The sequence below is a fragment of the Pinus tabuliformis genome, chromosome 4_2 (genome assembly GCF_031772625.1).
Source record: "Pinus tabuliformis cultivar Carrire ecotype Pingquan chromosome 4_2, CPIR1, whole genome shotgun sequence".
Lineage (NCBI taxonomy): Eukaryota > Viridiplantae > Streptophyta > Pinopsida > Pinales > Pinaceae > Pinus > Pinus tabuliformis.
This window is the reverse complement of record NC_142304.1, coordinates 372,001,247-372,073,335: the sequence shown is the minus strand read 5'-3', so window position 1 is coordinate 372,073,335 and position 72,089 is coordinate 372,001,247. Positions and strand designations below refer to the sequence as shown.

Here is a 72,089-nt window from a genome sequence, read left to right as displayed (position 1 = left end):
TTGTTGAATAATATTAAACCCTAGGAATATGAACCTTAGACCAATAAACCGAAAGGATTGATATTATAAAACCCAAGAGAATAATAAACCTAAGGGATAAGAATTATAAAACCAACATGACTATTATAACCCTAAAATAAACATGGTTGACCATGGTAGATTTCCATATTAGATTAATCTATTGTGATATTGACATAATCATACATAGTTGGACAAATATTTAACCTTTAATATTGGGGTTTTATAAAACCAAGAGTTATTAATATTACAAACCCAAGGCATTAATATTATAAAAACAAATGATTTATAAATGCGAGGGATCAATCTACCCAAGAAATCAATAAACCTGATGAGCTAATATTAAAAACCCAAATGATTAATAAACCCAAGGAATTAATGAAACCAAGGTGAATATAATATATATATATATATATATATATATATTTATATATATATATATATATAATATATATATATATATATATATTTATATATATATATATATATATATATATATATTCTGAGAGTAAAGACTAATTCTATTAAAATAAGAAGAGTATCGTTCAATCAGGCTGGCATGCAAGTGAAGCAGAAAAGCAAGGGAGCCCAAGGAGATAGACTCCACCTTGCGCCATGGCGAAGAACCAGGAGAGGGCTATAGAGAACATGGAATAACAAAGAACTGGAACTGAGCAGAGAGAACTACCCTGAGGGGGATGTTACTATCACCCGACTTTTTTTTTCCTTTTTTCTTGCTAACTTTTACCCATCCAGAGGAGTTTGGCTGAGTTGAAACAAGTTGGAGACTCTTCTGCCCAGGCAACGAAATATCCTTCTCAGAGTCTGAGGACGAAGTGAGATGAGAACATTTCTGGGATATCTGAGAGACAGAAGGGTTTACAGATTGTCCAAGGGAGCTTCCAACAGAATCTCAACGTTCTACCCATCTGCTGCAATTTCCTCCTCATCCGAACTCGAGGAATCTGAATCGTCCATAGGGGGAGGAGGTGCACAGTGGTTCCAACTTTTAGACTTAGGCTTGCGCTTCAGATTCTTCTTTTTGTCGAGATATTGGGGACAAAAACTTTGGAGGTGTCCTGTTTGATGACATTGGCGGCAACGAAAGGTTGTATTCTCGTAATCCAAGGTTTGAGTCCAATGGAAATCTCCATACTTGAGATTAATCTGATCCGGCAATCCTCTGCTAATATCTATTTCTGCATAGATTCTACCATAGGTGTAGAGCCCATTTTCCGTCCGAGAAGAATCTACAGACAGGTAGCGTCCTAAAGTTTCTGCAATCGCTATGAAGACCAAGACGTGCCATAGATGCGCTGGTAGGTTCGGGAGCCTGACCCAAATGGGAATCTTGGTGATAACAGCTGTAGAAGGGTCGAAGTCTGGAAACCAAGGAGTAAGAAAAATCCCACCGAGCCCCAGAACCAAGGGCCTCCTATTAAGGCCTTCTGGTAATCTTCATTTAGGTCAAAACCACAATGAAGAATCCTTTTGAACATAAGTATATCTGGGCTTTTTTAGTCCAGTTGGTATGAATCCATTGGTATAGATCTGATGTGCGAGGCCATAGCCCATTAAATCTACATACAAGTGCGGATTCTGCAAAAAGTTGATATCGATCATCAATTCCAAGATGGGAGAGATTGATGGAAGGAATGTCCTCTGATTTATCTACCACAAAAGGCTTTGGAGCCTCAAATGGATGGCCTGCTGTTGAAGAGGGCTGTGTATGTGTAGCATATTTGCGGACAACCTCTTTATAAGAGAAAGAAGGGGCAGAGGAGGTCTGCCTGAAGGAACCCCCTCTCAAACGAAAAGTAACTACAATAGAGGCATCCCTCATAATGTTGTAATAAGAGAGAGGAAGGGTATTCAGAAGTTGCTTACCCTTGTATATTAGTCTGAGGCAAGATGAGGGGATCCCTAGCCGACCTTCAAGATTTTGAAAGAGGTCCTGCACAAGATCCGTTGCGCGTGCCCATTGCATTGTTGTCTTGCTCGAGAGGTTGACTTGGATGTGGAAAACATGTAACTCTTCATACAGATCTGGTTCACATCTGGCCCCTTCTACTCGGCTCCAATGGGTCCAGGAAATCTTAGACCCGTGGTGAGGATAGGGAGGGTTATTCACCAGTGATTTAGGTTCTGGTTCTCCTGCGGACTCCTTTTTGTTATCCACAAAAATCTGAGGGTAAATGTCAATGCCGCAGTCATTGATGGCGAAATTGCCAGAAAACCTGACAATAGAACCCCGACGCAGACCAAGGCTCCCTCCGGAATAGGTTTCAAATGCATCCGGAAATCCGCATTCATATTAGTTTTCTTTTCACCATAAAAAAAGACGGATCCGTGTTTATATCTTCAGCCGCTACGAGGATCTTCTCCTGTTGTAGACTTGCAAGGAGACGCGTCGGCTCCTGGTTCACATATATTTGCCGAGGTGATTCCCTGTTCTGGCCTCTGAGTCGGTGCCAGACTTCGCTCCTGCTTCATCAGTTTTATTCAATACCTGCCTCCATATTACGGCCTCTACAGCCTTAACCTGTATAGAATCGGAGTTTGACAATGGCAGCCGCGCCCGTGCATCTTCATGGATCTTCGACAACGGGGTGGGGTTTTAGGGTTTTCTGCTGCCGCAGCCATTCTTCTTTTCGCAGATCCGGGCTCTTAACCAAGGTGAAAATATTAAAAACCGACGGATAAAAAATGGAAAGGGATCAATATTAAAAACAAAAGGGATTAATAAAACATAGGAATTAATATTTTAAACCCAACAGATTGATCGACCCATGTGACTATGAATATTATAAAACTAAGGGATCGATAAACCATAGGGATTGTTAATACTATGAAAGCAACATGTTAATAAATTGAAGGGATAAACATTGTAAACGTAAAGGATTAATATTAAACCTTCGGACTATTATTTAAAACTTAATATTGGGGGTTAATAAACCAAAGGGAATAAATGATAAACCGAAGGAATTATTAATATTACAAACTTAAAGAACAAATAAACCTAATCATTTAATATTATAAACCCAAGGAGATAGTAAACCGAACCTAAGCGCTAAATCCATGTCATCAATATAATAAACATAAATAATGCTATAACACAAAAGAATAAAAAAAAACATAAACCAAAACCAATATAAGAACCACATTGGAAACCATAAAACATTAAAACATGATAAATCATCAACCACATTGGAAACCATAAAACATTAAAACACGATAAATCATCATCACATTAATAATAATACATTTATATCACTATATTATAAACAATAAATAAATTTTAAGCCATAAATACATTGATATCAATACATGAATGTATTAATAGTACAAATCTCAAGAATATTGATATAAACACCTAGAACATGAAAGCCCAACAATAATATTATAAATGTAAACAATATATTCATTTATGAAAGACGCGAACAAAGTGAAGGGATTCACACAAAAGACCACAACAATAAAAAATGCAAGAGAAAAAATAAAATAGTAACACTGTCATTGGAGCAAAGGAACGTGAATGCAAAAAGCACATATAAATTGCACGCATTGGATTTAAATAAGAACAACATAATAGGACATTTTAAGACCAGAGATATACAATTTTGTACATAAAAGCAACAATGAGAAAAAACATTCAATTTCACCAACATTGTAACCACAAAAAGTACATTGAGTCTTAACATATATTATATGTTTTCTTTACATCAAATAATTCCACTACAAAATTGAACTTGAAACACTCCATAAAAATTCATCTATGGAGTAGCCTCCTCCAAAACACAACTAGACCAATGACAAAAGCAGCACCAATTCAAATCAACAGGATAATGATCATGATACTTAACACTTTCCAACCAATTCCTTCTTATTCTCCTTCGAGACTCCCTCTGGTGCACATGTAACAAGTATTTTACATGTGTTTTCATTTGATCTTGCTCACGAATATGATCATCAATAAAAGGAGGATGGAACCCATGTTTTCTATCAAACTTGTTCCAAAGATACGAAAGAAAACTTATAGCTCCATCAATATTACGTACTGCTTTGGAATAATAGATGACATCATTATTGTCCATATCTGCATTTGAAAGACAAAAAAACAAAAGCAAAATCAATAAAGACATGCACAAATAAATAAGAATACACACACGCATGCGCACACACACACACACATATATACATAAAACATAACATCCCACTTTTATTTATGTTAAAAAACATAATGTTATAATGTTACATGAAAAAAAAATAGTCTGGTGTGTTACATGAACCAAATCAGATAAAAAAATTCTACAAATATAAGTCTCATTTCAAATAGAATAGAAAAAAGCGTGTAAATAGAATAAAACCATGGCCAATATTCAAAACCTCCATTTTTGTATTTCATGATGTAATATGAATCCAGAATATTAATATCAATATGGACCAGTTATAAAAATGATTTTGAATGATTGGTTCATATAACTGATTGTTTATGTCTGAATGGTTTGCTGCAAAGAAAAGAACAATTGACACTTAAAAAAAATGGAGTAAATTGAACAACATGAAGAACGATGTAAACGACTTTCTCAAATATTACTATGAATATGATGAATTTATTAATCTCATAAATATATGAAAATGATTATTATATTGAAAGTAAATCAAGAGGACATTAAAAATAATTCAAAAAATCTACTATAAAGAAGCTCACAATGTTATTAGTTATATGTCATAATGATATGGACTTTTATTTCTCCTCTTCTTTCTTCCTAATTGTAACATGTGCACTATCTTTCATCTTTGCATAATGTTGAAAAGAGAGAGGTGGTGCAATGCAATGTGTAAACCATCTATTGATTTCACTCTTCATATTGATGTGAAGGTAAGGCCTTGCTGCTCTTTATTCCTAATATCAACTGATGCTCATTCAAAAGTTAGTCCCTATGACCTATGGATTGTAAGAGTCCATGCCATCTCCAAAGGAATTTGTTTTCGATTTCATCTTATCACTGGTGTGATAGGGACAATGTTTGGATTGCTTGCATCAAATGGAACAGCAACATAATTATAAAAAAAATAGTTGTGAACATTGGAAGTTGAGGTGGCTTAGAGGTAGGTGCATAAAATATATCCTTAACATAACCAAGTGCACCATCCCCAAGCCAGCTTCAACCCATACATTACATGTCAACATAACACACTGACCATGAGACAATAAAACTCCATGGTCCAATTGATCATCATCAACACCAATGATTTCAGAACACCTTGAATGCTGAGCAACACGTCGTGCAATTGCATAATTTAATGATTTTAACATATGCCTATTATGGAAGGAGACCAAATTATTTGTTGGAAACATGTGACCTACTACATTAAATCGATATATTTCTCTAGGATGCAACCTCATATCAACCTGTGACACAAGAAACTCCCAATCTTCAAGAATAGGTTCTACATTTCATATGTTATTGAGGACTCTACAAAAACAAGATTGTTTCTCAATATTCCCTTGTTGGCGAAAGATTGTGTCAAGAGTGACAACAATGTTGAATTTGTTCCACAAGACTTTCGCTATTGTATTATCTGCATACAAAGGCTTATCTCTCACAGGAGGCAGTTGGCCAAGGTCACCTACAAGGATGATGGATCTACCATCAAAAGGACAATATATTTTCTCTGGAAATGCTTCTCGTAATTGAGCATCTATTTTCATTTCTTCTTGGAATACTGCAAGTGACTACCCATGTAGTGTCTACATATCTTTAATTGGAATTTTTAGAGCTGAGTGTATTGCTTTTGCATGTATATTAAAAGCATTTATTCATGTTGGGGAAAGAACAAGAAAAGAGCTTCTTCTATTACCTGATGAATTAGAGACAACTTCAAAAATATAATGGATAAGGAAATACTTCCTAGTGCCTGCACTGCCTTGAATGATCATAATAAGAGCTTCACGAATCTCATATTTAGCAAAGTTCCTTAAAAAAATTTCAAAAGCAAGTTGTTGATTTTCTGACAAAGAATCCGGAGATGCAAATGTTCTATTTCAAATGTCAACAATATCACCGCTTGATTTTGCATTCCTTCTAAATTTAATAGCTTCTTTTGCAACATCATCAGAAATAGTTGTACTTTCCCAGTCAAAGGATATATCAAAGACCCTTCAACCAATCGTGTGAAGATTAGAAACATTCACATCATTTGGTGGAACCAAATGAGAGAAAATCTACCACTCTTGAAAATCATCTTCAAGATTCATTTCCTCGTTAGAAAAATCACCATCTTCTTGATCTTCAATATTGTTTATAATTGATATATTTCGATCAACATGCCATGCTTGATATCGAAAATTCCTCTATTTTTCAATAATAATTTTAGCTGAAAGGCCAATTTCTGCAAGAATGTCACGAAATGGCTTTGACAATAGCAGTTATGTCCAAAAAAAGGTTTCAAAGTCCTCTGAAGCCTCACCAGGAATAGAATAAAATTGTGGCCAAACCCGAACAATAGCATGGAAATCTCTAGGCTTCCATGGATCTTGTTTACACTTGCTATCAAATGTTGAAGATTTTGATGTTTCTATCAAAGATAGAAGTTCAAGGAAAAAAGCTCTCTTCTGATAATGTTGAACAAAAGTATTCTCAGATGAACATTGCAAGCCATCCCTTGAGATTTTCCTAAAAACATTTCTTCCAACATTTAACGAAACAAATTTCTGACTACAGATAACAAGAGGTAGCTTAAGAAACATATGGCATGCTTCTTGTGCTCCAATATCACGGTAAACAATCATTTCTATAAGAAATATTCTATATCCACATAAGTATGACCCTCAGACCCAATAAAATTTGAAATTCTAGTTAACATATGATGATAACTTTCAGACCTTTTTTCTTCTTTTGATTCATAATTAGCAATATATTTCAAGACGACATAGTGGGAAAGCATTGGCTAGAAATCAACATTTGTAGGTCACATTCTTTGAAGTTCATTGTTATGTATGCTAAGCCTGTCATCATTTCTTTCTCGCTCATATTTTTTTTCTTCCTTGAACATCTATGAAAAATCTTGATTTATCAGAAAGATCCCATGGAGCATTGTACCACATGTTAAAATAATGCCCTTTTTGCGCAAATAAGAATCTACAGTAAACCTTTTGTGCCTTTGGACACAATGTAACAATTCTTTGTAATCATTATAAGGATTAGAAGAGAAAATTTGGCAAGTATTGAATAGGCAAGGGTCATCATTGAGGCTTCGCGGAACCATTATGTTTCAACGATGTATGTCACGTGGATTCCATGCAGTGACATGTTTGTTCAAGAATATATTTTCAATTTGTACATCAGAACCATTTGACCAATCAAGTATTTCCATGTCAGGAGCGCCTTCTAACTATAGGAAACCATGGATATGTGATGAACCGCTATGTTTCCACTCATATCTGAAAAAAAATGAAGATATAGTTAATACATACAATATAAATAGAATCATAATAAAAAGTTGAAAAATGATAGAAAACAAATTCAACAACACAAACCTGTACCAGAAGTCTTTAGCTTTAAGATATTCTCAGATAAATTCCTCTCGAAAAATATTGAATCTATGGTGCATAAATGTTGCAATAATATGAGGGTATTAGACAACATTCTCAATTTTCATATGATGCTCATTTAAAGAATGAGAATGTGAATGTATGGGAATGAGGTTATGCAACTCTGGCCACTTTGTCTCAGCTGCACTCAAAGTAAAAAATAAAGATGGACATCCTAACTAAGTAATCATGATAGTCAATTCAGCTCGACACCTAGTCCAGTGTGCCCTTGTACCTCTCAAAGAAGAACTCAACTGCATAAAATGCTTAGCCAACTTATTATCTCGTAAATAATATAGTTGGTGACATAACTCTTCAATTGTTGTAGGTGAGTTATCATGTAAATGTTTCTTTGGAAAAATTGCAGTAGTTGCTTGGCTCTGATGCCACATTATCATGTTTAATAGGTAATATCGAAAGTGAGGATGGATACCAAATCTTTGATCATAGTACCTAAGAAGATGCAATGCATACTCATGAAGTTCAACAATACAAATACGTGGTTGCAACCAATCAATATAACCAGTGGGGAACAATGTTGGGAATGCCATATCTAATAACCCATATGTATTATATTTATTCACTAGAGAGGTTCCAATACTGGGCCAATCCATGTCTTGAACATGTGAAGAATGAACATCATCAAGAAATGATCTAATTTGATCTAATTTCTTCCACTTCTCTTCACTCATTTGGTAGGTGAGCAAAAAGACACGAAGGATAAGAGGGAAAATGCTCAGCAAGAAACCCTTTATTATTAGTTTCATTGACATCTGCTGATCTTTTGGGCAGAACATTCAATGAATCATAATCAATTACAACATCTCTATAATATTGATCATGTTGGATTTTGAAAAGAAATGTAACCATCACTTGAGATCTTTTGACATAACATTCATAATATTTATACTGAGCGACATGTCTCCTCACAATTAGAAAGTCAATATCTTCAACATGTCGGGTAAGACTTTGTACAATTGTAGAAATATATTGTGGAAATCTAATTGTATGACCACTATACTTATATTTCCCACCTCGAGCATGTGTCACTTGCAAAATAGGATTCACATGTTCTATTAGTATTTCTTCAACTTGAGTAAGAATTATTAAAATATGAGGTTGCTCACTAGGATCCATGTTATTATATCGATAAAAATGATGGGCTCTTCTTTCACTCTTACATCGTCTGCAAACAAGTCCTTTAGAATGTCTCACAACATGGATTACGGGATATGATTCTTGGAAAATGTGGCACAATTGGACAACTGACAAGCTATCTATCTTTGCTCGAAATCTTTTATGCACTGCAATGATGTTTTCATCAAAATGAATATGATCTCTTCTAACATGTACTTCATCTTTAGGAACATGAGATTCCCTTCGTAAATTTGAAGCATGTGTAATGGATCTACGAGAATGCCTTTCAAAATTTATGTTATGCATTTCGTGAACCTGAGAGGCTGTAAAGGTCTCTTTATCATAAAAGACTTTAAAATTTAATTTCCAACTAATTATAAATGAAAATAATGAAAATAATCAAATGCATTCAAAATTTACGATTACGCCTTGATGTGGATGAGGGTTATGAGATGGTTTCTCTTGGCTTCTAACATTAGTGGATGGAACATTTTGGGATGTAGTTTCTATGCCTCTATTTAAATGAGTTGTTTCTTGTTTCAAAAAAAATAAAATATGTTATAAAACTAAATGTACAACTAAGAAAGATTCAAAAATGGAAAATAAATCAAATACATTGAACATCTACTTTAGTTGTACAATTTTATGTTTTGGATTCCAATTCTCCAACCTAATGAGATGAAATCATGGTTTCTCCATAAAAGGTTATAAAATACAATGTCCAAGCAACTATAAATGAAAAAAATGAGAAAAATATCAAATGCACTCAACATTTACATTTGTTTGGCGATGTGGATGAATGCTATGAGATGGTTCCTCTTCACTTCTAACATCAGTAGATGGAACATCTACGAAGTTAATTTGTATGCCTCTATTGAAATGAGTTGTGTCATATTCGAAGAAAATAATATACGCCATAAAATTCAATGTCCACCCAACTAGAAATTTAAAAAATGAAAAGAAAATAAAAAACATTGAAAATTCACATTAGTCTTGCAATTTGATCATTGAGGAGAATGCAGAGGAAGGTTATGACATGCTTCCTCTTCACTTCTCATATTAGTATATGGAACACTTTGGGAATTAATTTCTAGACCTCTATCAAAACGAGTTGTATCCTATTCCAAGAATACAAAATAAATTATAAGTTTAGTAAACAAAACTTTGTAAATAGAGGAATGTAATAAAACAACCACTATTGCAGCAAAAATCAAAATATCATTTTGTTACCTCCATTGTTCCACGCGAAATGTTATCAGGGATGATTGATTCTCTTGGTGGGACCACATTACTTTGAGAAGCAGGATTGGAAGATCCAATTTTTCGAGCAACTGGCTCCAAATTATCAAACAAATGGCCAATTAAAATATCATCCAAATCATCACACACAATGTCATCATTACCTCCACCATGGATATTTTGCAACCTTTGTCCATCAAAACATGAAATTGGACACACAGAAGGGTTAGCATGGACATTTTCATCCACGTTATCGATATGATGTTCTTCCCAATTGCAATACGTTTCCCCAATGTTATGACAATTTTCAGGAGAGCATCGAACAACATGATTATGCTGATGAGGAGCATATTCTGATAATGAACTATCAATAGGAAATTTTCTTTCCATTATATCATCCATAGTATGATACTTACGAGGAATTATAAAATAATTCTCAAGAGTGGCTTCACTCATTCTTGTATGATATGTAGCTCTCCTATGCTCATTTATGGCATCCTTATTTTGTTGATACAATAAATGACGACTTTCAGTAGACCTCTCACGTGATTCTAGTGACAAATTTAATTTTCTTGTACGCTTGCTTGTGCCTTCAGATGACATGTATACAATGAATAATAAAATATTCATTATGGAATCATAAACATGGAACATAGAAAATATCTAATATAAACAAACACAAAAGAATGGAAAAGGCACACGTTTTTTTTTGTGGAAATCGTAAAAAACCATAAAAAAAGTGTATATGTTATTTTTTATAACCATATAAACTTTTCAAAATCTCTAAAAACATAAATGAGTTCTTCCAAATGGCTTAAACAAAAAATTCTAAATTTCCATGTATCATATTAGAATCAAAACAAAACCCATACTATTGGGACACAATATTGTAAGAATGATATGACTTGGAAGTATATCTAAAAATTTGGAACTATATACTATCAAAATATAAATCAATGACAAAACCAATACAAATAATATGTATAACATAACTCGTAGTAATTTTAATTATACAAAGAAAGAAAAATGCATAACATCGAGACACAATTACATGTAATTAAGAAAAATTTAGGGGAAACAATATGAAATGTTTTACATCATAAAGATCAATACAAGCATGATTTTAAAGTATTACCATAAAGACCCATAGTATGTATAGAGACAAAAATGGCAATATTTTCCACAACCATAGAGAGTATATAAAATAGAAATATTTATAGGAACTCCTAAGAATATTAATATCCTAAGAATCAATATCCATATCCAATGGTGGAATGTCATCAACAGAATCCATACGATGAGAAATTGCAAAAACATTTCCATACTCAATCAAATCATTGCAATCCTCCATCGTTGGGTACCAAAACGTACACATCTGTTCATTAGTTGAATTATCAATATCTATTGGAAAACAGATGCCAGTCGTCATGTCATATAATAGGAAAGGAGCTTCAATGCAGTTGCACATAAGAACTAGGCCATGGACTGTTCAAAATGGAAGATAACCATGACATTTTCTATTTATATCTGCAGAAATTTCTTCAAAAAACTTCCATCTGAAACCCCAATCATCTTCAAAGTAGTCAACTCTTCGTTCAATGCACGGTTGACTAAATTGGAAATGATCTGATTTTTCAATTGACCATATAGAAGTGGAGCCATCATTAACAAGGCATATCAATTGATCCATGTATATTGATAATGACATACACTATATGTTAGTGATTGGAACAAATGAAAAACGACATTCATTTTTTATTACATCAAACCAGTAAAAAGTATACCTGTACCAAGGATAATCTTCATGCTCCTTGTCCAGATATAGCCAAAACAATTTACTTTTATAAAGCACACCATTCTTAAGGGGTGAAGTGCCAACAAATGGAAGAGCAGCCCTTTGCTATACCCTATCAAGACTACTGCAAACATAAAATTTATATTGCATTCTATCATACATATGTTTTAGAACAACCCAGCCATATTTTCTGCTGCTTACATTTTCCGATAATGAAAAGAATCCCCACTGTCCAATTCGTATTGGCCTATTTTTTTAAAGCCCTTTGTAAATGGATTTGTCACGAAATAGTTGAGCTTATGGGACCATTCTGTTAGTAAGGATAAAACCATAATTTGTCCAACAATAGACTCTACTTTGTATCTTGAATCTATGAATCGCAAGTGAAATTGAGATATGTGCCCATTCTGATTAAGGTATTGAGGGACAAAATAGTTGTCTTCACTATTGAGGAAAAGAACCATAAATCCAAATTCGTTCATAGAGACATGCTTGGAACGTAACAAGAAAGAATGGTTTTGCAAAACATTCTTCCATTTCTTACAAACAGTGCTAAACTTAATCACAACCGATAAGGGAATCCAGAGGAGGACAAGTTCAATAATTTTGAATGGAAGGCAACTCAAAATAGATGGATCCATGACCAAACAATTAAATCACCTAATAGAAAGAAAAAAAAAAACATTTGATATCAACAAAAAAAATTAATGTTGAATAAATTTAAAAATAACATACATACATAATTTACCATTTACACATATAAAAAAGCTTCGCATATACCCACTGTATAAAATCAAATGAGCCTTCATAACGTTATTACAACATCGAAGACAATTCCACAATTTTTTAAACCTAAGGTCTATAATCCAAGATTATTAATGTTAGTAAACCTATAGTTATGTTTATATTAAGGTCTATGTTTAATATTGACGCTCTAATGTTTCTACAAATATATTTGTATTATCAAATAAGAACAACTCAATAGGTAGGTTTCCATCAAGGACAACACATATTTCATAATGCCAACAAAAAATTGCCTAGAAAACACAATTTTATCTTTTTGTTGGACTACACAATTTTCCATTGTGTTAAGGATAAAAAATGTTAAACCTAAACTAAAATTTTTAATATAATGTATCCATAAATATTAAATTAAAATGATATTATTAAATTTGTAAAACAACATGTTCATATATATTAACTTTTCTCATATTCAAAATTACTCTAAATTCATTTTACCTATCCTTGTAATGAACTACATTAATACCACAACTTAATCATTGTAATGTACTACATTAATATCTAAATGATTATGATTATGTGGTATATGGAAGTTAAATTAATAAATATTAGGAAATTTAAATAATAAACAATCACATTCAATAAATAATATCAATATTATAATAATAAGCCACAATTGTTGGCTCTAAACCTAAACTAAATTTTTTACTATAATGAATCCAAAAATATCAAATTAAAATGATATTATTAATTTTCTAAAACAACATATTCATATATATATTTTTTTTCATATTTAAAAATATTCTTAAATCATTTTGCTTATTTATTAATAAAACAATAGATGTTAATATCATAAGATAATCCTTGTAATGGATTGCATTAATATCACAACTTAATCATTGTAATGGACTACATTAATATATGCATGATTATGATTATGTGGTATATCTACATTAAATTAATAAATATTAGTAAATTTAAATAATAAACAATCACATTCATATTTTTAATTATTTATCTTTCAAAACTTAATGATATTTAATATCAATATTATAATAATAAGTCACAATTGTTGGCTCTAAACCTAAACTATATTTCTTAATATAATGTATCCACAAAGATCAAATTAAAATCATATTAATAAATTTCTAAAACACAACACACACACGCACATATTTTTTTTTTTCATATTTAGAATCACTCTAAAATCATTTTACTTATTTAGTAATAAAACAATAGATTATTAATATCATAAGATAATCATTGTAATGGACTACATCAATATCACAACTTAATCATTGTAATGGACTACACTAATATCTACATGATTATGATTATGTGTTATATGGAGGTTAAGTTAATAAATATTAGGAAATTTAAAAATAAACAATCACATTCTTATTTTCAATTATTTATCTTTCAAAAAATTAATGATATTTAATATCAATATTATAATAATAAGTCATAATGGTCGGCTCTAAACCTAAACTAAAATTTTCTAATATATTGAATCCAAAAATATCAAATTTAAATGATATTATTAATTTTCTAAAACAACACATTCCTATATATTAATTTTTTTCATATTTAAAATTATTCTAAAATCATTTTACTTATTTATTAAGAAAATAGTAGATTGTTAATATTAGAAGATAATTGTAATGGACTATATTAATATGACAACTTAATCATTGTAATGGACTACATTAATATCTACATGATTATGATTATATGGTATATGAAGGTTAAATTAATAAATATTAGGAAATTTAAATAATAAATAATTACATTAGTATTTTTAATTATTTATCTTTCAAAACTTAATAATATTTAATATCAATATTATAATAATAAGTCAAAATGGTTGGTTGTAAACCTAAACTAAAATTTTTAATACAATGAGTCTAGAAATATCAAAATAAAATGATATTAAAGTGATATTGAGGTTAAATTAATAAATATTAGGGAATTTAAATAATAAAGAATGTAGTCCCTTTTAAGTTGTCATATTTTTCAACATAATTTTATATATTTATAAATTTCCTTAATTATTTGAATTTCTTAAAATTTATTAAGGTATTATTTCTGATTTAATAATGTAATTTTTAATTATAAAGTAATCAAAAAATTATAATTTATATACTTGTCTAAATATAAAGGAGATTGTTCACTGTCAAAGATAATTAACTGCAATCTTGCAATACAATTTTGGTTGAGATTTTAATTTGGTGTTGTTTAAAATACATTTTTAAATCTATAAATAGATTTAATACCCTAAAAAATCAAATTATGTGCACTATACAAATCAAAATTACAATACAAACAAATCCATAAAAATATATTAAAAAAAAACATAGAAAAAAAAAAGTTAAACTACAAAAGTCCAAAACATTAAAAAAATTAACCTATAAAAAATTAAAATGAAAATTTGATTATATATATATAATTACAATTCTTTAAAAATACACCTAAAACTATGACACAGAAATTTATTTGCTAAAACATGTATTCAGATTTTGATATCTCTTTTATTTATTAAAAACTATTTATTTATTTAAATTATTGTTTAAATACAATTTAATTTCTCTTTCATTATTTAATTACAATTTTAAATGAAATAAGGTTAAAATAATTTTGAGATTTGTAAAGTTCAACCATTAATATTTATTACATTAATATTTTTAATTTAGATTTTATTCAATAAAACTTCACATTATAAATGATAGTTAGAAAATATTTATAATATTGTTAAAAAAAGGTTGTTTTTCTACATTTATAAATATTACCAGCTAAATCTCTGTATAGAGAGAGATTTCTTATGTGGCAAATAAATCTAATCTTAACATGGTTTCCTATAAATTCCATTAGACATTGGTTTGCATATGTGTTTTAGAACCATCCAGATTCAATGCTTATATTATTTTTTTATAAATTGGAACAAACATCTGTTATCTGCAACCTGCACCGACATTAATGATTAATGAAAACTTTTGATGTAAAATAATTCAAAATAAACGCTTTACTGGCCTGCTTTGTTTTGGTATGGCTATAGTTTCATATAGTTTTCTGAAGATGCTTGCGCCAAGGATTCCGGAAGCAAATCCTGTGTAGCCTACATATAGTAACAAATGGACAGTGTCTCCAGAAATTTCAACACTAATGTAGAATTAAATGGGCTGGTGATAGTGGGTGAGAGAGGATCTTTCATTTCTGTCCAAATTTAAAGGAGATTGTTCATTGTCAAACAAAATTAATTTGTTGTCGTTTAAAATACATTTTAAAAATGTATAAATAAATTTATACTTAAAAAATCAAATTATGTGCACTATATAAACCAAAATTACAATACAAATAAATCTATAGAAATAAAAAAAAAAAACATAAAAAAAGTTAAATTACAAAAGTCCAAAACATTAAAAAATAATATATAAAAAACTAAAATCAAAATTTGATTATATATATATATATATATTTATATGAAATTACTTTTCCTTAAAACAACACCTAAAATTATGACATAGAAATTTATATGCTAAAATATTTATTCAGATTTTGATATCTTTTTATTGATTAAAAGTTATTTATTTAAACAAATAAAAAATTATTTATTTAAGGATTTATTTAAAGTATTAGGAGAAATTTCAACCTTGGAAGGCTAATGTAGAATTAAATTGGTTTCTGAGAGTGTAGCTTTCATACTTGTCCAAATTTAAAGGAGATTGTTCACTGTAATGGAAACAGAACTAGTTGCAATCTTGCAATACAATTTAGGTTGAGATTTTAAATCGTTGTTGTTTAAAATATTTTTTTAATGCATAAATAAATTTAATACCGCATAAAAATGATTGAAGCAAATGTGCACTATACAAATCAAAATTACAATACAAACAAATCCATAAAAAAAATAAAAAAATACAAAAACCAAAACATTAAAAAAATAACAAAAAAAACTTTAATAATATATATATATAAAATTACCATTCCTTAAAAAAAAAACTTAAAACTGTGACATAAAAATTTTTTCGCTAAAACATTTATTCACATTTTGATATCTCTTTTATTTATTAAAAGTTATTTATTAAAACATCTGTTTATTAAAGTTATTGTTTAAATACGATAAATTTTTCTTTCATTATTTAATTACAGTTTTAAATGACATAACATTAAATTAAATTTGAGATTTCTAAAATTTAACCATTAAAATTTATTACATTAATACTTTTAATTTAAATTTTATGCAATAAAATTTCACATTATAAATGATAATTAAAAAATATTTATAATTTTATTAAAAAATGTGTTTTTTCTACATTTATAAATATTACCAGCGAAATCTATGTGCAGAGAGATTTCTTATTTCTTAAATGAAAAATCCCAAACAACAATTTCAGATCTAAATTGGTAACAATCTTAAAACTTATTTAATATTTAATATCTAATCTTAACATTGTTTTCTGTAAATTGCATTTAACGTTGGTTCGTATACACGTTTTAGAACAATCCAGATTCAATGCTTGTATTATTTTTTCTAAATGCGAACAAATGCCAGCTGCAACGACATCAATGGTTAATGAAAACTTTTGATGTAAAATAATTCAAAATAAACGCTTACTCGCCTGCTTTGTTTTGGTATGGCTATAGTTTCTTATAGTTTTCTCAACAGGCTTGCGCAAAGGATTTCGGAATCAAATCCGCAGTAGCCTACATACATTGACAAATATAAAGTATCTCCAGAAATTTCAACATTGGAAGGTTAATGTGGAATTATTGGTTTAAATTTAAACTACATTGTTCACTGTCACAGAATAAAAGTAATTGCAAATTTGCAATATAATTTAGGTTGAAATTTTAATTTCCTGTTCTTTAAAATATATTTTTAAATGTATAAATAGATTTAATAGCTTAAAAAGATATTTGAAGTATTTAAATTATTTTTACTATATCAATAAAAATTACAATACAAACAAATCCATAAAAATATATTAAAAAAACAAACACATAAAAAAATTAAAATAGAAAAGTCCAAAACATTAAAAAATAACTTATAAAAAATAAAAATAAAATTTGATTATATATATATATGAAATTACCATTCTTTAAAATAACACCTAAAACTATGTCATACAAATTTATTTGGTAAACAATTTATTATTTTGATATATCTTTTATTTATTAAAAGCATACAAATTTATTTGGTAAACAATTTATTATTTTGATATATCTTTTATTTATTAAAAGCTCTTTATTTAAACATTTATTTATTTAAGTTATTATATAAATATAATTTAATTTCTCATTCATTATTTAATTACTATTTTAAATGAGATAAAGTTAAATTAAACCTGAGAATTTTAAAATTCAACCATTAAAATTTATTACATTAATACTTTTAATTTAGATTTAATTCAATAAAACTTCACATTATAAATGATGGTTAGAAAATATTTATAATATTGTTCAAAGAAGATTTTTTTTCCTACATTTATAAATATTACGAGCGAGCTAAATCTCTGTGCAGAGAAATATTTCTTATATCCCAAATAAAAAATCTGGCTGGGCAACATTCTTAAAACTTATTTAATATTTAATATCAAATCTTAACCTTCTTTTCCATAAATTTCATTTGACATTGGTTTGTATGTGTTTTAGAACAATCCAGATTCAATGATTAATTATTTTTTATATATTGGAACAAACGCTAGTTATCTGCAACGACATTAATGATTAATGAAAACTTAATGTAAAATAATTCAAACTTAATGACAACTTTTGATGTGTACTTGTCAAAAATAGTTCAACAGCCAAACAAAGCATATTATTATGGGATGAATCTAAATGCATCTAATATCGTTGGAGATCTTTCATTAGTTAGTTCTATAGGGACAGTACGCTCTTGAATTTATCTTGAAGGTGAATCTCTTAGAGGCCCTTTTACAAATTTTGTAGTAATTTCCAGCGAACTTAAGGCTGTTGCAGCATGCAATTCGCAGCCATGTTGGTTCCTAAAAGTTTGTTGCGACAGCCATCTAAGAGGCCCATTTGTCCCCATAGCCCAATCTGGAAATAAAGATACTGATATTCCTCCTTTTAACCACCAAAATCTCAAAAACAAATCCACTTTAGTTTTCTATTTTTCAATCCGCAAATTAAGAGCAGAAATTACTGTATTTTAGATTATTCCTCAAGTGTAATATAAACAAACCCTCATTTCAATATCCTAAATTAAACATAAATTTTCAGCATGCAAATCCATAATTTCCAACACCATATTTCACATTAGAATTTCTAATTAACCTAAGAGTACTCTTTGATTGGGTTAAATAACATAAGTAAAGATTTGGAATTCAAAACCTTGAACCATATTTTCCCTAATTACTCTGATAGCCCTTGCGGAAAGGATTCCGGAAGCAAAGGACTTGCTGCTGACTAATTCTTTTTTTGTTTCTGTGACAGTGAACAATCTCCTTTAAAGATTTGGAATTCAAAACCTTGAACCATATTTTCCCTAATTACTCTGATAGCCCTTGCGGAAAGAATTCCGGAAGCAAAGGACTTGCTGCTGACTAATTTTTTTTTGTTTGTGTGACACTGAACAATCTCCTTTAAATTTGGACAAGTATGAAGGTTGCGTTCTCGCCAATTTAATTCTACATTGTTTTCCAATGGGCAATGATTTGAAATTGATGATCATCATATTCGAAAATACACTTTTCTATTACTTGTATGTGTAAGGTGTGTGTTACATCTTGTAGTCTTTACATTGTTATTAATGGTGATAGGTGTTAATTAACAAATGATACAGTAAATTTCTAATGAAGCTTTGTAAAAAATTAATTTAAACAAAATTTAATCATACAATTTAGAGATGTAAGAAAATTAGTGATGTGAATTCAATCTATTGATATTGTTGACAATGACGAGATCTTTAAATTTCAATAATATGATCAAAATTTAATTATCGGTGTAACTAATTACTCCGTACTTTTGAAAAAATCCCCAAATTTTAAATGAAAAATAGTATATTAATTACTCCGTACTTTTTAAAAGATCCCCCATTTTAAATGAAAAATAATATATTAATTACTCCGTACCAATTAACCAAAATTAAAATGATTGGCGATAAATTAGTATATTAATTACTACGTAAATATCTGTCGCCAACAAAATTGGCCTCTATATTGATTACCGACTAATTTGCATGATTAAAAAACATGGTAACAGTAAAAATTAATGCGGGTGGAAGTTCGAAGGTTAGGAGCAAACACATCCGCCTGCAAACGCATACCTTTGCATAATTTAAAAGTGGGGATTATGTTTGGTGGGCGCTCTCTTAGAACACACCTCCCCTTCTTTTTTGATCGACAATGAGATATATCCCTATTAAATTGTGGCAATAGGATGACTGGATTATGGAATTAAACAGAAGTTTTGGCAAAATCGATTACGTATATTAAATGCAGTTAAAAGGTTCATTTAACGAAATTCTTTTGAAGAAAGTAGTTGGAAATGAGATGCGCAGTTTCCTACACATAGTATCGGGGAAATACACATAGCGGGTACTGAGTTGTTCTTCCTTCACAATGGAATACGGAATATACACTTTCAACCGTATGCCTTTTGGTCTATGCGATGCAATTTATTCTTACCTACGGTTGTTTTGTTTATTTTTGAAGGGTTTATCTATAAAGATCTCTCTGGATGAATCAATGGTGTGGATGGCTCACTGGTGTGTTTATTGGATGAAGGTGAGGTATTTTTAATGTGATTTTTTGGAAGGTTTTTTTAGACTTTTCTGGTTTAATTTCTTTAAAATAGAGTAGGAATTCATTGAAATTACAAGTTTGATGGGTATCCCCTACACAATAGTTAAAAATTTTTCAAAGGTGTTGAATCCATATATAAAATATAAAAACCAATTTAAATAACACAAATCAAAATTTCAACACAAATTTTTCTGTAAAATTTGACACCAGAAACTCCAAAAAATTGCACAAAAACAACTCTGTGAAAAACACTTTAAAACATTATAACAATAATGCATAGAACTCTATAAGAAAGCATCCTTCGCCCACATTTTAATTAATAATCGTGCAAGACTGTCACTTTATTAAAGACTTCGCTAAGCCATATGTTGGAATCACGGCATAAGTGTGAGTATAACGTTTGTTTGGGGACAGGAACACGATGGAGCTTTTAAGCATATGAAGGAGTGTTTGGTGTAAGTCCCAATCCTTCGGTTTTCGGAATGGAAAAGAAATGAAAATTTTGGAGTAGAGTATTTTTTTTTTTTTTTTTAAATAAGATTATATTGTAGATATCAATATTAACATTAAATGATTGGAGTGAAACTCAACTAAATTGAACTAAGTGAAAGTTAACCAGGGCACTTGATGTAACAACGATGACAGGGAGAGGTAGTTGGAATTAGATTCTCCAACACTCCCCCTTAATTTCAAACACAAAAAAATTTAAACTAAGATGTTTGTTGGTCTATGTCTTAGCTAGGTTTACAATTTAAAAATTTAAGACCATCTTGATTTCCTTTTCTCTTTCTTTTCTTCCACATTGTATAGTTTCTAAATTGTTTCAATTTTTTTTTTTACTTTTTTTTTTTTTTTTTTTTTTTTTTTTTTTTTTTCATTCAACATTTGTTTCGATTGTTCCAGGTTCTGCATGCATGACATTTATCTCTTCAAAAATATGTTTGTATCTCGATTATTAGCACATGTTATCTTTCGTATTTTATTTTTCATCATCAATCTACTCCAACAAAAGATGAGAATAAAATTTATCTCTTCAAAACTCAAATACCTGAAAATTTCATTGATGTGTTAATCATGCATGTTGCTTTCAACATTCATTTCCGCTGCTTGTAGGTAGACGTCATCTAGACATGGTGTTGCAAGCCATGCCTCAAGGAAATTTAATTGTTCTTCATAATCGTCATTTTTTACATGCACAATGGAAATCAATGGTAACTTTAAAAACGTCTGCAAGACTACATTTGTTTTGTTCCTTCTGCTGTGCAATGAGAGATCTCTCTCATTATGCTTCCTTCTCTTCCTTTGTTTTGTTCCTTCTGCTCTGTAATGAGAGATCTCTCTCATTGTGCTTCCTTCTCTTCCTTTGTTTCTTCATATGCTTCGAAGAGATATTCTTCTACTTGGTTTGAAGACTCAAGTTGGATTATCGCTTCAAATAGCATCATGTCAATATTATTTTTGTTGCATCATCTATAAACATTCATCATAAGCGAGCAGGTCTTCATCAAACTTAACATCAGTAATTTTAATTGTTGGATTCACCATAACACTCACTGCTCCAATGGAAACTTCATTGTCATTAGCAAGCTCAGTTGTTAGATTCACCAAATTGTTATCAACAAGCTCTGTTGTTGGATTCACCATATTGTCATCAACAACCTCTGTTGCTAGAATCACCAAATTATCATCAGCAAGCTTTGTTACTGGATTCAAAAAAATTTGTCCAATTGTGGCTATGCACGGTGGGGTTCGTGAGCATCTATGTGCCCTCTCTCTGCTTCTTCTGCAAAATATTCACGGTCATCATCCACTTGTGGCTGAGCATAATGAGATTCACCAAACTCTTCATCTTCAACTGAATTACTCCCCCTTACACCAAAACACCTCTCAAGGGTATCTCAAGCTTCTGCAAAATATTCATGGTCATCATCCACTTGTGGCTGAGCATAATGAGATTCACCAAACTCTTCATCTTCAACTGAATTACTCCCCCTTACACCAAAACACCTCTCAAGGGTATCTCAAGCTTCCTTGGATGACATTGCATCTACTATGAGGGGTAGAATGTTGTCATCTACATAATTTTTTATGCATTTTAATGCAAAGACATTCTTTTCCCTCTTCACTTCCAATTCTTTTTAAAAAACTTTATACATGTCTAGTCGTTGCTTGACTTTCTTAACCTCTTGGCTTTCCCCATTTGTTGAGTTTGGCAAACTATGACTTAACAAAAAAATTGTACTGCAAACACAACGGCTTCTCTATTTTAAACTTCAACCAAATTAAATTGTAAATTCTATTTTTGACTTTGGCTCTGTCTCCTTGTGCCGACATGCAACGATGGTGGCTCAAGAATCTCAAATTAATTCAGTTTCAATACCATCTTTATCCAAATTCCTTACAAAAGAAACATTCGTAAAAAATAATTTCACAAAACCCTTTTTACTTTGAATAGGTTTAAAAAGCTTTTAACGTCTTGTTATAAAGTCCTTCTCATTTCCTGAGTGAAAAATTATTTTCAACAAAGCCAAAATCATACGATTGCTTTAAAACCATGTGAAAACATTTTTTTGTAAATATCTTTTAAAAAATTACATAACATTTTAAAAGGATAAAACCCTTCATCCAATGCAAATAGGAAACCCATTTGACCTTCGCCACAGATTTGAACCTCGGCCTCTTAAGACGACAATATGTGCTTTTCCCGCCATAGATATGACTATGACTCGTGCTCGTTTTGGATTTGTCGTCATCAACGCTTTTTTTGACACAGTATCTCTCGAGTGGCTAATTTTAGCAAGTTGGTTTTGTACTCATGGAGTGAGATCAAGTACAAGTACGTTGGTCACTTCAATTTATTTATTTAGTTTAAATCTGGCTAGCTTGAAGTGGTTTCTGTTTTATGTCAAATGCCTCTTGAATTATTTTACTCGAGTATTCACGCTTTTGGTTTTTCAAAATTATCTAACTTTCCTTCTTCGCAGAACCTCCTTCATGCAATTAGCCTTTTTCTCCTCCTCGACTTTTTCATATATGATGCAATTAGCCTTTTTCTCCTCCTCGACTTCTTCATATATGATGCTCTTCTTGGAGTCTTATGCAACTTGGACTTTGATACCATCACAAAGAAGGAAGAGAAACCGTGGAGCAAAGGTTTTTTTTTCTTAATGTCGAACAAATGTTTGTTTTTCTTAATATTAAGAATCAGTTAAATAAGATTATATTGGAGATATCCACCTTAAATGATTAGAATGAAATTGAAATAAATTTAACTAACTTAAATTAAATTGGGACACTTGGAGTAACAATAATAACACCTAACATGTAACTTGATTATATTCTCTAATAAAAATAAAGAGTTCCATGTTAACATGACGCATCTCTTGCTGTAACGCCTTGGAGGATCGTGCGAAGGCGCGCGCCCCTCTCTCTTGAAAAACAACTAAGTTTTGATGCGAGCGCTCCATAAACGACGAAGGCATAAATGAAGTGCGCGCGGATATGGAGAGCGCTTGCCTACTTATATGGTGGACAGGAGGTTCACCTTGTGCGTTCGAGCCGACCAAGGGCGCAACCACATGTTGGGCGAGCCGACGGTGGAAGGAGCGTTTGGTGGGCAAGTTTGATGTAGGTTGGAGGTCGGCCGAGATGGAGAAGCGACACACCATGGCACATATAAATATGGAGGAACGCACGTTCATTTGGCATCAATCTCATCGCAAGTCTCTTCGCACAAAGGAGTGTGCGCACAAGAGTAGTGCGCAGATTGCCGCAGCTCGCATGAAGGGATGAGCCCGCCGAGCCGGGTGAAGGGTTTGTGAGGTTTGTGGTGGTGCGCACGGGTGCCCACGCTGGTTACGCATTCAGATTGGGTTGAGGTTTGGGCACAGGTCGTGCACGGGTGTGCCTGCCCTCCCAACGCCAAGGTTATGTGTATGTATTGTATTTCGGTGGATTATTAAGGCAGACCGCCGTGCGCTCTTGCACGGGCGGGCGCCCACCTTGTTATAACGCCGGTGGAGCGCGGCTCCCGGTCATTGTAATCTTTCTCTATTATAATAAAAAGATTACTTCTTGCATATTATTGGGTTATTATTATCATTCTTGTATTATTGATGGATTTCGCACATTAATAATGTTAATTCATGTTTATTATGAATTGTTGAAGGTGTAGTTCGTAAAGTTAATTAACGATGGATAAAGTTATTAACTTAGGCGGTGCCGCACCCGGCCAATTAAACGAAAAAAGAATTGGGGGCATGACAGGTGGTATCAGAGCTGATTCAGGGTTGATGAAGCTTGATAGAGCAGGTTCACAGGTGGTGAAGCCGTTTCTTATGACAGGTGAAGCTGATTCAGGGTTGAAGAAGCTTGACGAACAAGGGAAATTTATGGAGAAATCATGGATGAACAATCTGGGTTTCGTGGACTTGATGGTTCATGGCAAGACCATTCAAGCTCTGGTGGACACGAGGGCCACTCATAACTTCATGACGACACGGTTGGCAAAAGAGGTTGGACTGATGATCTTCCCATCGAATATGGAAGTCAAGGTAGTGAACTCTAGAGCTAAAGTGGCGGGGTTGGTACACGAAGTACCTGTGCAGATAAAAGACTGGAAGGGTCAGTTGGACTTCACAGTAATGGAGATGAACAAATTTGATATGATACTCGGACAGGATTTCTTGAAGGGCAACAAGGCTATTGTTGTCCGCTTCTGTGATGAGGTGGTGTTGGTTGGACAGACACAAACTTGGACTTTGCCCACTCATAGGCAAAGGAGGGAAGTCAAGGTGCAGCATGTTTCGGCACTGAGTTTGGAGAAGGCTATGAAGGATTCAGATATGGAGACATATGCGGTGATGTTCAAGGATGTCGAAGGTGATGGAGTGGGGACGCCTATTCCAGCTGAGATATATGATGTGCTGACCAAATATGCAGATTTGATGCCTAATGAGCTTCCGAAGAAGCTTCCACCAAGGCGTGTAGTGGACCATAGCATTGAGCTTGAGCCAGGAAAGCAACCCCCGCCTAAAGCACCTTATCGGTTGTCAGGGCCTGAGTTGGAGGAGTTGAAACGATAGTTAAAGGATTTAACTGATGCAGGTTTCATCAGACCTTCAAGGTCTCCTTATGGAGCTTCGGTATTGTTCTAGCGGAAGAAGGATTCGAATGAGCTACGGATGTGTTGTGATTACCGTGCATTGAACAAGAAGACGGTAAGGAACATATATCCTTTACCATTGGGTGCTGATCGCTTTGACAAGCTTGCGAAAACCCGAGTGTTTTCCAAGTTGGACTTGAGGCATGGTTATTATCAGGTGCGGATAGCTGAAGGAGACGAGAAGAAGACCGCGATAGTAACAAGTTATGGTAGCTTTGAGTTCCTTGTTATGCCATTCGGGTTGTGCAATGCTCCTGCTACGTTTTGCACTTTGATGAACGATGTTCCATGACCATACTTGGATTCGTTCGTAGTAGTATACTTGGATGATATAGTGGCGTTTAGTGACAACATGGAGGATCATAAGAAGCACTTGGTGATGGCGTTCGAGGCACTGAGGACAAATCAGTTGTTCTTGAAGAACTCTAAGTGTGTGTTTGCTCAGACCGAGATTTCGTTCCTTGGGCATATTTTTGGTCAAGGGTACATACGGATGGAGCTGAGTAGGGTGAAGGCGATCGAGGACTAGGTTGAACCGAAGAATGTCCATGAGATGAGGGTGTTCTTGGGCATGACCAACTACCAACGGAAGTTTGTAGAAGGGTACTCCAAGGTGACATCGGCACTGACAGACTTATTGAAGAAAGACAAGAGGTGGAGTTGGACGAACAAATGTCAAGAGGCATTTGATGACTTGAAGAAGAGGATGGTTACAACACCGATACTGAAGTTGCCTGACTTCGAGAGACCATTTGAGGTACACACTAATGCTTCAGATTTTTCCATAGGAGGGGTTCTTATGCAGGATGGGCATCCGGTGGCATATGAGAGTCGGAAGTTGCAGGATAGAGAACGGAGGTATCCGGTCCATGAGAAGGAGATGACTGCAATCATTCACTATCTTCATGTGTGGAGGCATTACCTGATTGGGAAGTCGTTTGTTGTCAAGACGGACAACGTTGCAGTGAGTTATTTTGCATCACAACCGAAGCTTTCTGCAAAGCAAGCTCGTTGGCAGGACTTCTTGGCAGAATTCGACATGACTATTGAGTATAAACCCGGAAGACACAATGCAGTAGCAGATGCCCTTAGCAGGAAGGAACAACTTGCAGCATTGGAGGGAGAAGAGCGGGCAGCTAGGAGTAGGAGTCGAGTTCAGATGTCAGAAGAGATGCAGAAATATCAAGGAACATGTTGAAACCTATACTTTAGCGCAGAATATAATGAAGCAGATAAAGGAGGGGAAGACACGAAAGTTCTTTCTACAAGACGGGTTCTTGTTCTTTGTAAACTGACTCTATGTTCCAAAGTCATCTGGACTCAGGAGGCACCTTTTGAAGGAGTGCCATGACTCGCCATGGGCTGGCCACCCAGGGATGCGTTGTTCTTTGGCATTGTTGGAGAGAGGATCCTTTTGGGAGAAGATGCGGGAGGATGTGGAGGAGTATGTACATAGGTGCATCATTTGTCAACAGGACAAATCAGATACTCAGAGGCAAGGAGGACTGTTGCATCCTTTACCAATTCCAAAGAGGCCATGGATGAGTGTCTCGATGGACTTCATCACTCAGTTGCCATAGATTCAGGGGTATAATGGGATCATGGTCGTGGTTGATCGTTTTTCCAAGTATGATGTCTTTGTTCCTACAAAGATACCTTAAGGATCCGAGCGGACTGCGGAGTTGTTCTTTAAGAACATAGTGAAGTATTGGGGGATGCCATTGAGCATTGTGTCGGATAGAGATCCGTGTTTTACAGGCAGATTTTGGACCACATTATTAAAGCTAGTCGGGATGGAGTTGTTGATGAGTTCGAGTTACCATCCGCAGACAGAAGGGCAGACCGAGAGGATCAACGCATTGCTGGAAGACTACTCGAGACATTATGTGGCGGTTGATCAGAATAATTGGCTTAAACTCTTGGATAATCCTCAGTTTAGCTACAATATTCAAAAGAGTTCTGCGACAGGGTATAGTCCATTTGAGTTGGTGAATGGATAGATGTTGGTTGCACCGCATACCGTAGTGATGGGATGCTTCTTGAGAAGTCCTCATGCGAAGAATTTCATGAAGGCTTGGGAGGAGACCTTGGAGTTAGCACGGTTACGCTTGCACGACACTGCAAAGAGGATGAAAAAGTACGTTGATCGTGGGAGACGGGAGGCACACTTCAGTGTGGGAGATACGGTGTTTCTCAGTATTAACGGGGAGCTGTTTCAACCAGCCAAGGGGACGACAAGAAAACTGACATAGAAGTATGAGGGACCATTCCGAGTGAAGAGAGTGGGGGAAGTTTCTTACGAGCTGGAGCTTCCACGCCATATGCACATGAAGCATGAAATTTTTCATGTGAGTCAGTTGAAGAGATGTAGACTTGATTCGGACCATCCGGAGAGAGTTGAACCGACGAGAGGACCAGCCAGGATTGTGGACAGACCAGGACTAGAGTTGGAGAAGATTTTGAGTCTCAAAACTACAGGAGTTAGTTGCCACATGCGACAGGAATTTCTTTGCAGATGAAGGATGCAGCTGGGAATCGGAGGACTCACTTTGGAGATGGAAGAACAAGATCGAGAAGTATGACAGGAAGTTGAGGAGAAGAGAATGATTGTCGAGGGCGACAATGATTTCCAGTGGGGGAGGATGTAACGCCTTGGAGGATCGTGCGAAGGCGCGCACCCCTCTCACTTGAAAAGAAACTAAGTGTTGATGCGAGTGCTCCATAAACGACGAAGGAATAAGTGAAGTGCGCGCGGTTATGGAGAGCGCTCGCCTACTTATATGGTGGACAGGGGGTTCACCTTGTGCGTTCGAGCTGACCAAGGGCGCAACCACATGTTGGGCGAGCCGACGGTGGAAGGAGTGTTTGGTGGGCGAGTTTGATGTAGTTTGGAGGTCGGTCGAGATGGAGAAGCGACACTCCATGGCGCATATAAATATGGAGGAACGCACGTTAATTTGGCATTAATCTCATCGCAAGTCTCTTGGCACAAAGGAGTGTGCGCACAAGACTAGTGCGCAGATTGCCGCAGCTCGCATGAAGGGATGAGCCTGTCGAGCCGGGCAAAGGGTTTGTGAGGTTTGTGGTTGTGCGCACAGGTGCCCACGCTGGTTACGCATTCGGATTGGGTTGAGGTTTGGGCACGGGTGCGCCTGCCCGCCCTATGCCAAGGTTATGTGTATGTATTGTATTTCGTTGGATTATTAAGGCAGACAGCCGTGCGCTCTTGCAAGGGCGGGCGCCCACTTTGTTATAACGCCGGTGGAGCACGGCTCGTGGTCATTGTAATCTTTCTCTATTATAATAAAAATATTACTTCTTGCATATTATTGGGTTATTATTATCATTCTTGTATTATTGATGGATTCCGCACATTAATAATGTTAATTCATGTTTATTATGAATTGTTGAAGGCGTAGTTCGTAAAGTTAATTAATGATGGATAAAGTTATTAACTTAGGTGGTGCCGCACCCGGCTAATTAAACGAAAAAAGAATTGGGGGCGTGACACTTGCCATTGGATATACGTTGACATAGGAAGGGCCAAGTAAGTTATTCCTGACGTCGCCAAAAAATTCACTTGATAACCGCAATTATTTCCTGCCTATTAACAAAGATCAATCAATGCTTACATTATTCGGGTTTACTAGACAATATGTTTATGTGGGTCAAGTCTCAGCGCTTTCCAAAACCCTATACAAACACAAATCTAGGTAATTCACCTGTTGACACTTTGAAATGGATAACTCAGTGTCTTTTGCAGGAGCATCACTCTACAATAGGAATTCAATTATGCGCCATTAACCCAACTGAGTTCCCTAAAAATATTTTGGTATGGGCGCTTATGTCAGTTTTCAACCTCTTTTTTTCTTCTCCCTCAATGAATAACTTTTTGGAGTTAAATGAAGCACAAATTTGTGGAAAAATTGACTACAAATACTAAATCATCGATACACGTCAGTGACCAATTTATATTAGTAAAAATATCAGAAATTCCACGGGGAAGTGCGGAGCTCCGCATAATGGAAGTGTCAAGATTAAATTTTGTGGGAAGTCTCTTAGATCTCATAATTGGACAAGGCGGCCGTGGGTGGAATTATTGTGCAGAATCCAGAGGCCTCTGCATACCTCCCCTTCTTTTTTGACTGATGGTAAGATATCTCCTTATGCTGCAATTTTTCATAAAAATCATAGTAATTATACCGACTAGTTCTGGTGACTTCGATTTTTTTACTAGCGATGTTAACAATTCCGGTTATGTCGGTATTACTTTCTCTTATTAATTTCACTATCCATTGGAGGTCATCTCATTTTATTTTGTTCTCTACTAGGTGTCATAGACAGTTTAATTTTACTTCAATTCTACTCCATAGGTGTTGAGTTCTAGTTTAGTAATTTATTATTGATGTTTACAATGTAGTGTATTCCGCCATTTTGAATATTGACAGTTTAATTTTACTTCAATTCTACTCCATAGGTGTTGAGTTCTACTTTAGTCATTTATTATTGATGTTTACAATGTAATGTATTCCGCCATTTTGAATATTGATAATTTAATTTTACTTCAATTCTACTCCATAGGTATTGAGTTCTACTTTAGTCATTTATTATTGATGTTTACAATGTAATATATTTAGCTATTTTAAATATTGAGAAGAGAAATCTCAACTCCACTTTTAGATTTCATTCTTTTTCATGATGTGAAAGCACCAAGTTGCATAAAACTCGAGAAAGAGAAACACTCCAAATGTTTTGGGCTCGATTTCATTCTTTTTATTGATGCGAGAGCACCAAGTTGCATAAAACTCGAGAGAGAGAAACACTACAAATTTTTTGGGCTTGCAAAGAAGAAGAGTGAGAAGCCGAGGCGAAAAATGCAATTGCGCACTCGTTGAGTAGACTCAATACATCGTATCCGCCACTCAGCCAAGGAGAAATTGCGCAGAAAGTCATAAACTTGCTAATTTTTTGAGTTCATAAAAGTTTTGCACCCCATGCATTGAAGGACTGCGCACATTTGCAAATAAAAAATACTTAAAGAGTTGCACACACGAGTTAACGAAGTGCGCCCAAGAATTCGTTCAAAGTCAAAGGTTCATAGTTTTTTAATTCACAAATACATGTTAAATGAGTATTTGATGTTTTTAGTTCACAACAATAATTCATAAAACACTTTATTCATGAAAGGCACTATTCTTGTAAGGTATTAATTCATGATTAAAAAAAAAGGATTTTTGTGATTTTTTTTCTTTAAAAGAGACATTTTAAAAGGAAAGGGGCTTATTCTATATCTAAAGGTTTAGTTGTTCTTTGAATTTTTAATAACTTCTATAAATTGAGTATTTTTTGAGGTGGCCCTACTTCCCAATTCAACATACAAGTTTTCACCTTCGGTAATGAATGGAGCCTCCTTAATCATTCGGTTGTAGGTGTATCCCCTTCTAATCTTATAATAATTCAAGTCTACACAATTTGTTTTATTATTTTTGTGGTGGTTCCTTAACACCCCAATTATGAACTTGGGCTTTGATACCATCTCTCATAACCCCGTATCTATAATAATAAAAAAGAAAAATTGCCTAGTTTTTCTACACATAAACATATATATATTTCTCTCTCTATTATACATGCTCTTGATTTCTTGCAAGATATTTTGGAAGGGGTATTGGTTATGAACATTCTGAGCCATCTCCAAGGTGTATATTTTTTTTTGTTAATCTGCTCCCTATTTTTGCTTTTATACTCGTAGGATTGTTATATCATTCTATTCTACCTAGCTTCTATTATACATGCTCTTGATTTCTTGCAAGATATTTTGGAAGGGGTATTGGTTATGAACATTCTGAGCCATCTCCAAGGTGTATATTTTTTTTTGTTAATCTGCTCCCTATTTTTGCTTTTATACTCGTAGGATTGTTATATCATTCTATTCTACCTAGCTTGCAATTAACATTGGATTTATTATATCATTTAGTTATACTTACATGAGATCATTCCCAAGCGTGATTTACATATTAAAATGTATAGCCTCAAGGGGTACACGCTTTCTTAATACATATTAGGTTATTATTACTTCATGGCATGAGTTACGTAATTATGTCTAGAGATGCCCCTAAAATGATTCATAGTGCACAAAGATATTTTTGGATGTTGATATCCACGCCATCTAAGGCATAATTAAATTTTTGAAGGCGTGTATTGAATTTCACCTGGTCGTTTGGTTATACAGTACCCCAGAGTTCTCAATGTCGGGTGTTCAACTTAACCTCGAAATACTACCCAATCCTTTATCAGCACATCCCCCTCCTTCACAAGGGATGGATGTGATCAAACTAACATGCCTTGATGGCCGTGATGTGACGATGAAAATTGAGGGAAGCTATCTCCCCACACATAACCCTAATCTCTTGTACCTTTGTCATTTTCGCTCCCTTTCCTCTTTTCGCATTTGCTTTTGATATTTTGTTACGGCTTTGTTTCTTTGATCAGCGCCATGTACCAGCTCGCTTGCTAGTGTACAACCGTCATGGAGGCATGGCTCAGTTTTTCCAGATCTCACATTTGTCTCTTGTTAGGATTTACATGTATAGAGTTTTCTTATGGCAGAGCGCAACTCTGTTTTTCTTTAAACTTATCTCGCATACAGTTATGGTGTCTCTACTGGCTGTATTTCCTTAAACTCTACATTTTTCTTCCTCACGCATTCTCTCTTCTGGGGCTAATGCTTTTACTTGGTTTTTGTAGGTATACAACTCATACCAGGGTTCTATTCCCATCAGTTCCATATTTTGCTCACCTTCAGGTAATGTTGTTTTATTTTGCGACATTCACTTGTGCCTTAGCTTATTTATTTATGTTATACGTAGAGTTCACCTCAGAAGCAATCAATATGTGTAGTAATAATTTTTTCTCCTCTTTCTGGATAGGGAGTAGCAGAGGCCAAATTAATGGATTATGCGGTTTTGGATCTAATGTTGAATGTAAGGTAAGTGCCTAGAACAACCTTTTTACTTTCAGGGTTGTTTTACTTTTTATTTTTTCTTGATTTCGTTTTTATATTAACACAACAAGGAGTATGTGTTATATTTAAGCGGGTCAGTAAAAATGCTTAATTCTCCTATTTGTGTTATCTCCCTGCTAACTCATACTTGTGCAATAAAATAATTATACCCTAGTTTCACTATAATTGTCACACACCTCCACATAAAATATACCTAGTTAAAAAAAAATTATCTGTGGTAGTAAGTTACCACACGTACTCCTTTAAACGAGATCATCATTCAAAGGTTTATGCATCAATATTTAAACACTATGTATAACGTTATACCGCCTACCTCGTGAACATTTAACACCAATGAATGTTTATGTAATTCACCTTGGCCGCGCTAAGGTTCTACAGCCACATAAAGACTCTTAAGGTTTGGTTTAGCATTGTTATACAACTTGTATTAATTGCTTACGTCCACGTTACTGACATTCGGCTGTAACCTTAACCCCTCCCAGTACATGGAGCCGTTGCTGTCTTGTTATCCGATGGGCCAAGTGCAGGCCTGGCATGCTGACCTACCTACCACACCGGTTATAAGTGCTCACAACGGGACACGTGGATTGGCGGGTACGCAAGGCCATGTGATACCTTGGCCTTGGAGCCCTCGGCCTTCCCGCCTCCTCTTCCCGCTTCTTTTGGACGCTCCAGATTCGCTTTGGAGATCGGACGGAGGAGAAAGCTCTAAGGGTTTTACCTCACTACATAAACCCCGTGAATTCAGGGCAAGGCTCATTTGTTCATTTGTGTAATCGGTCCGTCGACTTGGCTCACTGCTGCAAATCTATCTTGGTCTCTCCAGCTCACAGTTAAACTTGTTTTCGCTTTGGATGCTACATCAGACCAGCTCCAGAATTCTCCAGGTAACCCTCTACTCAGTTCACGATTGTGGTCTCGTTTCCTTCCACTGTAATATGTATTGTTTGCTTACGTTTGCCCTCTGTGGCAGGTGTATACCGAGGAGGAATGCATAACCCGGGTTCAGGGTCACGGTAAGGAATCCCCGACAAGTCTTCTCTCGGCGGTTACAGGTTAGTCCCATTTCAAATCCTCTGGTTCAGTTAATTTAAGGGTTTGGAGCCATTATCCTGAGCTATTTTCATGCTCATTGCAGACCTTCGAGGCTGCTGGCTTACACCTGGGGTCTGACGAGATACTCCTATGAGCACCCTCGAGATTTGGTTTTGGGCGGTCCCTTAATGGTTTGAGGTTTCCCCGGTTGTCCGCTTGCAGATGGAAACAAGGTTACAGTCTTTATTTCTTTACGGTCATGGTTGTTGCGTTGCAGTCGACTAGGGTCTTTAGGGTTTATATACTGTTGACTTAATCTGGCTGGAGGTTTGCCTTTAAGACTATGGCAACAGCCTCGGCTCTTTGGTTTTTCTATTTACTGTAAAATGTATATATTTCATGAACGGGTACATACTGTTCTTTTGATTATGAATGAGCTCGTTATCTTGGTGTATTTTTCCCGAAGCATAAGCCTCTTCGTTATAGTTGTTTCCTCTTAATCCTACAGCCGCTCGGCCTTAATAGAGCTGACTGTATTCGGCTGCCGGTGTTTTGTTTATTTGTACATTTAACGTTGTGTAACTCAGCGTTACCATGATGTTGTTGTCCCTTGCGGCTATCTTATCATTAACGAATACTGATATGCATATTTCCACAGTTGGCGTATATACTGGTTTATTGTTCTGTTATGGGTATTCTCGGTACATGGTGATATAGCTATCCTCTGTTGTTTACTTGTTACAGAAATAACAATACACAGTTTCATTGTTATAGAGCTATCTTCCATCGTTTTCTTATGTATAGAGACAGCAATACATAGTTCTCGGTTCTAGATCTATCTTCTGTTATTTTTTTGTTTTAAAGATAACAATGCATAGTTCTTTGTTCTAGAACTATCTCCTGTTATTTTCTTGTTCATAAAGATAGCATTACACAGTTCTTCTTTTTATGGATATGAGGGTTTATGCGGGGTTAGGGTCTGATCCCTTACCCTCGTTCCTCATTCTGATAAGACCTTCTCGGTGTTTCTATGAGATGTCTGCGGTTCCATCGCGTATTCCTACCCGCGAGAACCACGTTCCAGGTAGCTTAGTTGATTTCTGTTCAATACAATTTCTCTCATTCGGCATGTACATCTAATATTTTACATTCGACAGAATGCGTTCACATTTTTGCTCAGTTTCTTGATTAAAACGTTATTGTATGTATCTGTGCATGGTCTGCGCATGCCATTTCTTTTCAGTGGGGTTTTTCGGCTACAGCCGTGACTGTGTTTTCCGAGACCTGGGTTGGTTCAGGCTCATATATCAGTTTTTCTGTTGTTAAAGATTGTGGTATAATGTTTTCTACACTCAGATATAGTTTTTCCATTACCACATTTCTGTTTAGTCGCTCCATGGATAATGGTACCTACCCATGATACACACAGAACTTTGACAGACTGTAATGTATTACTTAATCTGTGTCCAAACCAGTTTATTAGTTATAAATATTTCCCGATAGTTTACAACCAAACCTTTCGTGTGTAGTCCACTGTCGGACAGTCTCTTCTGTCTGCGTTAACAGCAGATAACCCTACTGTCTATTCATTTAACAATTCCGGATACACAGATGCAATACTAGAACTGTACGGTCTTCTTAATATCTATTCTTTTGATACTAGAATGGCATGTACTTCATAACATCTAAAAGTTACAGAAGTTAGAACATTGTACTTGGATTATAGTCTCATTTTCAGATACTCAAGCAGTCACCTGTGTCTTGAGTTCGCTCGTCCTCCCAGCCACGAGATCCATCTTCTGATAGAATTCTCTCCCCCGAGCTATCTTGCAGGTCTCAAACCCTCAGCAAGATCTGGGCACCTAGTGCCTGGTTATCTGGTCCTCACCAGACTTAACCTGTTCTCAGTATATCCTCTTTCTTCCTTTTTCATTTTCTTGGAAAAGAGTCTTTCTTTCTGTCTGTCCCCACAGCACAGAACTTCCTCCCCATACCTAGGACTTTTCCTGTTTGGGAGGGTAGTTCAAATCAGTTATGACAACTGATTTCCTTTCTTTGAAACACACCTCCCAGAGGCTGCCAGCATTTCAAGAAATAATTCATTTATTAATAATGTAGTTCATCACAGATTTTGTTTCTTTTAAACATAAATAACAACTACTTAACATATTGTCTTTTTACTTCAGTAAAAATCCACATTTACATTCTGCTGGGGATATTACATCTTCCCCCCCTAAGATTGGACATCGTCCCGATGTTCGTTCTTCTTAAACAAATGTGGGTAAGCTTTTTCTAGGAGTTCCTCATCCTCCCAAGTGGCCTCTTCAGGACCGTAATGCTGCCATTGAACCTTAGCTTGGATAATAGCCCGTTTCCGCAGCTGCACTTCTCTCCGGTCGAGAATGGTCAGTGGTTCGACCAGAACTTCGCCTTCCGGCTCGACCTGCGAAAACAACAGACTTAGTTATTTGCTGTTACAAACAGTAGTTATTCATAATTAGCAACTTTAATTCTTACCCGAATTCCTTGCCATTGAATCACATGTTTGGGATCATAGACGTATTGTTTTAATACGGAAACATGAAAAACATTGTGAATCTTAATGTGGCTTGGTAAAGCAAGCTGATAAGCTACTGGCCCTATTCTAGCCAGAATTTGGAAAGGTCCAAAATAGCGAGGTGCCAGCTTGGCACATCCACTCCACTGCAAGGCACTTCTTCTAGTTTGAATCCTTACGAAAACGTGGTCTCCGACCTGAAATTCCTTGAACCTTCTCTTTCGATCAGCAAAACTCTTTTGTCTGTCTTGAGCAGCTTTTAAATTATTGCGCACTCTCTTCACCATGTCTTCCATTTCTTTAAGCATATCCGGGCCCAACCTTAGTCTATCTTCAGGTCCACCCCAACTTGAGGGTGTACGGCACTTACGCCCGTATAGTACCTCAAAAGGACTCAGTTGCGTTGATGAATGGTACCCGTTGTTATATGCGAATTCAACCAGATGGAGATAATCCTCCCACTGGTTTGGTCGCAACATAACACATGCCCTCAGCATATCTTCCAATACCTGGTTTACCCGCTCCGTTTGCCCATCGGTCTGGGGATGATAAGCCGTACTGAAGTTCAGTTGTGTTCCCAGTTCTGCAAACAGTGTCCTCCAGAAGGCTGATGTAAACTTAACATCTCGGTCGGAAATTATTACCTTTGGAAGTCCATGCAACTTAAACACATTTTGCATAAAGATATGGGTGATTTGTACAGCTTTGTACGTGGACTGAACCGGTATGAAATGTGCTGCCTTACTTAGTTTGTCGACCACCACCATAATAGAGTCATGATTTTTCTTTGTTCGGGGTAGTCCGGTTATAAAGTCCATGGAAATAACTTCCCACTTCCATTCCGGAATGGGTAAGGGTTGTAGCAACCCTGCTGGATGCATATGTTCAGCCTTAATTTGTTGGCATTCTAGGCAGCGTGCTAAATATTCAGCCACTTCTTGCTTCATTTTTGGCCAATAATAATCTTTCCGAAGTGCGACAACCATTTTCTGATACCCTGGATGTCCGGTGTAATGGCTGGTATGGAATTCATTCAAAATCATGTTCCGAAGATCATTTCCTGTAGGCACATACAGCCTGTTATGGAAATACAGCAAACCAGCATCATCTAACTCGTATCATTGTTGTCTTTCCTTATCAGCAAGCTGCTGTACCCGCTGTTTAATCTGCTGGTATTCCATGTCTTGATCGGCTGCTAACTTTATCTTTTCCAGTAAGGTACTTTGCCACCTTCTAACTGAGAGTTTGCATACACATTGCACCTTTCGGCTCAAAGCATCGGCCACTCGATTCTCCTTCCCCTTCAGATGCTTTATTTCGAAGTCAAACCCACTTAAGAAATCTGCCCAACGAGCTTGCCTCGTATTCAAGGTAGGTTGACTGAAATAGTTCGTCAGACTGTGATGGTTTGTCAGCAACAAAAATTTCCTTCCCAACAGGTAATGCCTCCACATTTTCAGTGCATGAATAACAGCTGTCAGTTCTAGGTCATACGGAGAGTATTTTTGTTCATGTTCCTTCAGCTTCCTTGATTCATATGCAATCACTTTTCCTTCTTGCATTAGCACTCCCCCCACGCCTTCTTTACTTGCATCAGTACAGACCACGTAATCCTTATGAGGATCAGCTACACTCAGGATAGGTGCAGTTGTGAGCAAGTGTTTGAGCTGCTCAAAACTTCGCTGACATTCTGCTGTCCATTTAAATATCGTTCCTTTCTTTTGCAAAGAGGTGATAGGGTATGCTACTCTTGAAAAGCCTTCCACAAATCGTCTATAATAACCTGCTAGCCCCATGAAAGACCTGATATCTGCCACATCCTTGGGTACAGGCCACTCCATTATGGTTCTGATTTTCTCAGGGTCTACTGCAATTCCTTCCTTTGAGATCACATGACCCAAATACTGTATTTCCTCTTTGAAGAAATCGCACTTACTGAACTTTGCATATAACTGATGCTCCCGCAAGGTTTGCAACACCACCCGTAGATGTTCCTCGTGCTCTTCTCTTGATCGGGAGTAAATCAGAATGTCGTCTATGAAGATTAACACAAACTTATCCAAGAACTGGTGAAATACACTATTCATCAGGCACATGAATGTAGCGGGTGCATTGGTCAAGCCAAAAGGTAGCACCACGAACTCGTAATGTCCGTACCTTGTTCTAAAGGCTGTTTTTGCAATATCCTCCTCCTTAATTCTGATCTGATGATAACCAGATCGCAGATCAATCTTAGAGAATATCGTTGCTCCCTTTACCTGATCGAAAAGTTCATCGATCCGAGGTAAGGGATATTTGTTTTTGATCGTGAGCTTATTCAGCTGACGATAATCAATACACATCCGGAAAGTTCCATCTTTCTTTTTGACAAATAACACTGGGGCTCCCCAGGGTGATACGCTGGGACGGATATAATTCTTGTCCAATAACTCCTGCAATTGCATCTTTAGCTCGGTTAGCTCGGGTATACTCATTCGGTAAGGCGCCCGTGACACTGGTGCTGCTCCCGGAATCAATTCAATGGTGAAGTCCACGTCCCTCTTAGGTGGCAATCCTGGTACTTCCTCGGGAAATACATCCACAAACTCTTGTACTACCGGAATGCTGTCCAACATTGCTGTTTTATCCTTCTGATTTGCATAACCCACCTGAATTGCATAAATCTGACACCTCTTCTTGATACATTTAGCTAACTGCGATGCTGTAATGGGTCGGATCTGTACTGGATGTTTGATTCCTTGCAGCTCCTGCTGCTCCCCATGATCGTCCTTATAATAAATAGTTTTTGTCTTGCAATTCACTAGCGACCAGTGTTTTTCCAGCCAATCCATCCCAATCAGGACGTCATATGAACCCAACGGTAGTATGTTTAAATCTGCCACTATTGGCTGCCCTGCTATGGTTAAGGAGCATTTATTTATTTTGGCCATGACTCGCCTCTTGGCTCCCGTGGCTAATTGAACCAGCCAGGGACTTCTGAATTTCTCAGACTGTAATTTACACTGCTCAACTATCCTAGGGCTAACATAACTTAAAGTGGCTCCTGGATCAATAAGAACAGCTAAAGAAAAGTTTGAAATTTTACCTTCAAATTCAACCATAGATGGTTGGTATTCTGCTTGGCGGTCTTCCAGGGCTGCATTAATTCTGGGTATGCTACGTGCCACGTCACCTACAGTTGAAGCCTCATGAATCTGGGAAATCTGATCTGTCCCTTTTCGCTGTGGGCAGTTCTTGACATAGTGAGGTCCTCCACAGCCCCAGCATTGTACTGGAGGTCTGGTCACCCCTTCACTTTCTGGTCTAGCAGATGGTTCATTTACTCTAGATTCGCTTGTAGGTCTTGCTCGGGGTGCACCTCTTGTTGCAGTTCTGCTGTTAAACCCTTTCACAGCGGTCCCCTTTCCTCCATGGCTGCGGCCTCCCTTGCTGTTTCCAGCCACGCGACTGTTCTTCTTCTCATTCCATCTTTTGCCTGAAGTATCCCCCTTCTGCCTACTCTGCTGATAACAGATCCTTGCTTTTCGAATGGCTTCATCCATGGTTCTCGGATTGTCAAACTCAATCCGCTCTCTTATGTATGAAGGTAAGCTGCTAACAAACCGTTGAACCTTTGCTTTCTCTTCTTTAATATAAGGTACGTAACGTAGCAGAGAGGTGAAACGATTAATGAACTCATCCATAGTCTGCTGCCCCAACCTCAGATCATGGAACTCCCTTGCTTTCTCATCGTAAAATCGCTCAGTTAAGTACCTTTCCTTGAAGTACTTCTGAAACTTTTCCCAAGTAATGGTTCTTTCGCTGACCCCTTTAACGATCTTAATTTCCTCCCACCACAAGGTTGCCTTACCTTGTAACTGGAAAATGGCCAGCCTTGCTTTCAAGTTGTGATCGTACTCATACAACTGGAAGTATTTATTCATATTTATTAACCAAGCCTCTGCTGCCTCTTCCTGCTCGCCATCGAAATGCGGGGGTTTAATCTTTCGGAATTCTCCCTGCAATTCCACTTTCCGACGTTTTGAGGTTTGCTGTTGTTGCACATTGTCAGAATAATCCTCTTTGTCCTCAGAATTGTCAGGTACATTCTGGAAGTCCTGCTCCTCTGTTACTCTCTGCTGTTCCGCACTGGGGTTAATTGAGGGTGGGTTCTGTCTGTCTGACAAACTCTTCAATATTCTTTCTTGTTCTACTGTTAAACGAGCATTGTCTTCTCGCAAGCGTGCCATCTCATTCTTCAACTCCTGCACGGTTTCAAGTATCGCCAGGTTGGTACTTCGGTTTGCCTCTCCCAATTGTACCCACAGTCCTGCATTTTCCTGAGGGTTACTGCCATCTCCCTGCATCTTGATTACTTTGCTTTACTTTTGACTTATCTGCTAGCTTGTTTAATCTCTGTATGTCACCCCTTCATAACAGAACAACAGTTGCAAGTTTTATCAGTTTTTTTTTTATACAGGATGTATACTGCTGCACAGTGAAAACATGTCAGATTGAGGCCACAGTATTGTAACTTGGCTCTGATACCAATTTGTCACACACCTCCACATAAAATATACCTAGTTAAAAAAAAATTATCTGTGGTAGTAAGTTACCACACGTACTCCTTTAAACGAGATCATCATTCAAAGGTTTATGCATCAATATTTAAACACTATGTATAACGTTATACCGCCTACCTCGTGAACATTTAACACCAATGAATGTTTATGTAATTCACCTTGGCCGCGCTAAGGTTCTACAGCCACATAAAGACTCTTAAGGTTTGGTTTAGCATTGTTATACAACTTGTATTGATTTCTTACGTCCATGTTACTGACATTCGGCTGTAACCTTAACCCCTCCCAGTACATGGAGCCGTTGTTGTCTTGTTATCCGATGGGCCAAGTGCAGGCCTGACATGCCGACCTACCTACCACACCGGTTATAAGTGCTCACAACGGGACACGTGGATTGGCGGGTACGCAAGGCCATGTGATACCTTGGCCTTGGAGCCCTCGGCCTTCCCGCCTCCTCTTCCCGCTTCTTTTGGACGCTCCAGATTTGCTTTGGAGATCAGATAGAGGAGAAAGCTCTAAGGGTTTTACCTCACTACATAAACCCCGTGAATTCAGGGCAAGGCTCATTTGTTCATTTGTGTAATCGGTCCGTCGACTTGGCTCACTGCTGCAAATCTATCTTGGTCTCTCCAGCTCACAGTTAAACTTGTTTTCGCTTTGGATGCTACATCAGACCAGCTCCAGAATTCTCCAGGTAACCCTCTACTCAGTTCACGATTGTGGTCTCGTTTCCTTCCACTGTAATATGTATTGTTTGCTTACGTTTGCCCTCTATGGCATGTGTATACCGAGGAGGAATGCATAACTCGGGTTCAGGGTCACGGTAAGGAATCCCCGACAAGTCTTCTCTCGGCGGTTACAGGTTAGTCCCATTTCAAATCCTCTGGTTCAGTTAATTTAAGGGTTTGGAGCCATTATCCTGAGCTATTTTCATGCTCATTGCAGACCTTCGAGGCTGCTGGCTTACACCTGGGGTCTGACGAGATACCCCTATGAGCACCCTCGAGATTTGGTTTTGGGCAGTCCCTTAATGGTTTGAGGTTTCCCCGGTTGTCCGCTTGCAGATGGAAACAAAGTTACAGTCTTTATTTCTTTACGGTCATGGTTGTTGCGTTGCAGTCGACTAGGGTCTTTAGGGTTTATATACTGTTGACTTAATCTGGCCGGAGGTTTGCCTTTAAGACTATGGCAACAACCTCGGCTCTTTGGTTTTTCTATTTACTGTAAAATGTATATATTTCATGAACGGGTACATACTGTTCTTTTGATTATGAATGAGCTCGTTATCTTGGTGTATTTTTCCCGAAGCATAAGCCTCTTCGTTATAGTTGTTTCTTCTTAATCCTACAGCCGCTCGGCCTTAATAGAGCTGACTGTATTCGGCTGCCGGTGTTTTGTTTATTTGTACATTTAACGCTGTGTAACTCAGCGTTACCATGATGTTGTTGTCCCTTGTGGCTATCTTATCATTAACGAATACTGATATGCATATTTCCACAGTTGGCGTATATACTGGTTTATTGTTCTGTTATGGGTATTCTCGGTACATGGTGATATAGCTATCCTCTATTGTTTACTTGTTACAGAAATAACAATACACAGTTTCATTGTTATAGAGCTATCTTCCATCGTTTTCTTATGTATAGAGACAACAATACATAGTTCTCGGTTCTAGATCTATCTTCTGTTATTTTTTTGTTTTAAAGATAACAATGCATAGTTCTTTGTTCTAGAACTATCTCCTATTATTTTCTTGTTCATAAAGATAGCATTACACAGTTCTTCTTTTTATGGATATGAGGGTTTATGCGGGGTTAGGGTCTGATCCCTTACCCTCGTTCCTCATTCTGATAAGACCTTCTCGGTGTTTCTATGAGATGTCTGCGGTTCCATCGCGTATTCCTACCCGCGAGAACCACGTTCCAGGTAGCTTAGTTGATTTATGTTCAATACAACTTCTCTCATTCGGCATGTACATCTAATATTTTACATTCGACAGAATGCGTTCACATTTTTGCTCAGTTTCTTGATTAAAACGTTATTGTATGTATCTGTTCATGGTCTGCGCATGCCATTTCTTTTCAGTGGGGTTTTTCGGCTACAGCCGTGACTGTGTTTTCCGAGACCTGGGTTGGTTCAGGCTCATATATCAGTTTTTCTGTTGTTAAAGATTGTGGTATAATGTTTTCTACACTCAGATATAGTTTTTCCATTACCACATTTCGGTTTAGTCGCTCCATGGATAATGGTACCTACCCATGATGCACACAGAACTTTGACAGACTCTAATGTATTACTTAATCTGTGTCCAAACCAGTTTATTAGTTATAAATATTTCCCGATAGTTTACAACCAAACCTTTCGTGTGTAGTCCACTGTCGGACAGTCTCTTCTGTCTGCGTTAACAGCAGATAACCCTACTGTCTATTCATTTAACAATTCCGGATACACAGATGCAATACTAGAACTGTACGGTCTTCTTAATATCTATTCTTTTGATACTAGAATGGCATGTACTTCATAACATCTAAAAGTTACAGAAGTTAGAACACCGTACCTGGATTATAGTCTCATTTTCAGATACTCAAGCAGTCACCTGTGTCTTGAGTTCGCTCGTCCTCCCAGCCACGAGATCCATCTTCTGATAGAATTCTCTCCCCCGAGCTATCTTGCAGGTCTCAAACCCTCAGCAAGATCTGGGCACCTAGTGCCTGGTTATCTGGTCCTCACCAGACTTAACCTTTTCTCAGTATATCCTCTTTCTTCCTTTTTCATTTTCTTGGAAAAGAGTCTTTCTTTCTGTCTGTCCCCACAGCACAGAACTTCCTCCCCATACCCAGGACTTTTCCTGTTTGGGAGGGTAGTTCAAATCAGTTATGACAACTGATTTCCTTTCTTTGAAACACACCTCCGAGAGGCTGCCAGCATTTCAAGAAATAATTCATTTATTAATAATGTAGTTCATCACAGATTTTGTTTCTTTTAAACATAAATAACAACTACTTAACATATTGTCTTTTTACTTCAGTAAAAATCCACATTTACATTCTGCTGGGGATATTACAATAATGCAGTTATCGAAATATCTTCGAAAAACACTTTTATGCTTACGCCACTAGAGACCATAATAACCATGCAATTTCCATTGCTACTTTTGACATGGAAGTTTCATTAACTCTCGGGAGCTCGATTCAGACCCATGGTCCTACTAATAAATTTACTTATCGCCAACGTTGTTGTCTATTTCCTCCTTGCATGCCCTATGGCACTACGGCATGTATTTTCTGTAGTTACTAGTTTAACATGTAAATTTCATTGGAAAACCCTGGTTACAAAGCGCTTGATGTAATATGAAACACAATGTTTGGTAGTTTTTCATAATTCTATACTCAACACAACTTGTTCTTCCATTTCGTGTTTATAAAATCGCTGTATAATTAATTTATTCAATTACAAGACCTATTTTAGGCAATATTGTTTTGTAATTTAGCTACTATGAGATGCTCTATAGACAAAAAGCTATATGTTTTAATATGCATATGTAATTATGTTTTTTTCCCTCCCTTGGTTTTAAAAAGCTAAAATTTGTAATTGGATAGCTTCTTATATTTGTAAGCATATATAAATAGGAATTCTGTTTCATGTTATGTATTAGTAGGATTTCACTTGAATATTAGCATCATTATAATTTCTGAAATGGACCATGCTATATATCATCCAATTACCTTTCAAAAACAACTGCGAAATTAACCTTACTGAAATATCCTTTCACTTGGTTTTGTCTTTGTATGGTGGAATTGTTTGAACTTTTTATATATATATATATATATATTCATTATTGCTTAACTTAGAGTTAATGTTATTTATGAAAATACTTATTTAGATTACGGTAACAGTCAATGTAACCCGTAATGTTTATTTTCGAACTTTTTCCCATGTAGTAATTATTTCTTTTGATTTAACATATGAATATAAATTTAATTAATTTTATCACAAGAATCATTCTTCTTCTATTTGCAAATCATTTCTTCAATATTTATAATTGTGTCATTTAGCTAAACCCTTAACACAACTCTGTACAATTCTTACTTTGGAAATATATATCTTATTTATTTTTCTAAAAAATTATTACCAATACCGTAGAGGGTAGGCGGGACCTGTTCCCTTATCATGATCCACCATTCGCCCTTTTGTAGTGCTAAGATATATATTTACTGGTCTAATTGTGGGAGCTAACGTGTTTCTACCATGTATTTATTAGTGTTAATAATATCTTACACCCAAATTTGTATTGTAACATAAGGAAAATTATTTCTTCTCATTCTTTCTACAAAAATTCTTGATTGAAGCTTTAACATAAAAAAAATTGCACATATTTTCATTGTGTTAAATTTGCAAAGAGTCTCAGAACAAATCTTCTTCATCCATCACTGTTTGTAAAAACAATTTTCATAAATTATTACTATTCACAACAACAATTCTATTATGAGAAAAACATTAATACTTTGAAATAATTCTCTGTTAAGACTGAAGCTTTCTCAGAATTCATAATGGAGAAAGTCCATTTCTCCCAACCAATTAGAATGAAAACCACGAGTTCTCCCTCGAGCCAATTTTCCACTCCCATAACTATTTCTTGATAGTGACCTAACAAGGTGTGTTGAAAGACATCAAGATTATACAAGTCTTGCTCAAGAACTCACAAACTCAACAAATCTGACTTAGGGATTCCACTAGCTATGACCCTAAGAGTGTTCTACCTTACCTTAACAACATCTTGTTAATAGTTTCTTCAGTGGTTTTCTCATACCATTGTTTTCTCTATAGAAGGATCTAATTGTCTTCTAACTATCTAGTGAGTCAAAACTTTTTCTTTTCTCATACCATTTCCAACTAACATGATTTTTCTATAGGAAAGGATGGAATTGTCTTCTAACAATCTCGTGAGTAAAAACTTTTTCATTTAATGTCTTTTCCCAATGAATTCCAAGATAGCCTTTTCATTTAGTGTTTTTTCCTAGTAAATTTCAAGACTTACCATAACCATCTTTACATAAAGTTAAAATACAAATTAAAATACACCCTTTTCCACTAAACTTTCCACATAGCCTATAATTTACCAAATCTAACAATAAATTAAATATTTATTTTTCACTTTTATTTAGTGTTTAGTGTGTTTTCTTAAAAAATAATATTTTTTTCTTTAAATTATAATTTATTTAATGGTGTTGCATGGTAAATGGATGATGAATTGTGGTTGAGCATTTTATTTATTAATTTAATGTTCTGGTGGGATAGTTGTTGATAAGTAAGTATATATGAAATGCAAGACATTTTAAATGCGGTTTAATGTTGAAATTTAAAAGTAACACAGATTTTGTATATAAGGATATTTATTTTAATTTTAGATATATAATGTGTTGTGTTAAATTTATTATATTGAATAAATTTAAAATAAGATCATTTTTAATACACAGTTGACTTAAGATAGATTTGAGTTTATATATATATGTGTTTAAGATGGACATCAATATTTTACATAATATTTAGAAAATAAATTTTTTATATTTCATATTTCATATTTATTTTATTACTAACTATTTCGAAGTACTAAGTGTTTAGAAGTACAAAGTGTGAACTATGTGGAATAGAAGAAGAATTAAAAGTTTCTCTTATATTAGACCATAAAAACAAAATTTAATCTCTTAGGTGCGATTTAATTATATGCCCTGTTATTTAATTCAACCATCTTCCATCGGAGATTTTTGTCCTCTGTAGTAACTCTTCCACAAAGGTTATTGATGTGCGATTATTGTCATATTTTCGTCTTCTATTTAGTTGTGTTGATGTTACTTTTGTTTGGATATTTGTATTATGCTTTTAAGTACTTTTGATCATTTTCCAGAGGAGATTGATCTTAGAAAGGAACCTACATAGGCTATGCATATACGAGAACTATTCTCCATTGACAAATTTTTTTTCGGAAGAAAAAACAGTATGGTATTTGTATTCTGTTCAAAACAGTTTTGTATTTACAGAAATGTGGCGAGATTTTATGCCGGAAAATGCATCCTATTCTTAGAGTATTTTCTTTTATACATCTTTCATTGTTGATATTCAAAATGTTTGGACTGCATAGAGATCATTTCATCATAGAAATATTCAAAAGACTTCTAAAAATATGGAGATACCTGGCCATCTGACATATTTTCTAGAAAAAAAGAGCTTGTAGCATACCAGATTTTTGTCGACCTTATATGCCCAGCATAGAGAAAGGTTGAATGTCATATGTACAAGATTCCATAGAGATGCTCAGTGGCCATTTACCGTATGGAGACTACATTCCCTTCTTTGAAAGATCATCTACTTGCACATTTTTCTTACGTTTTATATGTGAGATAGGGAATATATCAGGCTTCCATAGAGATGTAATCCTACCCAGCCATCCTGTAAGGTTGTCATTTTTTATACTATGCTTGCATTTCACATGATCTATGATTATTTTAGAGTCACCATATATGTTGATAGGGCCGATGTCCATGAATGTGCAGAATAGAAGCAGACCATGTAGGGCCATGGCCTCAGCTTTGTTATTGGTCCCATTGCCACCATTCCAATACATGTAGTATTTGAGATCACTTGATATGCCAATGAAAACACCACAAGAGCAAATGCCATTTTTGGATGCACCATCAAAATGAGCCCGTGGGAAGAAGAGTTGTTAAGAGTTTGAGACCGTTGATTGATGTTTTATCTGTTGAGGAATTTTTTGGAGTAAGGAGAAATGAAAAGGAATAACCTTATCCATTATATGCCCAAAACTCTCCTTACTGTTTTGGAATATCCTTTTGCTTCTCCACTTCCATATGAACCAGAAGGCAGTTAATGGAATGGGACACCAAATTGATTTTTGTGAACCCCCCCATTCATATGCATCTGTTATGGATGCATGTGAAATCTCAGGAAAATCCAAAGAAGAAGCCATTTGCTTCCATAAAATCTATGATTGTGGGCATTTTAAAAAATGTGCAAATTATCTTCTGTGCTGGCAAAGAAGATTATACATATGGCTGGCCCCTGCCAGTTCCTTTTCTGCAAATTTATACATGTAAGATTTTTATTATGATATACTAGCCACAAAACATTATAATTTTTAGACATCAGCTAACCTTCCATAGAGAGTATGGGAAAGTTTCTAGGAGCTCTCTTTTTGCTGTTCTATCAAGGAGAGATATATGTCTCGCACTAATACAATGGACTGGCCTTTCTTTACCTACCAATCAATGCAATCTCTATCCTCTATTTAATAAAACCCTGAATTTTTCATTGTTCATATAATTTTATTCCATTGGGCAACCATTTCTCCTTCGAGGTTGAGCTCTCTATCCGATTTCCATTGAGGTATGGCATTCTTCCATCCTTCTATTACCTGTGCCCAGAAGAAAAGACCTTTTTGGTGGAGGAGCGTGAGAAGTTGCAGAGCGATTGGGGGGTCCATCTCAACGCCCTTGATTATATCAACACCTATAAGAATGTTGTTTTTTGAATGTAATTTCCATATAAAGTTTCTGTAGAAAAAAGGAAGGACCTTTTGAAAACTTTTCCAAATTGTTGATCCTTGAGAGGGCCATTTAAAGTTGTTCCTATACCAGTAATAGATATCTTCATTCTCAAGGTATTTAATTTTAATAGCTTGACTCCATAAGCCTTTCCCAAAAACCGCTAGCCACAATGATTTGCATAATAGTGCCATGCCAAAGAGACGCAGATTCATGATGCCCCAGCCCCCCATTTTTTTTGGGAGGGAGATGTTTTCCAGTTTTGTAAGATGATATTTCCTCTTTTCCTTGCATCTTCCCCAGATAAAGATTGCCATTAAACTCTTTAACTTTTTAATAGTAACCGTTGGAATGTAATACAGATGCGCCCAATATACACAGATTTGTGCAAGAATCGACTGTGATAGTATCATTTTGCCAGCTAAAGATAAACATTTAAATTCACACCTTGATATTATCTTGTAAAATTTGTTAATGATCCATGAACAATCAGAAATATTGTAACCTGTGGGTTTAAGATGATACCCCAAGTATTTTGAACCCTCTTTTATGGAAACTACCTGAATGTTATATAACTGTGAGATATATTTCATCTCGTCCATATTAACCTTACCATAATGGAATGTGGATTTTCCTTCGTTGATATATAATAATCCTGTAGCCTTTTGAAATAACTTTATTATCTAATGCATTATATGCCATGTTTTTCTACAAAGCATAGCGAACAGAAAAACATCATCCTCAAAGAGGTTGTGCGTAAAAGAATTACCTCTGGAGATGGAAAGAGGGCCGATATTCCCCCAAGAAACCAATTTTTTGAGGTGTAGACTAAGGTTATCCATGACCAAAATGAATAAGAGGGGAGACTGGGAGCAACCCTGACGGAGACCTCTTTCAACCGAGAAGAAAGATGTGGGGTATCCATTAATGAGAGTCGCGTAGTTGACTCCTTCTTCACATGCCATGATCCATTTAGTGCACAGGGCATTTAGCCCAATATTGATAAGTAAACATCTCAGATAGCTCCAATCTAAACAGTCGTAGGCTTTTTCTAGATAAATTTTAAGTATTGCAGCTCCCATATTTTTACTTTGCATTGAATGTAAAGCTCCCTGAGCGATGGCCATAGCGTCTAATATGTTTCTGCCACTTAGAAACCCATGATGTTCTTTTGTGATATGGATTGATAAATTGCCGCATATTCTCTCTGCTATAATTTTAGATATGATTTTATAGATGACATTGCATAAAGAAATCACCCTGTAGTTTGCAAAAGAAAAGGAGTCCTTTCTTTTTGGAATTAGTGCTATATAGGTGGATGAAATATTTTGATGAATTCTCCCTTGTATTTAGGTTTCTTCAACCATCCCCAAGATATCGCTTTTCATTGTATCAAAGAAGTGAATAAAAATGTCTATGGTCCAGCCATCAGGGCCAAGACATTTGTCCTTTTTAAATGATTTCATTAGAGAGAGTAATTCTTCCTCGGTTACAGCAGCAAATACTCTTGCATTATCCCCTTCATCTAACATTTTTGGGAAATGTTCTATGCCCCATATAATATCATTTATCTCCTTCTTATTCTCCTGTTTGTATGCTTTTTTAAAATGTTTGACAACTTCCTTGGAAATATCTTCTTGGGAGTGCAGATAATCTCCCTCTTGATTCTTGATTTGCCATATTGAATTAGAAGCTCATCTTTTGTTAGCAAACAGGTGAAAGAACTTGGTGTTCTTATCAGCCTCCATCATCCAAGTAGCCAGGCTTTTGAGCCACCAAGAGATTTCTTCAATATTTAATAGTCTCTGTTTCTTTTTTCCAAGTTCCCAAATCCGTGCCCGAGTGCTCCACGGAATGGATTGGGAAGTCATGCCATCGGCTATCTCTGTTAATTCTTTTTTAATCTTCTTCAGTTCTATGCAATTTGAATGTTTTTAATGGACCTGCCATTCTTTCACTTTGTACCGATACCAACCCGTCTTTCAGATTGATAATGTGACAGATGCATATCACTAACCAAATGAATTCCCTGTGACAAAATAAATTGAGCAATCTGACAAATTACCAAATGAATTCCTTATGAGAAAATGAATTGAATAATCTGACCAAAGTAGGGCATTCTGAATTTTAGGGATTCTCAGAATGGCTATCACGTACCTCAGCATTGCCGTCCATTCACCTTCTCAAAATGGCTATCCTATTATTTGCACTGCATGCCCGCTAATTCGTCCTTTTGGTCACTGGTGCCTCAACGTTATCGACGCTACACTCTGCAGAGGTTGCGGTTGTCCACACAAGTAACGTGATCGGGCTTCTTTCCTCACACAAAAATTACTCTTAATCCATGTAATTTTTTTAAATTTTCGTTAATTCATTTTTAATAAAATATTTAAAAAATACATATTTTTCAAATTTTGCTAAATTTCACTTATTACACAAGTTCTCTTCTCATCCATCAACCAAATCTTGTTATGTAAAAGTTTATTAACTCATAAAAACAATAATTAAATACTTAATTATATTTAAATATTTTTTTGAAGAGAAAACTTCATTTTACAGCCGGCACAGTATTATGTGTAGAGGTGTCTATTCATTACCAAAATTAAAATTTTGTTATTTTAGCCAATCTGTCTATCTTGCAATCTGTTAACAAGTTGTACCTTCATCACACTGCACAGGATTTGTATATCGTTCATTATGTAGCTGGGAATGATTAATCTTATGTATCCTTTATTCTAAATGTGAGAATAATTATACAGTTAATGTACTTTAATTGCTTTATGGTTTAATTTATTTTGCAAATTTGAAATCAAAATGTTGATTTGAAAAATATAAATTTAATATAATGCATTTTTTTCTACTGTGGGAATTATTTTTATTTTAAAATTTCTGATTTTTAAAATTAAAAACATAAATAAATTTTAAAACTATAATATAATTCAACATGTACCAACTAAACTTCCCAACATCTCCCAACTACCAATTTTTAAATATATTTGATAAAAGAATGAAAATGACCTAACATGAGTGCAATGATCAATGCTTCTTTGGCAATATCAGAATGGCTGTGATTAAGTTGAACAGTACCGTCCAACGCATGCCTCTCCTTACATTCACATTAATTCCTGCGTTTTATGGCTGAGCGTAACAATCTGTACAGACCAACATTATTGCCCATTAGATTCCATTAGATTTAGTGAGTGCTCATTAACTCTCCCCATCACTAAAATGAATGTACAGACCAACATTATTACCCATTAGGTTTACTGAGTGCTCATTAACTCTCCCCATCAATATAATGAATGTACAGACCAACATTATTACCCATTAGGTTTACTGAGTGCTCATTAACTCTCCCCATCAATATAATGAATGTTTCTAGACACTGTTCATGTTTTTCAAACAATTAACGTGATTGGTTGTGTTGTATTCTATTTATTGAATGGCCCGTCTTTTACTTCAAGTCAGATTGTGATGTCATTCGGCTTTTATACAATTTGATACGAAGGTTTTAATGTTTTTTCCATTTGCAAATTTTGATTGGTTCTATTATATTCTACTTATTAAATGGGCATTTTCTCATTCTAACATAGATTTTAATGTACTACAGGATTTATACAATATAATATAAAGATTGTAATATTTTTTCATCTATAAAACTTTCGAGGAGATTTTATGGGTGCTATTATATTTTATTTGTTTGTTAAATTTTTAATTCTTAATTTGTTAAATTTTTAATATTTTAGATATGATGTTAACGAGAGCGTTGAAGAATTTAGATGGGTGGATTAGTGGGCACATTTGATTATATTCAAAAGTATACTAGTTTAAGAGATTTAGTTTAAGAGACTTAGAAGATAAGAAGCTAGCTAGAACTAGTTTAAGAAAAGGTAGAAGACAAGAAGTTATATCAAGGTTGAAAATGCAAAATACATATACTGAAAGTTGGGCCTCTATGGCTAGATAGAAAGACAAAGTAATATCCAAAAACATACTCATTTAGGAGAGGCAAAGGACAAGAAGGTGTCTAGAGATTGAAAATGCAGATTACATATGGTAAATCTTGCACCTTGGCGACCAAATAGAAAGACAAAGTGACCAATAGTTGATAAAATGAAAACATAATAGGAGTCCAAAAGCTAAGAGGAGGGATCCAAGTCTATTGTTGCAACCTAGAGATACAAATGTGCTCCTCAGTGTGCTTAGTCTATAATCCAACGTAGTCATGTAGCCATCTAGAGTTCCATGGAGAGAAAAATATTTTCTCTATTTTTTTTTCCTATCTAGTAAGATTTTTCCTAACAAATACTTCATATAACCATGTACATGTATTAATTATCATCCAAGCGTAACCCAAACACCCACTCTGCCATATTTACCAGTAATTTGAGAGAAAATATCACTCGATGGTTATTTCCTTCCCGTGAAGCCTCTTGATCTAATGTGATGATTGTCACCTTCGTTGCTTAGTAGGCCTCCCAACAGTCCATGTGGGACCCACCAACCAACTCCTAAGCACCGCTACAATCGACACATCATAGAGATCCTTGCAAGAGTCCTCCCTTGACCCAATACACCTCTAAGTACGATGTTGTTCAACATGTTACATTATCTCTGTGGGATATGTCACTAGGGAATATAATCAACACATCTTTCCCCTGTCCTTGACTCTCACAGTTTCCTTACCATGATCCAAATCTAGTCAACACTTATGACCGACAAACCTCCTCAAAATACTATTGTCCCTTGTATGTACTTGTTTTCCATTGCAATTCTGGTTAGGGCATACCATGCATCCCTTAATCGTCCATGTAGTTAGCAAGATAAGCCCTCAAGGGTTGCGGCTTGCCTTGGAGAGACACCTCCCATGCCACATTGTCCCTTATAGGTTTTTTCTCCTTAACTCTACCCTAAAGACACCTCCAACTGCTTGCTAAGGCCCACAACCTAGCACAACAACTTGTTGTAGCTGCAACCTTCTCCAAAACAACCTTCAAACAACAATGGTAGCTTTGCCAACATTGCGGCCTTCCTGCCCAGCAAACTTGACCCTTGAACAACCCTTAGAATGCACCCAAGACAAACCTAAAACAACCTTCTTGTCACCTACATCAAACGTTCCTCACACAGAACTCCACGCTACTCCTTAGGCTCCTCTATGCTGCCCTTTGCCCTTTCTAGCTACGCTCAACCTCCTCTAATTTCAGAGCTCTTCTTGAGGTGTTTTTTCCACAATGGATGCTCCAAATGACCTCATGTCTCCTATATATAGCCTTTCAAGTCATCCACGAAAACAACTTGAATAGACACATCTATTTGTAATTTACTTCAAGTCAACCTACTTGAAAAATCCATAATTACCATGTCAACTTCAAAACTCATTTTCACCCAAACAACAGCTCAGATTCAAACGATTTTCAATGCGTTGGAATCCTCTTTCTGAGGAATATCACCCTAATCGCTCACATGTTGTGAAATAATCATGGTTTTGTCCCAAAACATGTTGGGTGCCAAAACCCCCAAGCTTGGTCCTCAAGCCCACAAGACCATTTGTGGCACTTTGATGTTATGAAACCAGCTCACAAAAAGATAGAAAAGATAGATCAATGCCTTAGAATTCAACCTCTTTGAGGGGGTAACCTACTTTACATTACATAAATGAACAATTCTTGGATGATTCAAATGACAAAACCTCCTTTCTATATATAGGAGTCTAAGGGGTCATAATATAATGAAGCTGACCTAACAATAATAATATAAAGGCACAAAAATAACAATAGAGGGATTCTATGGGATACAATAATGACAATATGGGGACAATAGGGGCACAACAATATTAATAAGGGATACAAATAAAATATTAATGGGGGCATCACTAGTATTATAGGGACCTAACATGCCCCTTTCCTTCAAAAAAGTATTGTCCTCAACACTTGAGTAGTTCTAGATGATTTTGTATAAAATTCTCATCCTCCCATGTGGAATCTTCAGTGGATAAGTTCTTCCACTTGATGAGATACTCTGAAATGGATCGATTTCGTAGTTGTTGAGTTCTTGTTTCTATGACTACTTCCGGTTCCAATATGATTTGTCCTTCCTCATCAAGTTCTGGAAATATTGTTTGAATTGGGAGCTTGTTGCCTATAACCTTCTTTAAACATGAAATATGCAAAACTGGGTGCACTTGAGAAGCTGTAGGAAGCTCCAATTTATATTCCATAGTACCAATCTTTGGAACACCTTGTACAGACCATAATACTTCGGTGACAATTCGTTATCCTTCTTAGCTTGCTTTAGGGGCATTTGTTTATATGGTTGTAGCCATAGGAATACCCAATCACTTACATCAAAAATTCTTTCACTGTGATGTTGATCTGCCAGTTGTTTCATTCTATTCTATGGAAAATCGAGGTTACCCTTTAAGAGTTGGAGAACATGTTATTGATGCTCGATGTGATGTTCCATAAAGTGCCATAAATGGGGTCATTTTTGTTGTAGTATGGAAGGAAGTGTTATACCACCATTAAGCCAGAGGCAACCATTTGACCCATTGTGTCTATTTATCAGATACAAAGAAACAAAGATATCCTTCCAAACATTTGTTTACTATCTCCGTTTTCCCATCAGATTGAGGATGATAAGATGAGCTATGAGCTAACTGAGTACCAAGACAAGAAAATAATTTTGTCCAAAAATTTCCTGTAAAAATGGGATCTCTGTCACTTACAATAATATTTGGTTTTCCACGTAGCTGTTGAATTTTTTCCATAAATGTTGTAGAAACTATATTGGCTTTAAATGGATGTGATAATGCACAAAAGTGTGCATACTTTGTAAGTTTGTCAACTACCACCATGATGACACTCTTTCCCTCAGACTTGGGTAAACCTGTGATAAAATCCATAGAAACCTCCTCCCAACATTGGCTTGGAATGGATAAATGTTGTAATAGACATGGTGTCTTAATTGTTTCAGCTTTATTTTGTTGGCATACCAAACATTCTACCACAAAATTTTGAATACACGATTTAAGGCCATCCCAAAAAAATTCCTTCTTAACCCTGTGGTAAGTTTTTAAAAATCTTGATTTCCCTCCTAAGGGAGAAGCGTGCAATTCCAAAAGAATCTTTTTTTTGAGTTGGGAATTCTTACAGAGGTATAAGCGATTTTTGTACCATAACAAATCATTTTTCGAGCTAAATGTACCAGATGTATTGGAATCTTGTTGTAACTTTCGAATAAGTTCCCACACTTATTCGTCATTCTTTAATTCCTCCCTTACTTTGTTTATCCAATTTGGTTGGATAATAGAAATGGCACACAACAATGCTTCCATATCCTCATCCTTTCTTGAGAGTGCATTTTCCACAACATTTTGCTTCCCTTTTTTGTATATGATTTCAAAGTCATAACCCAACATCTTTATGACCCATTTTTGTTTTCTTCAGAGGATAATCTTTGTTCTAAAAAGTATTTAAGGGTATCATGATCCGTTTCTACCTTGAAGTGTCTTCCCATTAGGTAGGGTCACCATGTCTTAGGTGAATGTAGTATTGCCAACATTTCCTTCTCATAAATAGCTTTGTGTAAATACTTTCCCTTGATTTGACGACTTTCAAAAGCAATGGGTGTTTCATCTTGCATTAAAGCAGCACCAATTCCATTTCTTGAAGCATCGCATTCCACAATAAAGGTTTTTGTGAAATGTGGTGTAGCTAATATCGGTGCTTGGCACATTGCCTCTTTAAGATATACGAAGGCCTTTGTTGCTTCTGGAGTCCATAATTCTTAACAAAATTGCAATAATACCCTGTCAACTCGAGAAATCCTCGCAAATGCTTTATGGATGTGGGGATTTCCCATTCCTTAATGGCTTTAATTTTGTTAGGGTATACCTTAACTCCTTCATGAGATACAATATGACCCAGATATTCCAACTCTTGTACTCCAAAGAAACATTTGGATCTTTTTGCATATAATTATTTCTCCTCCAATAGTTGTAGCACCCTCTCAACGTGTTCAACATGATCCTTCCAAGACTTGTTGTAGATTAGTATATCGTCAAAAAATACTAACACAAATTTTCTAAGGAAGGGTTTGAAAATGGAATTCATCAAACCATGAAATGTAGAAGGTGCATTAGTAAGGCCAAAAAGCATGACCAAAAAATCATAGTGACCCTCATGAGTTCTAAATGTTGTTTTCAACATGTCTTGAGTCTTCATTCTGATTTGATGATATCCTGAACGAAGATCTAACTTGGTGAAGTAAAATGATCCATGCAATTCATCCAATAATTCATCAATGACAGGAATGGGAAACTTATCTTTAATAGTGAGCTTGTTGAGCGCCCTATAATCCAGACACATGTGCCATGATCCATCATTATTGTGCACCAATACTATTGGAGCAGAGAAAGAACATTGGCTAGGTTGAATTATACTAACCTCAAGAATTTTTGCAACCATACATTCAATTTCACTCTTTTGGGCATATGGATATCTGTACGACCTGATGTTTGGAGAAACACTTCCTGGAATCAAATGAATAGCATGATCATGATCAAAAATAGGTGGGAGAGCTTTGGGAGTCTCAAATATCTTGGAATGATTGTCCAAGACTTTTTGAAGATCTGGAGAAATAGATGATTTCGATGTGGAAACATCTAGTGAACATAATTGTGCAATTACACCTTGTTGTTCCTTTTTTAGAAGCTTTGTCATACTGTTAGAGCTTATTATCTTTCCCGGTTTCCCTGCAATACCCCTTAATTTAACTTCCTTTCCTTCCTCATAAAATTTCATGAAAAGTTCTTGAAAGTTAAAAGTTATTGTACCCAAGGATTGTAGCCATTGTACTCCTAGTACAACATCAACACCTCCCATTGGAATGGAAAACATTGGGCTTTTCAATACATATTCTCCCATGGATAGCTTGATATTATGGCACTTTCCAGAGAAATTTATCGTCCTCCATTTACAACCATCACTTGACACTCTGGTGCTGGATATAGGAAGCAATTCAATTCTTTTGCTATCTTATAATGAATAAAATTGTGGGTACTTCTTGAATCAATCAACACTATTACCTTTTTCTTCTTGATTTGTCCTTCTATCTTGATGGTTTGAGGAGTGGTAATTCTAGCCAATGCATTACAAGATATGGTCGGATTCATTTCTTCTTTATCTAGGCTTTGTTCCTAGAGTATATCGTCTTATTTTGATCTCTCTTGCTCCTTTTCTTCTTCCTCTTCATAATCTATGTAGAATAATTTCTTCTCGACACACTTATGACCTTTAGTGTATTTGCTATCACAACTATAACAAAGCCCTTTTGCTCTTTTTTCTTCCAATTGTTGTGGTTTCAACCTCATAGGTTGTGGAAGGCTAGGGGCGACAACACTTCCATCTTTATAGTTGTGAGTGGTATGCTTCCTCGTTGCCATAATTTTGCTTTCCATTTTCTTGCAAACTTGAATGCCTTCTCTAATGAATCTGGTTCCCAAAGGCGAACATCATGTTGGATATTATCCTTTAAAGTCCCTATGAACACATCAAACTTATGCTCCTCTGGAATATTTTTTACCCTTATGTTCAACTTTTGGAACTCCTCAATGTGCTCCATTATTGAACCCTTTTGTTTGAGACTTATCAATTGGCTAAAAAAAGTGTTGCTTTTTGTATCCTCATAATGTGTTGTCAATTCTTCCATAAAAATTGCCCAAGTGATAATTTGTTTATGAAAGCAAATCCATTGATACCAGACAAACTGATTTGGTTCCAAATGTAAAGTTGCAATACGTACCTTTTGTGTGTTTTGCACATTATTGAGGTCAAAAAATTTCTCCATCTCTAATATCCATGTTGTGGGATTCTTGCCATCAAACAAAATCATATTGTGCTCTTTGCCTTCCAATCCAACTTCTTCCATTCTTTACCATACACTCCCATTGGTTTAGTACCCGGATCTACCGCGATCCACTGATCTTTATCCACCAACAGATCCTCCATTTTGAGTTTCCACAACTCAAAACTTTGACCATTAAATTTCTTAGTCTCTATCTTTCCACTACTCGCCATCTTCTTTCACCACCAGAATCAATCTCGCAGATCTCCCACTAAATAAGGTCTACCATAGGCCCAAGCAAAAACCCTCAGCAACAAAGGCGTCCCCTTGAATCCAAAATAGCTTTGATACCAAATGTAGGTTTTAACCCCGTATAAAAATTACCTGGATACAAATTCTAAAACATAGAAAATAAACAATGTGAGAGCATAACACATAAAACACATATACACAGAGATTTTCCCCTTAATCCCAAAACTAGGACTACCAGCTTGATTTTTCATTATGTTCCTTTCAATGTTATAATACATATTTATACATCCCGAAGCATCCAATACCATGGACCGAAAAACATCGTGTCCAAAAGCATGGACCGAAAACCATCACATCCAAAACCATGTGCGAAAGTCATGCACAAAACCATAGGTAGGTCTGCCCAACCTAACATAGAGTCCAAAAACAAAATTTTCCGAGGCGCTACCCTGGACCCCATAGATTGGGGTTACCTGCACCTCTCAAACCCCTTGTGACCCCCCCGCTACACAATCAACACAACAAAGGGGGGGCGGAGCCCCCCGATTAACTATGTTGGCTGGTCGTGGAAAGAATATAACACAACCCAACATCCACTAGTAGCTAAAATTATTTTAGGGAGGTTGTAATCATTGGAAATCTTTTTCATTAGTGTTCCCTCTTGCAAAGAAATTTCTAGCCTAGAGGGTTGGGAATGGTTCAAAATTAGCTTGGGAAAAGATACTATTATATGTTATAGTCAATACATACTTTTGTTAGATAACCTAATTTGTCACCTACATGAATCCAATTATTTCATGTTAAATCAAATCAACAAACTAATTTCTACAAGTTGATAGTCACAAGGGTGGCTCTTTATTAAATATCAAGCCTAATTGGGGATTTTATTCCTACTTCGCATACATTTATTCTTTAATCTAGACATTGAATGAAGTTGGAGGGGTTTTCACAATAGAGTTAGGATATAAATAAGCTTTAAATTTAGAAGTAAATGCTAAATTGTGTTGGTCCAATATTTAGAAGACAATTGCATCGGCTAAAACAAAAATATTGATGTGGCATACTCTTATGGGTAAAATCCTTACTTGTAGTCAATTTCATAAAGTGGAAATAAGGCGTGGAATATGTATCCTTTGTAGATCTAGAGAGGAAACTAGTAAGAACTTATTTCTCCTTTTTTTTTACTCCATTCAAGTGTTAATAAAATGTTTGCTACAAAACATTTGTCTATTGGTTGTTTGTAGCTAAAATCCCTATTTCTATTATAAATAATCTCAAGTAAAAAAGTTCAGCTTCCTATGGAGGAATTGTAAAATAGTAAGGAACGTATTCACCTAGCCAGTTGGGACTCCCTTTCCAAACAAAAAGTCTTTGTGGGTGGGTTTTTAAAATTATACATTGGTTTGGTAAAGATTTGGCCCTAAAAATTATGTGGAGAGGACTATTTGGTGTGAGACTTTGGGGCCAATTTTTGAAGGAAAAGCATCTAAACAGACTGTTGGTGATGGAAGTTCTTAGAGGAGAAGCAAACAAACTTGTCAACATGGGATCCATTGTTTGGAAGGCCCTTATTGACTCTCTCCCATTCCTTTTTAATTGGCTTTCCTAGAATGTTTGGGATGGTAAGAAAGTGATCTTAGGAAAGGACCCTTTTATAGGTGGTTCTTGTGTCTTCAAATGATCTTCTGATATGATCTAATGCCGAAATGAAAAATGTCTCTTCTCCCTCCATAATGATAAATAATGTTCTTTTTCTATCTTGTAAGAACTATTGATTGAGTTATGCTAAGTTGGTACTCGATGGTTTTTTCACAGAGGAGTGGAACTCTTTCATTAAGGAGCTAAATTATCAATGTGGTCTATTTAAGTAAATCCAAGGACTTCCAAGATTGGAGCTGTATTCCTCCTCAGGTAAGGAAATTTTTGGACTTTCTTAATATGATGCAATATCCCATTCTGCAATGTTCCAAGATTTCAATTGGTGGAACAATTTTTTTTTGAAATTGAATATTCCCAACAGCCTAAAATGATTCACCTTTCTTGTTCTTCAATACAAAGTACTAACCTAGGAGAACTTGCAAAAAAGATGCATCACTAGACCAAACTATTGTTTCCTTTGAAAATAGTTCGATGAATTTGTTGATCTTATTTTTATTTGTTGTCCTACTGCTAAGAAAAATTGGCATGCAGTTCTTCTATTTTTGGGCATTAGGCAGAATCTAGATCAGATCTCCTTTGAGGCCATTCTTTTTCAATGGGGGGAGAAGTATAAAACATTTTGCACTTTTCCTGTTTTTGTAGCCTGAGGTATATGGTTGCTCATGAACATGGTAATCTTCCAAAATGTGAGTATTTTTATTCTTCTTCAATCTTCTAAGATTGTTACTCTCTACAGGGAATATTTCTCTCTTCAAGCTAGAAAAATTCTGAGAAGGATCGAATTTCTTGGCATCTAACATGACCCTCCTGATTGGGTTCTTTGATGGAGATTCTCAAGGAAACATCTATTGAGACGGGGGACATAGGATTATTTTCTCAAGGAACATTTTTATCCAAATTATAGTAAATCACCCTCCTTATTTTGTTTTTTTGTAACTTGCATCACCCTAAGCCCTCAAAGGATTAAAAATTCAACACAGTCCTCATAGTCCACACACAAAATTGTCTTGTTGTGGCAATTTAAAGAGTGGAGACATTCGACAAAGAATCCCTCACATAACTAATCTACTTCTTGTTAAGATTTTGGAAAAGGACGAGCCCCTGAAAGATATCAACAATTTCAAAAATTTTGTTTGTTATCATTTGGCATCCTCAAGATAATTTATGGATGGAATTTCTAGATAGGTTTCAGTTGGTGCCCCTAGCACCGGCAGGTCTTGTGTTCCCCTTGGACATTCCATCAAAGAGTAGTTCCATAAGGGTATGGATAAAATGACTTCTTAGAGGGACATAAGATATCCAAAGTCATGGGGCTTTGGAGCCAATCTCACATTTGAAATCTTTAGAGTCCATGGACCTGTCTTTTCCCGTTAAAAATTGCATTTTAAAACTCTGTTTGGATGGACATGGAATACATCAAGGCATGGGGCCTTGTATCCAATCATGCATTGGAAGGTTTTAAATAATACATACCTATCTCTTGCTTTTAAACTTAGATTGGTTTTGTCAGGAAAGTTAAAAAAAGGATAAATTTGTGGTGCTACAATTGTTGGAAGCATTAGTTCTTTGAAAACAAAAGTTAGAAAAATTGTCCTACATTGTCATAGTGGTATAAGAGCAGAAGTCTTTCCAGCCTAAATGGTATGTGAAAATGGAACTATCATAACCAAGTTTTTGGGAAAAGAATGGAGAGTTTTAGGAATATCAAGCAGTGCCTTGGAAGAGGTTAGAAGAGTATCAAGCAAAAAGGATCCGAAGATTAGAAGAATTCAACAAAAATTCCACAACTGAAGCAAAGACAAAGGCATGGTCATGGCTATACAAGAATCAAACTAGTGGCCATAAGGACCAGGGATGTCATAAGTTGGGTGACCAAGGTTCCTGTAGCCCATAAAAGGATTATGATTTTTGCAATAAAATTGTTCAATTGTCTTTAGCCGCATAAGATGTGAACTCTTTTAAAGATGGTGAAAGTTTGTTTGAAAATTCAACAAAGACCTTTTATTTTGAAACAAATCCTTAGCTTGTAAGAGAAATTCTAAAGCATAAAAAGCTAACGATCCAAGTGTCAAAAAACCCAGGAAAAGTAGCAGAAAAAGAACAACAAAATGCAGAATTTTTGGGTGCAATCATGGTTGAAAAGACCCATGTGCCATAAATAAAACAATTACGTCCCAAATTTGCGTCAACCAAAATTAGGATTTCCCAATAAACATAATATCGAAACTGATGTGAATCATGTAAACGGTATTGGCTCAGATTTTGAACAAGAGATTCATTTTGTAAAGAATTCCTCTGACGTCATTAAGCTAAACTAGAATCTATAGACAAAGAGGTGAGGAAGGTCTAAATAAGACTTTGGTCAAGCATGTCTCAAAACTTGAGAAGAGGAAATTAGCAATAACAACATTGTCCAATGAAACCTTTACTGGTCTGAAATGAAGGAAACAACACTATTCTGTGAAGGATGCCTTAGTTTTTTTTTAGAAAAGGTTGGTGTGGGCTTTGTATATCTAACATGGTTATTTATAAATTACACCGTTGTTTTCAACACTGCAGAAATTCAACGTATGTTGAAAGAAAATTTACAGTGGATGAGGGTGATCATTTGAAGTATGAACCAACCAACAAATCTCCTTCAGTTTTCGAAAGAGACATACCATGAATAATTGGAGTCGACTCTTGAAATATTTAGATCAAAAGCAAAGGGATCTATATCTAACATTACTATTATTCCTAGCTGAAAGGGTAGATGACCCTATTTCGAGGGAAGGGGACATCTCAGTTGAATTTTTAGCTTTATATGGAAGTTCTTCTAATCGTTTTCATGACCTAGGAGGTGTTCTTTGGAATGAGATGCAATAGAGTAGAGGAAGCCTTAATACATATGCACCCTAGACACTGTCTTCTATTCCCATTCAAATTGAATCTCCTCTCTGCATCCATAAAAAAGGTCGTGCGCAATTGGTGTATATATGTGGACAATATGGAATCAATAAATTTCAAGAGGAGAATAACAAAAGTCTTAGTTTGCAGAAGGAACCCCAAAATCCCACTATTGAATCAGTACTCATGGCCTCTGAAACTTTCCATGGTGTATATCCCTTCGAGAATTTCATTATCATAAAGGCAGACTTTTATGAGGAATTTCAAGACAAGCCTCTTCCATTAGGTGATCTGCCTAAAACACATATGCAACTAGAACCAATTTTAAGACCCACACTTATTTGACTCGACATGCCAATTATTTTTAAAGATAATTATTTCCTGAGTTTGACATGTGTTTGTAATATTGAAGGCTTTCTTGAAGTACTTTCAGGTAGTGAATCTAGTGGGGGACTGCAATAAGAGGAGCATATGAAAGTAGTGCAATTTTTCAGGGGCAATAGCACCCTTGTTAAGAGTGAAAAGAGAAAGGATACGATTTGCATTGTTCTGGTTGATGACACTTGTGAAGAGCATAAGATTAGAAGGAACACAGTTGTTAGATAATATCTTAAAATAAGATTAGGGAATGCAATGCAGGCTCACGAATGCTAATATGTTAGGCATGAGAAAAATGTGTATATTTTGCCTATGTATGAACCTGTTATTCTTATGTTACATACAGAGAGTCCATATAGTAACCTTCAACAAAGACTAGTTGTTGTTTCTTCTGTTAGAGACCCAAAATATTTGTTGGCAAGAATAATTAATAGTTTCCTTACAACTTTACCTGATATGCCTGATATGGTTTCTTTGGAGGCAACTTGTAATAATGAGAAGTTAGACTATTGTTTAAAGAAAGACAATGAGAAGATGGGACAAAGTCACCCATGTGCTACAATGAATCCAAGCATAACAAAAATTAAGTGTCGATTTAGCTTCAACCGAACACATCTTGCAACTCCATCGGAACTCATGTGTATGTTAGTGTCATAAACAAATATGACTATTACCAAAGAATCAAACAAAAGGGATAATACAAAAGTGAAGAATATAGGACTTAACATTAAAGTGGAAACTATAAATATCTTGAATCAAATGCAGAAATCATCTTCCATAAAGGAAGAAGTCCTACGAAGGCTTGAATTGCCAATTATGGTACCCGACAAAGAGAATGAATAGAACCTTCTTATTGCATTTAGTGTACCTTTGGATGAAAAAGAGGGTGCAAGTCCTGACGTATCAACAACAAACAGGGGGAAGACAATTATGGCCCTCACATCTCCATATTCTAAACTTGGTGATTGTAGGAGACCCGGTCATACCTTCCCTCTGAAATACAGAGAAAGGGAAGTCCGACAGAGATCTAGTCATACAAAGGCATTTTCAGATCTTCCAACACTACCAAGATTAAATCCTACTGTAGTTCTTTATGAGGTAGTTGATGATGATGGTTCAATGGTTCGCTTACCAAGGTTGCAAAAATTTACCACTTATATCTATTGTAGATCTTATTAGGTACAAGAAGAAATGTGAAAATTTGGTTGAGCTAAGTGCTATTGTTAGGTTGCCTACAATGTCGGGACCATTTCAAGCATATTGGTATTGTTCAAAGTTGGATGGCATCGAACATATTGCCATGGTTAAGAGTAACATGGGTGATCGACTATATGTATTGGTGAGGGTTCATACTTAATGTCTCACGGGAGATATCTTTGGGTCGGCCAGGTGTGACTATGAAAACCAACTAGCACTAACTATGGAATAGATTGAGCTAGTTGGGAGAGGAGTGTTAGTTTACTTATGTGGTCATGAGGATAGTAGTATTGGTTTGGGACACAAAATGTGAGCTTACAATCTTCACAATAAAATTTGTGATACTATTGAAGCTAATGTGGACATTGTTGGTTGCTTGTTGACTCTAATGGATAACAGTGCTAAGGAATCTAAAAAGCAACCGAACTTTCACATGTTTCTTAGCAGATTGAACAAGAGGAGCATCAAATGTCTTTACAAATGTTGGTTTTCTTAGTGATTTTGATATGGCATCCTCCATAATTTCTTGAGATGGTTGGTCATCATATATGAACAAGGTCTTCATTATTATATCAACTAATAGTCTATTGGTAGCTACCAGGAACCCTGGATTCTATTGGTAGGTTTTTCTCTTTCATAATATTTATAAAGATGAGGCCTTCACTACATGTGACAAAGTTTATATTGATATGGACATGGGCAAGAGCTTTCCAAGTGTGATTCACTTGAGACATGTACTATTTTGTACAAAAATACTCTAAGCACTAGTGACATGATAAAAGAGTTTGAAGTAATTTGAAGGGTATTAAAGAAAATATCAAAAGAAGTGAAGACCAGGAGATAAAATGGGAAGTAAAAAACACAGAGAGGAGGAAAAAACAAAGGAAATAAGAATGCAAAAACATGAAACCTTGGAAACACCACTTAATTCCAATAAAATTCAAACAATTAAAGAAATAAAAAGTACTCCTTCCGAAAAGGAAAGGGACAATAAGGATTTCAGTACACATGGTAAGATCTAGTAGGAAGTTGTAGATTCAACAGGAGTATGACGTTGTTGTCAAGCATAATGAGAATAGATTGTGTAGGAAAATAGAAAAATGTGATATGTCCAATAGTGTGCTGCGGATGAGAATTGAAACTAGGTGAAAATCCTGGGTGATTTTGAATTGGTAAATACACTTCAACTGCTGCAACTTAGCCAAAACGGAGGATTGTTGTAATCAATTTTATACACTACCCAGAATTATGTGCCTTACACTTCCTGTACAAACACCCCTAATGATTACCAAGGGTGGACATCCCTTTTCACACTAGTTTTCCAAATGCCCTATTTCAGAGAAGATCTTACAATTCAAAGGGACATTTTCATATTCAAATATGTTTCTCCCACAAATAGTCCTTTAGCTTCCAGTGGAGTTAAAGTCGATAAAGGTTAAGTCTGGCTTAAAATACACACCCAGTCTTGTGTATAAGAGGTTGGCTAGTTGTATTGTGAGCTTTACTGGAATCGAATAAGAACCTAGAGTTTTTCACCCAAAAAAACACACATTCATGCCAAGGCTCTAGTAGTAGGTAGGCAGGCTAACCCACACTGTGACAGAAAATGAAAACTCTTCAAAGTGATAAAATGTCAAGATCTATAGTTTCATAAACAAAGAAACCTAACTAAACAATCCTATCATCCATGGATTCTCTTCAAATGGTAAGCCTATGTCTGTATGATTTCAAAATAATAAAAAAATAAATATTCCATCGGGATAACTCTTACTGCTACACAACATTTATAGGGTTAGTCATTAAATTTTATCCATTTAAAAACTATATCAACAAATTTTTGCAGTAACTACCACAACTTTGGAATTCATCCCAAAGGCTAATTGTTATCCTAGGAACATGGGATTAACTATTCTTTCAAGATGACATTACTGATTTGAAAGTTTATTAATGTCAAGAGGTTTTGGTGTATATTAATGCCTATAGGTTTTGGTGTAATGGAAAACATTTACATGGTATCAGAATCTTGATCCAGGTTCAATTCCTTTGGTTCCCACTCCCTCTACATACACAAAATTTTGCAATGAAACCCCATAGTGTAAGCACCTCATGTAAAAAATATAGGATGCTACCAATTTTCTTATGGTTATTTTTCCAATGTGGATTACATGTGGCATCTTCTTATTTGCCAAACTATACATGTTTTTCCATGTTCAGTAGCCATGTCATAAATGAGGTTAATGATGAAGGCCTTAATCTACGTTAATTAATTACACAATTCTCTATATTATCATAGTGTGAAGAGAAGAGCTTAGCTTCCTCTAGGACTTGACATTATGCTCCTACACATTAACACATCTACACAATCCTATTGTGACAATTAGAAGCCCTTAAATAGGGATGTGTTATCTGAAATAGGTCTAGGTATGAGATCTAGTTTCAGTTTGAACAATGGGTTGAGTTCAACACATAAAAGTCGCAAGTTTTTTAGGTTTACATACATACCTTACTTGAAGTCCTTTTCTATTTCCTTGGATAGAAGTTAAAAGAATGGTCAAATATATGAAATTTATGTGGAGATTTAGGCCACATAATTGCATAGATAATTGAAGGATAGTTTCAGAAGTTGAACAACATATTTCAAAATGGTTTTCCTTGAGTTCATTCCCATCATGGTGGAATTGATTGGACCATTGAGGATGTAAAGGAAAAAATCAACAAATTTTTGGAGGAACATGAGATAGGGATAGATATTGGAGAAGCATGCCAATGTCTATGGGACTATAATATGCCATTCTCCTCGACGAGGTTGTGAAAAAACTTTTGGTTATGGTAGTGGAGAAAAAAATGATAAGTTTTTGAATTTACTACAGGAATGTTCAAGTGAAGGCTTTACTGCAATAAATTAGATGATGAAAGGTTTTACAAGGGTAGCTTAATGACTTGGCCTTGGAAATTCCCAAAGCTAGGGAAAGGTTCAAGTTATGTTGGACAGGCAAAAGTGAATGGCTTGCTTGTGCCATCTTTCACCTACAAAACAAAATATGATACGACAGAGTCAAATGGGAACATGTCTTCATGAGATTAGAGATATTTACATGCCTCTCTCCATATGGTCAGAAAAACTAGTGTCAGTAAATGGACAAGTATGGTTGTAGAATTCATCTTTGAGGGGATGTTTGGAAACAAGAACTGAATTTCCATTTAGAAATGTGTGAAAACTGAAGTCTAAGGTTTTATAGTTAAGTTATATATTTTGGTTGAGAATCTCATGGATTTCCATGAAAGAAGCCAAAATACACTAATAATGACAATTTACATTCATAGTATATAGAAGTAAATGTTACACATGTACAAAAGATTCTTTAACACGGTAGGGATTAGTTCTCTGAAATGAAAAATCAAATGCAAGGAGGAACAATTGTTGAGGTGAAAGTAACCAAGATATAGTATAGGGACATGATAATGTGTCTATACTTATATCAAATGGTGTTTTAAAAAGATACAAAATTCTTGTATGTTCCCAGCTTCAAGCACACTTTGTTATGTGTAAGTCCAATCACAAAAGAAAACATAAAGTAGAGCTTCCTGAGAAGAATTGTCTTGACCAATGATTTACACCAAGTTTCAAGGGAAGGGGTGCAAGGAGAAGGGATTTTGGTGATGGATAGAAGGTACCCTAGAATTAAACAATGGAAAACAAAATGGGGGCATGAAAAAAAATTAAAGATAGAGAAATTGTTATTAGAAATTAAATATGTAAAAGCCTAAAACAATGAAAATGTTAAATGCACAAAGTGAAGGAAATTAAAGTGAATGTAACTTATAAACATACATGATAAATTATGAACGACAATAATCAAAATTCCACATGAGATATAAACCAATAGCACTCATAATTCCATCATAAGGTAAAAGGAAACTAATCAATATACAACCAACACCATTCATAACATATCCGAGAAAAACCCCTGCATCAGTCTACAAGGCCTCATCCTAATAGCCAACGAGGAGGTTTGTCTGGTTCAACTCCTTCACAATATACTAGAACGGATACCCAAATGCTACAACTTCTTATTCCTCTATGTTGGTTCCTGTGTTAGAGAAACCTCCAGAAAGTGCACCAACTTGTAAGAGAAATTGATCCTACTAAGGTCTAGCCTTGGAGATACCTAGGAAAAATTCATTCCTAGAGCTAGGGCTTGAAATTCCCAGAGATTCCACTATTAGAATTGCCTCAAATTTGGAGTGGGAGGGGACCCACCACTGCAGCAACCTAGGGAAGATTAAAATTTTTCCTTGGCTCAATTGCAGAGGAATTGATGCCCTAGGTGACCTAATGGGGCTAGACTTGGGAACAAGGGAAAAAGTGGTAAAATTATGGTTGAGATGATCACCCTATTTATGGAACCACTCCCTAACGAACTCGGGGATATGGATTCAAGGATGTTAATGAGTGAGGACTTGGATTCTTGATCAAGGAGGCCGAAAAAATAAAATTCATCCAATATAGATAGTAAGAAAAGAAAAGCCGCTATCAAGAATTTATAATTTAAAGAAAATAATTCAAGCTTCTCGAGATAAAATAATATCTAGGACATCTCATTCATATAACATTGGCCCATACATTAAATAGCTAAAACATAGCTCAATTCCACATTACAATAATGCAACAACTAGCACTAATTTTAGCCATATGCAACAACAATAATAACTACAATAAAAAACAATTACAACATTATAGAGTATATCGAACCAAAAATTCATTTGCATAACAAAGGTCTAAGATAAGAAAGATAACCCAAATCCATACATCAAAATTCATCCATCTCCGCAATTATCCTCCAAGCAAAAAGTGCGAAAAATATCTAAGGCTAGAGATTTCCCAAATCAAGTGATGATACAAATGAATGTATCTAAATAAATATATAGCCTCCTAATGTAATTAAAATTAGCCTATGGGCCCCTAAAGATAAAATAATGTGAAAATAATAACTCGTAATGGTGACAGGCCCACCATACTATCTCATAATGTAGAAATAAGCCTCATAAGGGGAAAAATAATGATATATGCATGTTGTAGGGCCCTCCAAAGGTTGAATAACATCTTTAAGGGGCATATTGAGGAATAAATTCCTCAGAATATGATGGACAAGGGGGTGGCCCCTTGTTCTCCAAGTAGTAGACCTGTGGTGCTCTTAATGGGCCCGAGGGTACATCAATGACCCTGTGGGTCTCCATATGAGTTGAATATGTCTCTAAATCCTCTGCAATGCTGTAGGTGGTGGAATGAATGCTGCCATGACATCGTACATGTGTTGGGAAACATGTGAAGAGTGTGGGGATCCTATGGGGGCCTACTAGGCATAATTACCAATTTGGTAACCATCGTCCCAAAATTGGATCACTAGTAGTCCTTGGACATCCATGAAGATCTCTGGAGTGTTTCTTGTTGATGTAGAGGCCCATGACTCTCTATGCACACCCTACATGTGTCAAAGTGGACCTCTGAGGTCATGATCCCGTATAGGGAGACCAAACCCAAATGGAAACCACCTGCAATCCTGAATAAGATCCAATGTGTCCCTTAGGATTCCAGTACAATCATTCATTATAATAATCGAGTAAACGATATTATAAACCCCGGATAACAAAGTGGGAATTTCATAATTGAATGCTCTTCCGTAGTGGGCTTTTGCATGTGCTAGTGTCTTCAAACTCCAAAGGGGGTTAGCCAAGGACCTCATTAAGTAGCTTCAACCCCTGGAGGGGATATAATTTCAAAGGTACATCCTTCTAATTGGTGTGGAAAGTGACAAATGGGTGATATTGAATAGGCAATAGAGGGGCAGCCCTAGGCCACATAATTGGGCATAGGGGTAGCTAGATAAGGGGAACCCATACCTGGGTATATAATGTATAGGAGGGAGAAGTTGTGGTACATGAGGTGCCTGAACTTGATTTTTCCACCCTTATTTATATGCCTTTTGCCTTTTATGAATTTTTATTGAGTTAATTGTTCAAGGCTCGGAGGAAAAGAGCATGATGTGTATAATATAGTAGTGTTTACCCCATTTGAGGTAGTGCAGTTCATTTCCCTCTAGGGGTTGGGACAATCACTAGTTCCTAAATCATACAGGAGGCTCATCTAGGGCCTATGGGTGATGGCCATGGATGGGGTAGAGCTCATGTGTCCTCTTTTTCGCACGTGCTAATTATTTTGTCCCAACCATGTTTTGCATTTTGTGGTACAATGTCTTGTTAAATGGGGTCATTTATGGTTTTCACTTTTCTTTTAATCGCTTCGACCTCTGGGGAATCATTCTAGGCCTGACCCATGGTGGGGGAAAGAGGATAGGGAGGCTAGCCCTTTGTTGACCCAAAATGGGAATGTGGACCCAGGTGGGAGAAAATGTGAATGGGGGTATAACAGCCACTATCTATAAGAATGCTAAAATGTCCATTTAGATAGTTTATGGTCCATGATATGAAACCAAAAGAAAACAGAAGAAAACAAAAATAAATAAAACTCCCATGTTCAGAGACGTATTTGTTTTAGTAACAAGAAAGGATAATATCAATGGGACAGGGGATTGAATGAAAGAATAAGTAGATTCATTTGTTTTTATGTGACATATACTTCTCGTATTCACATGAGATAAATAGTTTTGACAATAGTTGTTTAATGATCTTGAGGTTTATTTGAAGAATCTCATAAGTTCTATACAAGAAATTGATGGGTTTCAAAAAAAAATATTGGTCGAGGTCTTGAGGGCAAGTGTGCTGTTTTGGGAAAATATGACAAAGGTTCGACCTAGATGGCTAGGCAATAACCTAATTTTTGTGTCAGTTTATGTCTATGGAGCATCAATGGAAGGTGCTCTGTGGAAGGAACCTCATCCTGGAATTATAAGAAAGTTAAGAGAAGTTCAAGAATGGATTCCTAATAACTCTCTTATAGTGATTCTATCTTAGGAATATTTCTCCATTGGGAGCAAAAGACCCTAGTGAATTCACTATTAACGGATTTTTGCATAGATTTAATTGAATCTTGGTCAAACACTTACTCCATTTTCTGGGTTGATTTTATTAACTTTTATTTTAGCTTTCAAGATTCTATTTTCATTTGATCTATGATTCCATCTTTCAATCTATACATGCCATTCAACTTGAGATCATCAATCACAAAAAAAACATCAACTATAGCCAATTTCAATCAATACATGTCATTCAACTTGAGATCATCAATCACAAAAACAACATCAACCTCTATGAACTTTTCCCACTCCAAGAAAGGCACAACGTTTAGGGCACAATTCATTATATTGATTGTTTTCCACTTGTTTCCTATTAGAATAAAATTTACATCTAAAACAAAATTAAGTTTACAACATCCTCAATTAATGACATCACAAGAAAAAATACACTCAGTTGGTAATCATAAAATTTTAATAGGGCCGTAACGAATTACAATTATGGGAAAAGGCTAGGAAAGAAGGATTGAAAACAAAGAAACGATTAAACTACTGAACAAATGGTAATGCTTTGAAACCCAATTGATCGACCTAGGACACTCAGGTTAACATTGGTTCACTATTGTGGTCATCAAACTTTAGCCCCACCAATAGTTTGCATTGTCGCTATAGTCCGCGCCACCTGGATTAAATAACACGAAAGCCCCACGTAATT

At 35.5% G+C, this 72,089-nt stretch overlaps 1 long non-coding RNA gene across 1 annotated transcript; it reads left to right on the top strand.

Moving 5' to 3' along the window:
• Positions 1 to 33,180: 33,180 nt before the first annotated feature.
• Positions 33,181 to 33,990, top strand: LOC149169482 (uncharacterized). Its single transcript, XR_016259389.1, has 3 exons — positions 33,181 to 33,362; positions 33,449 to 33,530; positions 33,614 to 33,990. It is a non-coding gene; the product is annotated as an uncharacterized LOC149169482 (long non-coding RNA).
• The last annotated feature ends 38,099 nt before the right edge of the window (positions 33,991 to 72,089 follow it).